The sequence below is a fragment of the Durio zibethinus genome, chromosome 7 (genome assembly GCF_047325235.1).
Source record: "Durio zibethinus cultivar Kanyao isolate XHJ-2024 chromosome 7, ASM4732523v1, whole genome shotgun sequence".
In the NCBI taxonomy this organism is placed as follows: domain Eukaryota; kingdom Viridiplantae; phylum Streptophyta; class Magnoliopsida; order Malvales; family Malvaceae; genus Durio; species Durio zibethinus.
In genome coordinates this window covers 12,295,569-12,367,657 of record NC_143168.1, presented here as the reverse complement: position 1 = coordinate 12,367,657, position 72,089 = coordinate 12,295,569, and the positions used below count along the sequence as shown (strand labels likewise).

At 28.8% G+C, this 72,089-nt stretch overlaps 5 protein-coding genes and 1 long non-coding RNA gene across 11 annotated transcripts; 4 read left to right on the top strand and 2 right to left on the bottom strand.

Annotated features, from left to right (window-relative positions):
• The first annotated feature begins 14,957 nt into the window (after positions 1-14,957).
• On the top strand, positions 14,958-17,824 carry LOC111276744 (exocyst complex component SEC15A). The gene is made up of 2 exons (XM_022862518.2): positions 14,958-15,130; positions 15,291-17,824. Exon 2 carries the CDS (start codon positions 15,317-15,319, stop codon positions 17,684-17,686), a length of 2,370 nt encoding a protein of 789 aa, XP_022718253.2. The 5' UTR covers positions 14,958-15,130; positions 15,291-15,316; the 3' UTR covers positions 17,687-17,824.
• A 4,687-nt stretch (positions 17,825-22,511) lies between these two features.
• LOC111276741 (tRNA nucleotidyltransferase cca2-like) lies at positions 22,512-31,041 on the top strand. Of its 5 annotated transcripts, none has more exons than XR_016343459.1 (16): positions 22,544-22,924; positions 24,166-24,296; positions 24,486-24,618; positions 24,948-25,000; positions 25,188-25,237; positions 25,343-25,441; positions 26,252-26,361; positions 26,505-26,632; positions 27,422-27,488; positions 27,627-27,710; positions 28,168-28,230; positions 28,358-28,502; positions 29,052-29,219; positions 29,840-29,888; positions 30,362-30,459; positions 30,536-30,575. XR_016343459.1 is itself a non-coding variant. In XM_089763491.1 (15 exons), exons 1-15 carry the CDS (start codon positions 22,583-22,585, stop codon positions 30,638-30,640), a joined length of 1,761 nt encoding a protein of 586 aa, XP_089619617.1. In that variant the 5' UTR covers positions 22,512-22,582; the 3' UTR covers positions 30,641-31,041. The 5 variants fall into 5 exon arrangements, 3 of the variants coding, with proteins under 3 accessions (XP_089619617.1, XP_089619616.1, XP_089619618.1); XR_016343460.1 differs by having other exon boundaries at positions 29,840-29,986; positions 30,536-30,551; XM_089763491.1 differs by lacking the exon at positions 29,840-29,888 and having other exon boundaries at positions 22,512-22,924; positions 24,486-24,603; positions 30,536-31,041.
• A 2,245-nt stretch (positions 31,042-33,286) lies between these two features.
• FUT13 (fucosyltransferase 13) lies at positions 33,287-38,528 on the top strand. The gene is made up of 3 exons (XM_022862513.2): positions 33,287-33,850; positions 37,370-37,543; positions 37,659-38,528. The coding sequence occupies exons 1-3, from the start codon at positions 33,374-33,376 to the stop codon at positions 38,223-38,225; spliced, it is 1,218 nt and encodes a 405-aa protein (XP_022718248.2). The 5' UTR covers positions 33,287-33,373; the 3' UTR covers positions 38,226-38,528.
• On the bottom strand, positions 38,522-39,384 carry LOC111276739 (uncharacterized). The gene is made up of 3 exons (XM_089763489.1): positions 39,247-39,384; positions 38,882-38,989; positions 38,522-38,754 (listed from the first exon to the last, which is right to left on the bottom strand). The coding sequence occupies exons 1-3, from the start codon at positions 39,382-39,384 to the stop codon at positions 38,617-38,619; spliced, it is 384 nt and encodes a 127-aa protein (XP_089619615.1). The 3' UTR covers positions 38,522-38,616.
• Positions 39,385-40,001: 617 nt separating this feature from the next.
• Positions 40,002-43,238, top strand: LOC111276740 (uncharacterized). Of its 2 annotated transcripts, none has more exons than XR_016343457.1 (3): positions 40,002-40,707; positions 41,005-41,297; positions 42,663-43,238. It is a non-coding gene; the product is annotated as an uncharacterized LOC111276740 (long non-coding RNA). The 2 variants fall into 2 exon arrangements; XR_016343458.1 differs by lacking the exon at positions 40,002-40,707 and adding an exon at positions 40,744-40,845.
• Positions 43,239-43,911: 673 nt separating this feature from the next.
• LOC111276737 (receptor homology region, transmembrane domain- and RING domain-containing protein 2-like) lies at positions 43,912-50,409 on the bottom strand. The gene is made up of 4 exons (XM_022862512.2): positions 49,951-50,409; positions 49,436-49,666; positions 47,691-48,095; positions 43,912-44,827 (listed from the first exon to the last, which is right to left on the bottom strand). Exons 1-4 carry the CDS (start codon positions 50,081-50,083, stop codon positions 44,256-44,258), a joined length of 1,341 nt encoding a protein of 446 aa, XP_022718247.2. The 5' UTR covers positions 50,084-50,409; the 3' UTR covers positions 43,912-44,255.
• Positions 50,410-72,089: the final 21,680 nt, after the last annotated feature.

Genomic DNA, 72,089 nt, shown 5'->3' with positions numbered 1-72,089 from the left:
ATTTCAATTTGAAATTTATAAGTCTAGGCATGAAAATTTTAAGATTTACTTACTATTAGGTAGTTAAGTCGTAGTCCAAAGGTATTTATACATGGATTATTGTTTTTATACAAGGATTATTGAAAATTTTAAATTTAACAAATGTGAAATTAACAGTATGTTTATGTATTTAAGCTGTATTTAAAATTATCAAAAATACCATTTGTTTTCCTATAAATAACGAATTTTGAATTATTGCAAATTAAAAATAATGGAAGAGAAAAGGAAAGCAATAAAATTTTTAAATCTCCTTTTCTTTATTATTCAAAATTTTAAATATGATTTAAAAGATTATCATGTATTCTTTTCTATTATATAAATTTTGTGATTTTTTAAGATATACTATAATGAGATTTGTGGCAATTTTTTAACCATTACTCTACCGGTGATGTATTAGACAATTTATATTATATATATATATATATATATATATATATATTAGATTGGACTTTGAATTTATTATCTTAATTTGCACTTTTGGTCCATCCACCCAAATGTTATTGAATTTATATTTACAATATTTTTAAATTTAAAATCGATTTAAAGACAATTAATTATAACAATGTTAAAATTTTGCTTTCAACAGGATGACATAGTATTTTGGTGAGGACCCGAAGATGTAATACTTTGTTTTGCTATACCAACTCCTATTCGTTTGAAAGATAAGGAGTTAGATTTTTTTTAAATAAGATTTTAATTTTGAATTTTGTGAATTGAAAAAATAGATTTGAAAGAATTTATCTTTTTTATAAAATTTGATCCGATTCGATTCTAAATTAATCAAGATTCAAAATGATTATTGGATATCAGATATCCCAAATAAAAAAAAAAAACCTTTGTTTTGCTACATGATTCAATAGCATTTCCCTAAGATTTTGTTACATGATATCATAGCATTTCACCTGTAATTTTTTTTATTGTAATTTTGTAATTATTTAATCATCATAAAAAATTTATGTAAGAATTCATTATTTATAAATATAAGGTTTTATAGAAAATTTTAATAGACCCTACGTGATTAATAATTGGTTAATTATAATATAATAATTGTAAGTAATATATATTAGTAAAATAATGTATTTTATCTGAATTAAATAATAATAGATTTTTTTTAAAATTAAAAAAATAGTTTCTGCATTTTTTATTAAAAATAAAGTTTTTTTTTGTATTAATGTGTGCTGCATTATAAAAAAAATTTAGATTGACATGTCACATTATTTAAAAAAAGCCACACAATTTAAATGAATTGCAAAATTCTAACATTTATCAATTATTTTTAAATTGAATTTTGATAAAAATATAAAATTTTTATTTATTAAAATTGAAATAAAAGGACTACATAGAAATAATAAATTGACCAAATTCAAACTTCAAACATGTATATTAAGTAATAACCGCTATCCAGTGGGAGGGGGGGGGGGGGGGGTTGTTACTTGTTGGATTATTAAAACGCGTTTTATTGGAAGAGAAAAAAGGTTGTTTGACTTGGGTTTGCGGGTGCAAGGCAGATGTGATAACGTAAAATATGATAATATGATAAAAAAATATTAAATAATATAATTTAAAATTTTAATATAAATTATATATAAATTTAATAAAAAAAAGTTAATATTTAATATTAATAAATTTATAATATATAATTATAATATAAATATATCATTTATTAATATTTTATATGATAGGATTGTATGAATTAAAAAAAAATTAACATTAATCCCATGAACCAGCTTCAACTAAATTGTGTTAGGTTTAAATGGCAGATCAGATTTGGTTTGATTGGTTCAAATGCCCAACTTGGTTTTGCTGTCAGTTTATACTAACACGCCTGCTAGGCTTTAGGTACAACTACAACTCACGGTCTTAAAATGATTTTCTCTTCAATTTCCAATCCGTTCAAAAAAAAAAAAAAAAAACCTCTAATAAAGTTTTATTTCATTGATATTTTGTTAATTTTTTATTTATTTAATTTTTGTATAAAATTTCTTGTAAAAGAAGAAAAAATTAATACCATAATTGATTTAAATTTGAAAAATAATTAGCATCAATTATAATCTCAAAATTTTATAAAAGTATTAATGTAAAGAATCTTTTGAACCAAAAAAATAGATATATTTGTTTATTATATTCTAAAATATCATTTATTCTTGTAAATTGTTTTAAATTTAATATTTATAAAATATTAATATTATAATCAATTAAATAAATTATATTTAGTTTGATCTTAAAGTAGTTAAATTCTAATCAAAATTGTATATTAATATTAATGAGAGTTTCAAACAAAATTATATAATAATAGCTTTAACTATTTAATTTCTACTAAAATAACGTTAAGGGAGTTTTAATTGGTTGACAAATGTTATCAACCAATTAAAAAACTTAAAAAATTTTTTAACAATGAGATCGTAATTCAAAAATTAAAAAAATTATAAGTATTAAAATTTAAAATTTTAATCTGCAAATGAATTAAATTATAAATTTTAAAAACCTACAGTAATAAAAGTAATAGAAATAGCAGGATTGTGATTAAATTGAAATTGAGGTAGAGTTTTGGCGATTGCAAAGTTGGAACTGAATTTATGCAATAGAGAATCATAAACAAAGACGAAAGAAGAATTTAAAATAATATGATATCAGGTTTTGCTGATAGATTTTGCATGCATGTGATAATCTCTGGCTTTTCCATGTCTTGTGCTTTACTTAAACAATCGTAAAAGAATATACCCATATATTTAGCTTATAAATCAAGGGAAAGGGATTGAACGGAAATTTTTTACTATAATATTAATTTTTGAAAACCTAAAGAATACATTTGAATATTTAACTCAATAATTAAAGGCATTTATTCAATTAATTAGATTAATTTTAAATAAAAAATTGAATTAATTGAAATATATTAATTTTAAAAATTAATCGAATATATAAATTCGGTTGATTTGATTAATTTTTTTAGTTAATCAAATAATAAATATATTTAAGTTAAATTATATTATAAATTCTTAATTTTTCATATTTAAAATAAATTAAATAAAATAATCTAACAAAATATTTAAATATCAAAATATTAAGTTAAAAACTCTAACAATATCTATAATAGAATGATTTATTTCATGTATTTTTAGATTTATATTTGAATTTTATTATATTTCGATTAAAATTTTAATTAATTAAATTTCAAATATGATTAACTGAAAACCAAAATTTTTTAAAAATATTTTTCAATAATTAATCAAAATTAATTTGATAGTTGATCGATTAATTAAATTAAATCAATTTAATCAATTAAATTGATTAAACCGAATTTGAAAGTGCATGTTTCTAAAAGAGTTAGGCTTTAAATTCTAATAAAATAACAAAATGATTATTGATTTTTTTTGCCTAAAAAAATTATTGAAACTGCCTATACTTTTTTACATTAAAATAAGTGTTTGAGTTTTAATTTGCACTAAAATAGTTTTTTAATTTTTAATTTAAATAAAAATAAATTTTTAATTTTTAATTTATACTTAAATAAATATTTAACATAAATTAATTTTGCTTTTGAAATAATTATTTATTTGAATATAATTCAAAGAATAAGGATTTATAGAATCAACAAGAGATCCCCCCACCAAAAACATGCCAAGACATTGAAAATTTTGAGTAAAAAATTAATAGAAAAAGACAGGAATAGTTAAAATTAAATGTAGTGGATTTAATGCAAGAAACACAAGCTGTGGAAGGAAACTCAAACTCCAAGGTTGTAAATTAGCTGGCTCGTTCTCGGCATTAACTGGTTCCATTTCTTAATTGGTTGTTGCTGGCTGTATCCTAGTCAGCCCACCCCATTTTTTTCTCCAAAATTTTGGTAAATTGTTAGCATCAATTCAGCAAATAATTTGACTTTATATATTTAGATACATAAAAAATAAAACAATTGGTGATTTCTTTGCGTGGGATATACCGTAAGGTTTAGTGATAATTTATATAAGCCGCATATTTATTTATTTATTTTTATGAGTAATCTAACAATATGAACTGTCTAACATTTTTTAAATTATTTATTAGATTTTAATTTCTTGGGTCTATTATTTTGATTTGAAAAAAAGATTTTCTTTTTTTTTTAGTTTAAAGATAAAACACACCATGAATTCAAAATCAATTAGTTTAAGTTAACACAATCTCATATAAATCACATACAAGCACTTACCCAATGCACTAACCATTTGCGAGGGCAAAGAGAACGCATATTTTTATTTTTTTGATTTAAAAATAAGATACGTAATCAATTTAAAGCCAATCAATATGAGTTAATGCAGAATTTCATATAAATCATATGCACATATCCAAATTTTTCGATGTGGGAAGCTAAAAAATTATGCATTAATTAATTTAATCAAATGCCTGAGTGCGGGGTATTGTTAATATAATAAAAAGGGTCTATATAATTATTGTATAATTTGTGTTTTTTTTTTGTCATTTTAAAGAGGGCTTATGTAGGAAATTAGTTATACTATTTCATCAAAATTTTAAAACTAATTGCATTAATTCTTAAAACCAACATGGCAAAGTGCGCACATCATGCATTAGTATTATTTATAAAAAAAAAACCAATAAGAAGAATAAAAGATTAAACACATGCATCGTGATGTAATTAAATTAATTAATCACATGTTACCAAACCTTAAGAAATAAACATCATCTAATATACATGTTGCCCATAACATAAGATATTTTATATTGGCATCCCTAAAAGTCTAAGCCAGGCAACAATACTTGTGGAATATTAAGTCATTTTCAGTATTGTTGACCAGAAATTGTTGGAGGAATTATTGCCCAATTGGATATGATTTTGACCCAAAGTTGTTGCTTTGTCTCTAAATTTCTCCAATGTTAAATTTTTAAAATAAATAAAGGTGGGGCATAAATTTTAAGACCAAAATGCACATATGTTTTCAATTTATTTGGTCCGGTTCGGATAGAGACAAATAAAAAAACATTTTTTAAGGAGTTCAAGTTTTTTTTTTTTTTATTTTATTAAAATAAATTTACATTTATTGATAAAAAAAATTATTATAATAATCAAATAGTATCTACAAGGATTAGTTCAGATAAGAAGAGCTCTCTTTCCTTATAAATCAAGATTTAAGGAAATCCGAATGCCTTCGGCGTGATGAATCATGCGTTGAAAAAACCTTAGACCCAAATAAAGACGAGAATTTCACTTATAATTTTTATTTTAATTATATAATTATTCAATAATAATAATAAATTATACAAAAATTCATTACTTAAAAACACAAACTCTACATTATTTTTTTATTGAATCTATATGAATTTATATAATGATTATATGTGATATGCTTTCTATAAAACATGAAAAAATTTAATCTTGTATTATATATAAAAAACCAATTTTGTTAATTAAAAATTCAAATCAATATATAATTGGATGAGATTTAAATTTTTTGAATGAAAATATATTTATTTTAATTCATTCAAGATAAATAAGGATTACAAATCAGATTTGGTAGAGCTTTCCACCAAAATCTATGGCTTCCAACCTGACAATTTACCTTAGCTATTTATCATGAGCCAACATATTATTAGCTCTCCCCAAATGTGATTAATCTCGTTCTTGAACATCAAATATGTTGATGGTGTTTTTGAGTATTTATCTGAAAGAAAGTTGAGTAAAAGGAATTTGAACTTATAATAAAAAAACACGAGAGGTACTATAATTGATTTTTTGAGATGTATTATGACTTTCAAGTTAATAAAGTGTTTGAAAAGTTTGTGAGGAAGAAGATAAATGGTGAGTATGAAAGAAGCTTCAAGAATAACGATACCTAGATCGTACATATCTAGACTTCATTTTTTTTATATATGAGATGAAAAGTTGTGACATGATTAAATAGTTAACAGTTTATGATAAATTTATGTGAAATTCAAGAAAAAATAATGTGAATAATAAATTATATTTAATAAATTTAAATAAATATGAATTACATTTAATAATGTCAAATAAATTAAAAATCAAGTATATAATTTTGAAGTGACAACTTGATAAAATATCGATGAAAATATTAGGTGAGTTTCTCATTGACAAGGTGAGTCCATTCTACAACGAGAAATCTAGATATTAACATTCATTGATGGTGATGTGATAATTGGATGTATATTGACTAATTGACAAAAAAAATTAATTTTATTAACTGAATAAATAAATATAACAAAATATAAAATTGAAGAGTTTTACTAGTTTACATATCGTTATCGTGGATCACTTTCAGATGTCTCCTCCACCGAATCAAATCATAATTTTGTAACTTTATTTGATTCAAATAAACCAAAAAAAAAAAAGGAAAGTCAAAATTTGTTAATTCCATTCCATTAAAATATGCATGGGTTTGAGTGTTGGGTAGAATGTGTAAACATAGGAAATTCCCTCCCATACGACATTGAACAAGGATTAAAGTAATTTGAGCCGTTGAGTCACGAATTGTTATTGGACATGAAATCAAATGTTTTTTTTTATGCAAAAGAGGGTTAGTGCCCTTGCAAGAGGGAAAATGGGATGACGGAGTCGAACTCATACCTACATAACTTTCAATCCATCTCTTAATCATTAATTTAAAACAAAAATCGACATGAAATTAATTGAAATGATAGAAATAAGCCCAAATTGATTTTCTTTATTAATTCATTGTTACTCGAGTTAGACGTGGAAAAGTAAGCCATAAGGTTTAAACCACAAACCAATCTTAGTTGTGAACAACTCTAAATTTAAATTTGATGCGAAACTTTTATATTATTTTTTTAGTAATTCTGTTCGTTTCTTTCATTTCAAGTAAAGCCTTTTCATCTTTGCAAATTTTGTCAGATACAATTCATGAATCACGCGAAAACAAAACGACTTTAATGTGGGGACTGAGTTCTGTTTTTGTTGGGTTTATTTGCGGCAACAAGTTGTTTTAGGCTTTTATTTGTGGCTATAAGGGATCTTGACTTTTGTTCCGTTTTTTTTTATTAGATTAATTTAAATAAATTTATTTATGATGGGCCTAATATATTTTAAAAAATTATTTTTTATAATTTTTTAATAAATTCGAATTTAAGCAATTAAAAAAAAACTTATCATTTGAGCTAATGATTTTTATTTTATATTTTTAAGTAAGTTATTTATTTTATCGATTTGATTAAATTGAAATCAAATTACTCAAAATTAAATTAATCAAATTATTTTATTTTATTTTTATTAATTAAACTGATTTTTTTTAATTTTAAAAATTATCATACTGAAATTAATTCAATCGATATAGTTAATTTTTTAAGTTAATTGAATAATACAATAAATCAAATTAAATTAAAATTTTAATTTTTAATTCTTTATATGTGAAATAAATTAAATAAAATCATCCAACAAAAATTCAAAAACTAAAGTATAAAATTAAAAACTCTAATAACTTGAAATGAAATGAATAATTTTATGTATTTTTAATTTATATGTAAGTTTTATTATATTTTAATTAAAATTTTGATTAATTCAATTAATTTAGCTTTTAAACCGAAAACAAAATTTCTTTTAAATTACTGACCAAAATTAATCGTTGGATTAAAATCAAATTATAAATACTTTTTTCTTTTTAAGTGCTTAAAATTAATAAAGTATGCCACAACCAAAAGCAAGATCCCGAAAGGAAAATGTGAAAAATTATAACTAGCAATCTTTAAAAATAAAAAATCTGATTAAAAATTAAAGGATAAAAAATGGGTCATGCCTCTTTCTATCCTTTGTACAAGACAAAATCTGATTTCAATGTTTTTCAACAAACACAGACCGAAGAAAGAGCCAAGGGGGATATAAGGCAAAACCATTTTCGTGGGAAGGTGCATAAATGAAGGGAATCACTTTGTATCATATCCTTCGCACAAACATTTCATGAGTCAATTACTAATAAAAAATAACATTTGATTTCGTTATCAGTGACGCAATTAGCAAAATATAAACAAATTCTGGCTGAGTATCTCGGAGATTATATTAGTTGTTTTTTTTTTTTTATAATAAGATTTTAATTGTTTATAATTTTCAATTATTAGTAAAATTGAAACTAAATCTTGGTTGTGAAGCACTAGAGATTTTGTAACTACTTTCATTTCACCCGATGTCATTATATCATATTTCATCAATAAAAAAAAAAGAAAAAAAAGAGGAAATCGAGAAGAGTTGTTAGTATTTCGATATTTATTATAAATTTAGAGTTCATTTTTATATATTAAGATCAAGCTTCACCTTTTATGTATTTTAGAGCTTAATCACGGTATTATTAAAAGTTCTTAATGTTGTACCACTTGGGTTAACTTAAATAATAAAAATAAGATGTAATTAAGTACTTATTTTTTGGTTTTGAAAATATTAAGTACTCAATTGTTTTATATAGATGTTTCATTTTTTATAAATAGTTAAAAAGAAAAAAAAATTATAAGATTAATGTAATTAAATAACAAAACTTTTCTTAAATAGGGATGATTCAATTCGTTAAGTAGCTTATCATTACATAAAAATATTTCCGACACTTATTTATTGAAAATATTCGTTTTAAAAAATGAATTATCAAACACTTTAAAAACATTAAGCCATTGAAAAATACCTTGACCTTGGATGCAAAACTCACCCTTTTAAAATCATGATATTTCTATTAATTAATAAATATATCTAACATTATAATCCACAAATATAATCAATGTTTCCAACTCTCGTTTAGGTAAAGATTAATATATTATATTTTATTTTATTAGGTAAATGAAAAATTGATTTGGCCATTTAAATTATATATAGTAAACTCATAATACTTTAGTGGGAAAAGATTACGTTATTTATTATATGTGTCCCACAATATCTCTATTGAGATTTTTTATTTAATTTTTAATATACCTTTAAAATTTTTTATCATATTATTTATTCAATTAAAAAGAACATTACACATACATACTCTTTCAAATATGTAAATTTTAAATATTAATTTTAATAATATATCAATTGAAAAATATTTAAATGTAGCAATATGATGCTTTTATAAGGGAATTGAGCAAGTCTGGTCTTCTAAATTTTAAATGTCAACAAATGAAGTGGAGTTCTTATCCATATCTTAATGGAAGTCTTCATTACAAGGGAAAAATGTCCAAAGACTTAAAAAAAAAGTTGAATTGAAATTAAAACCTCAAAAGTGACTTTTTTTTTTTCTTTGGGATCTATGTGAGAAATTATTTCTTTTTATATTTTTAGTGGATAGGAAAAAATTTGAATTGTTTTCTTTTCTTTTTCATTTTTTACGAGTTTCAATGCGAATTTAACTGTTAGTTTATCACTTTTGATAAAAATAGGTTAAAACAAAACATATGTTTTAAGGATGAGAAAATCTTTTCCTCACTTTGGAAATATATATAAATATTGAATTGTATAACTTGTATTTGAATTACAAATTTAAAAGTAAATTTCATCATTAATTATTGAATTTTGACTAAAATTATAGTTAGATCATTAAATTTTAATTTGTAAAGTCACTTAATTTTATTAACTGTATCGAATTTAGTTATTACAACACATTTTATCCGAAGAATTAACAGAAGAAAAATATAGTTACCACGTAAACTGCCTTATCGACTACCGAATCATTATTTTTTTTTGGCGAATACTAGATTTGTCCATGATTTTCCGAGTCCAAGTTTGAACTCGGCTAATCTAAGACATTAATAAATTAATAAAATTTATTTTTATTTAATTTTAATACTAAAATATATTAAAAATGATCTAATCTGACTTAACTCCATCCAATCCATAAATATCTCGAATGAATACCACATTAATATTTTTGAGACACAAAAAAAAAAAAAAAAAAGGAAAACTACATAGCAAAAATAAGAGAAAAATGTATCTCTTTATCTTGTTCTAGCCAATTATCCAATATGCTCCAATCAAAACTAACTACACCCAAAAGCCCTACTCAACTCTTTATAAAAATTTATTTAAAAAATCAACCAAAAATGAATTAAATATATCCACTAATGTGACGCTGAGATGTCATTTATGTGGTTACTTACCTAGAAGCCACATTATTTTTCTATTGACTTCCGGATGATATTTGTTAAGATAACTATATTTAATATACTTTCCAAAATTTAATGGTTTTATTAATATAAATTAAAGTTTGAAAATCCAAATAAGATTTTGATTAAAATTTAATGGTCAATGGTGAAATTTACACGAAATTACAATACATTGAAATGGAGGGAGTACAATATAATAAAATTTAATATTGACCGTGTCACATTGGTAAATTTAATCTTGATGCCAAAGGAAATAAAAACCTTTTTCTTTTGTGCAAATTGGACATAATGATTTGATTGTTTTGGATAAAAAATACTTTAAATTAATTTTAACACTTAGTTTCACATATTTTTTTTTAAATTACATTTGAATCCCAATGAAATATCGTAAATATATATTTTATTATTAATTTTAATTATATTATTATAATATTTAATTTTATTACTGTAATAATTAATCATATAATTATAATTATTTTTAATATCATCCCTTCGTTAGTACGCACGAACCTACTTTTAGGAAAAGCAAAGAAACTAGTTAGGTGAATAACGTGCAGTAACAAACACCAAAAGGTGATAAATAATGCTTGGATATATCAATTGGTCCCACCTTGATCGTACCTTTATTGGCCACGCATTTACTTGCATTGTATATATATTTACGAGGAAAAGTGTATTTGAATTGTATTTATTTTTTTATTAAATATATATAAAAAATAAAAATATTTTATTATAATTTTGTCAATAAAAAAATATAAAATATTTTTTATTTTTATCAAATTTATTTATAATTTTTATTAAAATTTTAAATCTCAATACTTTTATATATTTTTTTATATTTCGAAAACAAATCATCCCACATATCTCAGTTTGCAATATAGAAACCATAAAGCAAGGGGTTGACAATATTTTTGGACAAAAAGGCCGTAGTTTGAAAAAAAAAATTATAAATTATAAATTTTAGAATTTAAAATTTAAATTTATAAAATATTATATTTTAAAAATAATTATATAAATTATTTGAATTTAAAAGATCCGCATCTTTGAATTTGAGTTTTCAACTTTAGACTATGAAACAAATTTGTTTATGTTTGGGGGTTAATGTTCCCCATAAATGCCGCATAAATAGCCCACACAGGAAGACCACTTTGGTCGGCAATAGAACTTTTGGGATCGTGTTATCTTTCAAAGTTTGAAGGCTCGTTCAATATTTAAAAATTTTTGGATAAAAATATTAAATTTGTTAAACGATTTTGAATAAAAATATGAAGTGGAGTTCTTATCCATATCTTAATGCAAAGTCTTCGTGACTTTAAAAAAAAAAAAAGTTGAATCGAAATCATGAGTACCTTTTTTTTCTTTGAAATCTATTTTTTCTTTTATATTTTTAGTGGATTGAAAAAAAAATTGAATTGTTTTATTTTCTTTTTCATTTTGTTATGAGTTTCAATGGGAATTTAACTACTATGTCAAAATAGGTTAAAACAATACTAGTACCACAATTGGAAATATATATAAATATTGTATTGCATAATTTGTTTTGGAATTACAAAATTATGAGTAAATTTCACCGTTGGTTATTGAATTTTGACAAAATTTATTTAGATCATTAGATTTTAATATGTATAAATAAAGTCACTTAGCTTTATTAACTATATCATATTTAGTTATCATAATATATTTCATCTAAAGAATTAATAAAAATAAATATATGATTATCATGTAAACTACCTTATCAACTATCACATCATTATTATTTTTTTGGCGAATGCTAGATTTTTCCACGATTTTTCAAGTCCAAATTTGAGCTTGATTAGTCTGAGATATTATTAAATTAATAAAAATTATTTTTATTTAATTTTAATCTTAATTTATATTAGAAAAGATATAGTCTAACTTGACTCCATCCAATTCATAGATATGTTTAATGAATACTACATTAGCATTTTTGAGACACATAGCAAAAATAAGAGAAAAATCAAAGCAAAAATAAGAGAAAAATATAGCTTTTTGTCTTGTTTTAACCTATTACCCACTATACTTCAATCAAAACTAACCACACCGAAAAACCGCACTCAACTCCATCTAAAACTTTAAGTTTCTTTATAAAAAAATTTATTATAAAAATAATCGAAAATAAACTAGATATGTTAGCTGTTGTGATGCTGAGACGTCATTTATGTGGTATCTTACCTAGAAGCCACGTTATTTTTCTATTGACTTTTGGATGATATTTGTTAAATATACTTAATAAAATTTAATGATTTTATTAATACAAATTAAAGTTTGAAAATCCAAATGAGATTTTAGTTAAAATTTAATGGTCAATGGTGAAATTTAGATAAAATTACATAAAATTCAATATTGACCTCGTCACATTTGATAAATTTAATCCTAGTGCCAAAGGAAATAAAATGCTTTTCTTTTTGTGCAAATAAAAAGCTTCGTATCATCATCATGAAACGGTGTGAGACATGATGATTTGATTGGAAACCTTCGATAAGAAAGACTTTAAATTAATTTTAACAGCCGAATTTCACGTATTTTTATCTCTGTATTTAGATCCCAATGCAACATTTTAAATATATATTTTGTTATTAATTTTAATATTATCATTATAATATTAGTTTTATTATCACAATTATTTTTAATATCATGAAAATCAATTTTCTCATCCATATAAATGGACCAACCTTTAAAAAAAGCAAAGAAGCTAGTTTGGTGAGGAATGTGCATTAGCAAACATCAAAAGGTGCTAAATAATACATGGATATATCAATTGGTCCCAACTTGATTGTACCTTTATTGGCCAAAAATTATCTTGCATTGTATATGTATTTATAAGTAAAAGTGTATTTGAATTGTATTTGTTTTTTATTAAATATATATAAAATAAAAAAATATTTTATTATAATTTATATCAATATAAAAATACAAAAAAAAAATAAAAATATATATATATATATATATATTTGATTTTGATCAAATCTATAAAAAAATTTTATTAAAATTTTAAATCTTATTACTTTTATATCCTTTTTATAATCTTGTAGAAAACAAATCATTCCATATATCTCACACTTTGCAAGGCGTTGGATTTTTTTTTTTTTTTGACAAAAAAAGTCGTAATTTGAAAATAATTATAAATATTAAAATTTAAAATTTAAAATTATAAAATATCATATTTTAAAGATAATTGCATAAATTAAATTATGAATTTGAGTTTTCAACCATGAAAGACATTCTGTTTTGGGGAGTTGGTGTTCCCCTTAAATGGTGCATAAATAGTCCATAAAGGAAGCCCATTTGGGTTGGCAATAGAACTTATCAGATCATGTTACCTTTTAAAACCCAAAGGCTTGTTTGATATTTAAGAAGATTTGGATAAAAATCTGAACTTTATTTAACATTCAAGACATGACTACGATCCAACAACTATATAATCGTTGAGGACAAAAATAATGCATAAAATGGGCAATGAGATATAACCCATAACGTAAACATACAAAATTCAGCCCAATTAATGAGAGAATTGGGTTAATAATCAATTAGTTAGTGATTCGCTAATGAGATAAATTTTTTTTTAAATTTTTATAAAATAATTTCAAAACTTTAATTTTAATTTAATGAAAAAAAAGTTTAAAAAGTACGTAATTTATCACTTGAAAATGATAGTTTTGAAAAAAAATTGTCATCTAAAAAACAAATCATCACATAATTTATGATAAATCATAGAGATTTTGATAGGAAGTAGTTGAATGTCCATTAACGTTGTCTATCAACAATAATTTATTTTTTATGTTTAAAATTTAAATCTTAATTATTAAAAATTAATAATTCAGCACTTTATCAATTAGCAATACTCAATTTTTCATTAGGTTCATTAATTTTCAAAAATTCGAACCAAATTTATCCTTCAAAATTTGAAAAAGTGAGTAAAAAAATCTCTTTAAGTTCGTGCTTATCTCAAAAATAGATGTATAAGTCGTAACTTCTATTATTTACAGAATAGAAGTTTCTCAATGAAATTAAAATTTTTAGACTACAAAATTTAATATCTATAACAAAACTATTTAGAATAACAATCTAAAAAAAATCAATTAAAGATGTTCTAACAATAAATTTTTTAATAATATTCATGCTTATATACATCATACATAGGTTATAAATAGAAATGCATTATAAATATATTATACTCCCCATGTTTTATAAATTATTTTAGTTTGGCTTGATCAAATTTTTAAATTTTGATTTTTTTAATTTTAAATAAAAGTAATAATAGTTCGAATGAATTAAATTTAATTTAATTTTTTTAAATAATATATGATATTAATAAATTTTAAAATTTAATTTAAATTTAAATTGATATTTTATATGATTAGATTCAATACAAATCGAATAAATTCGATTAGTTTGGTTTAATAGATTTTAAATTTTTAAAAATTTTTATATATTATTTTAATATAAAATTTTAATATATTTTAATAATTTTAAATATAAAATAACTATTTTTATTTTATAAAAAAATTTAAAATATATATAAAAATTAATTAAAATATATAATTTAATTCGATGTCATTTTTTATTTTTTATTCAAAATTTAATACAAATCTAATATATATATATTTAATATTTAAATTTAATATAAACCAAATAAAAAAAATTCACACCAAATAAAACATTATGATTTGAAATAAAATTTTAATTTTTTAGATATTTTCTTCTCCGCTCATTCTAAAAACTTTGAATAAAGAGCTTTTTTTAAGTATATTTTTATAAAATTTTAATTTAATAAAACATTTAAAATATAAATCATCAAAGCTACTAAGGAATACACAAACAGGCAGAAGAGACAACGATGATGATAATTTGATTTCCATTTTCCATTTTCTTTCCCTTGACCTGACGAAAATCACAAGAAAAGAGAAAACCCACGTTTCCATTTCAACTCACAAGCGATCTAAACTCACCCAAATCAGATCCGACACTCACCAGCCTTCCTTTTAAGGTACGATTAACACTTCCTTTTTATGGTATTTAGTTTCTTCATTTACAGGTGTTTTTGAATAATGTTTGCTGATTTTGCTTATGTTTCCTTAAAACTTGTCTTAAACTTTGTGATTAATTTTGGGTTCCTTTATTGTATACGTTTTGGAATTATTTTGCAGTGTTTGTTTGATTTGTTTATTGAACAATGGACTCGAAACCCAAGAGGAGAACCGTTATAGAGAATGGGGATACAGGGGAAGATTTGGTGCTTGCAACGTTGATCGGGAATGGGGATGATTTGGGTCCTCTTGTTCGACACGCCTTCGAAATGGGTCGGCCTGAGCCGCTTGTTCAGCAGCTGAAGCATGTTGTGAAGAAGAAAGAAGTGGAAATTGAGGAGCTCTGCAAGACTCACTATGAAGAATTCATCCTTGCTGTTGATGAACTTCGGGGCGTCTTGGTTGATGCTGAAGAGCTTAAGAGTGATCTCGCCAGTGATAATTTTAGGCTGCAGGAGGTTGGGAGCGCTCTTTTGGTGAAGCTTGAAGAGCTTCTTGAATCTTATTCTATTAAGAAAAATGTGACTGAAGCTATTAAGATGTCCAAGATTTGTATCGAAGTCTTGGAGCTTTGTGTTAAATGTAACAATCACCTTTCAGAAGGCCAGTTTTACCCTGCATTGAAAACCTTGGATTTGATTGAGACAAACTACTTGAAGAACATCCCTGTAAATAAAATCAAAATAGTGATAGCAAAGAATATTCCTATAATAAAAGCACATATCGAAAAGAAAGTGACTACGCACTTCAATGAGTGGCTAGTTCACATTAGGAGTTCTGCCAAGGATATTGGACAGACAGCAATAGGACATTCTGCATCAGCACGCCAAAGGGATGAAGAAATGCTGGAACGGCAGAGAAAAGCTGAGGAACAGAACATTTGTGGCTTAGGAGAGTTGGTATATTCGTTAGATGTCGAAGAAGTTGATGAGGATTCTGTTTTGAAGTTTGATCTTACACCTCTTTATCGGTCATATTACATACATGCCTGCCTTGGAATCCAAGAGCAATTTCGTGAATATTACTACAAAAATCGGTTATTACAGCTCAATTCAGACTTGCAAATCTCTTCCTCACAACCATTTGTTGAATCATATCAAACTTACCTGGCTCAAATTGCGGGCTACTTTATTGTGGAAGATAGGGTCCTAAGGACTTCTGGAGGCCTGTTGTCTGCCGATCAAGTTGAGACGATGTGGGACACAACTGTCGCTAAAGTGGCATCAATTTTGGAAGAACAATTTTCTCATATGGATTCTGCAACGCACCTTCTATTGGTGAAGGATTATATCAGTCTTCTTGGAGCAACTCTTAGACAGTATGGATATGAAGTGGGTTCCGTTCTTGAGGTCTTGGATAATAGCCGAGACAAATACCACGAGCTTCTTCTTGAAGAGTGCCGTCAGCAAATTGCTAATATTATTTCTAATGATAGCTATGAGCAGATGTTACTGAAGAAGGATTCTGACTATGATAATAATGTTTTGGCATTTCATCTTCAGACTTCAGATATAATGCCAGCTTTTCCATATATTGCACCATTCTCCTCTATGGTGCCTGATTGCTGTCGTGTTGTTCGATCATTCATCAAAGGCTCTGTTGATTACTTGTCTTATGGAGTGAATTCTAATTTTTATGATGTAATGAGAAAGTATTTGGACAAGCTCTTGATTGATGTGCTTAATGAAATTGTGCTTACTAAAGTTCATAGTGCTGGCATTGTTGTATCTCAAGCCATGCAGATTGCTGCAAATATATCATTTCTTGAAAGAGCTTGCGATTTTTTCCTTCGACATGCTGCCCAACTTTGTGGAATTCCAGTTCGATCAGTTGAGAGGCCTCGAGCCAGTTTGACAGCCAAGGCGGTCTTAAAATCTTCAAGTGATGCAGCTTATCTGGCTCTACTGAATTTGGTAAATAGTAAGTTAGAAGAGATCATGGCACTTACAGAAAATATAAACTGGACTTCTGAAGAGATATCCCAAAATAATAACGAGTATATGAATGAGGTGGTATTTTACCTTGACACTCTTTTGTCAACAGCACAGCAAATTCTACCATTGGATGCTTTATACAAGGTTGGGAGTGGGGCTCTTGAGCATATTTCCAATTCTATTATTGCTGCATTTCTCAGTGATAGTGTCAAGAGGTTTAATGCCAACGCAGTCATGGTTATCAACCATGATCTAAAGATGTTGGAGAATTTTGCTGATGAGAGGTTTCACAGCACTGGCCTAAGTGAGAGATATAAGGAAGGTAGTTTTCGAAGTTGCTTGATAGAAGCCCGACAGTTGATAAACCTTTTGTCCAGCAGCCAGCCAGAGAATTTCATGAATCCTGTAATACGGGAGAAAAACTACAATGCTTTGGATTATAAGAAAGTGGCTAGCATCTGTGAAAAATTCAAGGATTCACCAGACGGGATCTTTGGGAGCCTTTCGACCAGAAATGCAAAACCAAATTCACGGAAGAAATCGATGGATGTGCTGAAAAAAAGATTGAAAGACTTCAACTGAGATGGATTCAAACATTTGCTTGCATTAGAAGCGGTTATGTCTATTTTGATCTTCATATTTCCTTTTTTTTTCCTAAATGATATGGTTTGTAGCTCATTTGATGGTAAATTATTATAATAAAGTTTCTTAATTCCTCTCTATCCTATTGCAGTTTTCTTTCTTCTGGTTAACCACTGGTTAACCAAGTGGGGAATAGTTTAGGAAATCACATGATACATTCTCACAGGTTAAGGTTACTTTAAACTTTACTTGGGGTCTATTTATATACTTATGATGTTTGACAATTTGGCAAATAGTACCTGACATTCGTTTTTCTTTGTTTTGTTTTTACTGTAAAAGCTTGCTCTTTTAGTATTATATGAAGAATATGGGTCTATATAATCGATGGTTGAAAATTTTCTACAAGAAACAAGTTTCTGGCCAAAACCTTTCAGCAGTGGTGATAACCCTCAGAATTCTTTGGTATTAAGAACAACTTACTGCAGTGTTTTCCAGGGGTTTTGAACTGTCAACCATTGATTATAGTAACTGTTCTATCCCACTCTTCTTTCCCCTGTTTCATGTTGTTCTCTCTATGGACTATAGCATTATCAGAGTTAGTCTTTAAAGAGCTGGTTTGGAGCTGAATTTGATAGCAATTGTTGAATATAACCGCAAGTGAATGTCAAACAATGAAAAAATTTTCTGTCAAAAGATGCTTTTGTGATTGCAGTGCAATTGATTTTAATCACTATTTTTATGGCAATGCAGAAATAGGCCCAAGTCTTGCGCCAAAAATTACTTCACTATTAGGTGCTCTGACTTGCATTCCTCTGCCCTTGAGATTTTCCATCTCTACCATTTTTTCTCATTCCCACTTTTCCAGTTTTGTTTCTGTTTGGTTGCAGATTTTGCCAGAAAGCTACATATTTTTCCCACCATCTCTTGCATTTTTTGTGTTTGTTTAGCTCTGATTTTGCTCCTTCCATCCCTTTCTAATATTCCCTCTTTATTTCTCTGGTAAACTTTTAATCTCCTTTCCTTTTCCATTTTTTGATACTTTTTAATGCCTCAGTTTTCCATTAGGAGACCTTTGGGTCTGTAATTTTGCAAGTGCTGTTGAATTGAGGATTTTACATGCAAATAGTTCTAATTTTGAGGCTCTGAAAAAAGTAGAAAAAAAAACATTATGTGGTCTGTTTATTTCTCGGATTTTTTCAGGACTTACTTTTATCTTGACCCAATCTTCTGGTGGTAGACTGCTAAAGAGATACATGATTGGGTTGGATGCGAACCTTAGTCCTGGTTGGTACCTTATACTTCTAGACCCTCTTATGGTTTGTTTTTTAAAGTTTGTATCAGCTTTTTCATGGATAGTGTGAACTTTATTACATCAATCAGTAACATTTTTGGAAATATTGATTCAATCCAGTTATTAGAATTATTTATGGGAGGTGCCTGGAATAAGACCCTTCATTTGATGTAACAATATGTGTTCATATTCTGTTACTGGAGGCCATGATACACCATTTTTAATTGTAAATTCCATAATTGGAATCTCCTTGACTTATCTATGCAATTTTTTTGGTACATAGGAGGTCACAGCTTTAGATAGGGGAAGGGGATGCAGGTTTTGGAATTAGAATCCCAAACCTATTGGATGCCACCTCTTAAAGATAGCTGCATGAACCGAGTTAAGCTCTGAGTTCACTTATTTTTGCAATTTGACAACAAAACAAGTTTCAGTTAGAAACTTAAATTAAGTTGATGCCTTCCACATGCATGGCAATTCATGAACTGTAAGTGCAATTTAGTTATGGATGCATGTTAATTCATTAACTGGTGCAACTCAGTTGTAGATGCATGGCAACTCAGGTTAAACATCAAGTGCAACTAAAGTGATTATTACTATGCTTGAACTTGTACAAGTATGAGAATATTTGAGGTTCATTATGTATGATTTATCCAACCCCTCTGCCTCTTTTTCCAAGTTTTTTGTGTTCTCTGTTACACCATTAAAGAAAGTCATAATTGAGATTTGGCCACTGTGGTTTTTAATGCTGTCAAATTAACTGGATGAGTTAAGGATCTTTTGAGAACTGTCTTATTGTTTGAAATACTTCCTTGTTCATTAATTGTTCTGATGGCATTTGAAGTTTTGGTGGTTTCTGCTTTTTGTTGCATGGAGCTAGCAATTCAAAATTCCATGTAAATTAGAAGATTTAGGATCTGGGATTAGCCTGAAGTGTACAGTGGTAAGCATCCAGAAAATTTTTTTTCTTGTTCAACTCTTTGTCCTTGGAATGATACATCCTAAACTGGGAGGTCTGTCACTTTATACGTTTTGTGAGATGTATATAAACTGTCCTTCACTCAATCTCATGAGTCACAGAAAGCTTATATATGCATATGCATAGCCTACTTGCTCTTGTTTTGAGTTTTTCTTGTAGTTCGTCCATTAATGCTACCAACATATGTAACTTGTGCATGTTGCTAAATATTCGAGGCTGCTAATAGAAATGTTTGTAGTGCACTTATCATTGCATGCATGTCGATAGGGCTATTCGGGTTCCCTGCATCCAATCGACTCATACCTTCCAAACCTGTCTCCAGGATCTCATTCAATAGATCTAACCCATTTCTAGGGTAGATAGAGCAGTTCGTTTCCCGCTTCCTTTGCTCCACTGGCACCAAAGATCAAGAATTCAAAATAGAAAGAAAGATTGGTTAGTGGGCTGTTAAGCCCCCTATTACAACAAGGCAGATAGCGGAAAGGTGAGCACCTATAGCTTCATTGTGCATCTTCCCCATGCTACCGGATGAGTGAACTCTACCTACTATGCTGGCTGGGAATGGATTCCCTCTGCCTCCTAGATCTACTGGGCGAGTGGAAGACATTGAGAAAGGCTTCACATCCCTTGCTGGCCTTTGAGGTTTAAACTTGGTTGCGCTCCCCATTAAAAGTTTCCTGGGAAAAAAAGAACACCTTGAGGCGGAGGATTGTACCTGGAAATGGAAACCGCCCGTGTTTATCTCCTATCAAGTGTGCTCCCTTTCACGCTACTCTATCACAGCAACTATAACCGTGTGACTAACAACAAAGAACAGTACCAGCTCGTGCACCAGTGGTTCAAGTGCAGTGCCCAGAAACGGTTCAAAGATCTATGGCGGCAACAATTTCCCAACAGATCTATGGGAAATGCTTGTGCTCATAACTTGGGAGATCAGATATGTTGTCTTGCAGTGAGCCCTTAATGACATCTCTAGACCCAGTTCATTGCTCATTTTCTGCATATTTTTGTAATTATAGATCTCGTATCCTGCAGCTTGTGCTCATAACTTACAGGATCAGATATAGTCTTGCAGTGAGTGAGCCCTTATGTTGCATTTACTGCTTTATCAATACAAGGCTCCGTTTGGCAGAAAATAACTTTTAAAAAATAATTTCTGAAAAAATGTTTACATTTTTTGAATACAAAGAGTTTTTTTTTTTCTGTTAGGATAAGTTAGTAAAAAATTGTTATCCGTTGTTTGGTTTTACGAAGAATCTCTTTTTTTTTTTTCTCAAATAATAGTAATATAATTATTAAAATATTTAAAATTATTTATTATTAAAATATATTAAAATTATTTGTTATTAAAATTATTAATATTAAAAAATAATTATATTTTAATAATAATATTTAATATTAAAATATTATGATAATATAAAAAATAATTAAAATAAAACTATTTATTATTCTTTATATTATTTATTAATATATTAAAATATTATTTATTAATAATATTTATTAATATATTATATTAATATTATATTATTTATTCATATATTATTATAATATTAATTAATTAAATTAATAATATTAATAATATTATTTATTAATATTAATATATTAGTATAATATTTATTTATATATTATAATATTATTTATTAATATATTGTATTAATAGTATATTATTTATTCATATGATATTATTTATTAATATATTATAATATAATATTATTTATTTATAATATAATATTATTTGTAAGTAAAATTATATTCAAAAGTATTAATAAATAATTTTACTCATAAATAGTTTTTTCCAAAAATGTCTTCCTAATTTTAAATCCAAAAAATAATTTTAAAAAATATTTTTTATTGTTCAATAAGTCATTTTTCATTGATCAACTAATTTTTTACCAAATAAATATCTTAAAATACAAAAATTATTTTTTAAAAATTATTTCCACGAAACAAACGGAACCGATGCAATGAAAATATATAATTGCAATACCATATCAATGAATCACAAGGTATACTTCATTAATTGATCAGACAATTATTGTAACGTGATAAAGATAAAAAACACAAAAAATATATAATTTAAAATTTTAATAAAAATTATAAATAAATTTTAAAAAATAAAAAATATATTTTATGTTTAATTTATAGATATAAATTATGATACGATAATTTTTGTATTTGATATAAATTAAACTATATATTATCAATAAATCAATGTATTTTTTAATAAATTTGATAATTACAGTGATATGATAAAAAATACAAAAAATTTATATAGTTTAAAATTTTATAAAAATAAAAAAATAAATTAAAAAATATTTTATATTTAATATATTAACATAACTTATAATATGATAAATTTTATATTATATATATATTAAACACGAAATAATCATATACAAGTACAAAATTGTTGTATCTCCCGTTAACGAGTAAAATTAAACAACCGATTCGATTAATTGAACTCCTACATTGTTACGGTCCGATGAGATAACGATTCGTTCCGGTTTTTTCTCTGAGATAATTGATCCGGTTCATATGCAATTCATTCCTAGAGGTGTATTTTTTTTTTTTTTTTTAAATTTTCGGCCTTTTTAATTAGAGAAAAATAAAAGGCAAAAGAAACGCTATGCGACTCTCTCTGAACAACCCCTTAAAGCTCAAGGCCAAGGCGCCTCTTCTGCTTCACTCCCTCTCTCTACCCACCGCCAACATCACTCCAGCGTTTCGAAACGTGTCAACTTCATCAAAAGCAACAACCCTATCCCTAACTACAAGAACCACAGGCTTTCTTCCCTCGCCGTTTCTTCGCTGCTCCACAGCCATGGCGACCGCCGCGTCTATTCAAGTCAAGGAGCAAATTGAATTGACCCAAACGGAGAAGAAGATTTTCGATAGGCTTTTGAACACACTTCGCCACTTCAATCTCCAAACTCAGCTTCGAGTTGCTGGTGGATGGGTCCGCGATAAGGTGATTTTACTCACATTTGAAAACAATTTATCATTTTAAATTTTAGCTTATTTTTATGCCTTATATTAGTAACATCCAGTGCTCAAAAGGAAATGTAAGAAATGAAAAAGAAAACTAAAAAAGAGAAGTGGGTTTTAATGGAATTTTCTGGCATTAAGAAATTCCGACTAATGAAATACACTTTTTGGTAGGGATATTTACGTAGGGTATGGGGTGGTTAAAGCATTGCCCATCCTGTCTTCAGATTTTTATATTATATTATCTCTGTACTCGTATCTAAATATTATTTCAAATTTATTCTCATATTCATTTTTGCAATTATTTAATGAATACGAATAATCTTCAAAAATAAAAATAAAAAATTATTTTTTTAGTTTTTTATTTTTATTTTATATATTTAGGTAATTTTTTTATAAATATATATTTTAATAAAAATATATTAATTTTAATTAATCTAAAATAATAATTATATTATTTAATAAAAAATTATTTACTAAATATATAAATATATATGTAGGTTTATTATGTAGGTTTATGTATATAAAAATATACCCATTTCCATTCCCACAAATGTAATGCCCATCCTCATTCCCATTCGAGCAGAAAATTGGGTTTTCCATTGAGTATGGATAAGATTGATATCCTTACTTTTTGAAGAAAAGTATAATTGATATAATCTAGTTTATTTGAGTTCTTTTTTTTTTTTTTTTTTTTTTTTTTTATCATAAGTAAGACATTTTTCCTTCAAAACAAGTTGAAGGTTGCTATTTAGCTAATTATTTCGCTACAATCATGATTTATGCTAAGATTGTTAGGGCTGTTATCGCTCATTTGGAAAGTGAGGATATTTCGAATGAATTGCTGTCTATAGGTTAAGAAATAGATGCAATTGCGATAAGTGAGTGAGTAGAGTATTGTCAAACGAGGATAGCTGGCTATAATTTCGCAACGATGAATTAGCTGCATATAATGAACGCCAAGGATTGCCATTTATGATGAGATAGGGAAGGGGTTGAGGTGGAAAGTTGATGAAATATTAATTTTTTTATATAAATATATAGTAATTTTAATTTACCAATTTTTTTTGGTATTGTATTCTTGGCTTTGACTGGATCATTATTGTACCATAACTCGTACGTTGCATCCTCTATCTGTATGACTGCTTCAAAGATGGCTTGTGATGTCTCTATAGATTTTTATTACTGGCATGTAGCTTATGTTGGGTTTAATTTCCTTTGCAGCTTCTTGGGAAAGAATGTTATGACATTGATATTGCACTTGACAATATGTTGGGCAGTGAATTTGTTGACAAGGTTCAGGAATACTTGTTATCAACAGGGGAAGTGGCACAGGGACTTGCTGTCATTCCAAGGTATGCTGGTCATTGTATTGTTTTAACGTTCTTCCTTTTGTTTTTTAACTTCATCTGGATAGCGTTTATCATAGTTTGCAACTTTTATTTGCTTAATAAGCTCTTTGTCTCTGTTGGCTTTTCCGTAATTAATCTTTGGTTTTTGTTGTACCATTTGTGGCCATTATACTGTATAATTTTATTTTGCAGTAATCCTGAGCAGTCCAAGCACTTAGAAACTGCAAGGATGCGCCTTTTTGATTTATGGATTGATTTTGTGAACTTAAGGTGTGAAGACTATAGTGAGAGTAGCCGCATCCCTACGATGGTAAACAAATATTTGGTATCTAATTTCCTAAATAATTTTTGGTTTTGTACATTTTTGTAGCCTGGAGGATATATGATCATGTTTATATTATATATCTTCTATTTCTGCTTTTTGAGGACTTGATGGCCTTAGCTGTTTGGTGTTGAGATTAAATGATTTGTAGTTAGTTTTAGAGAAATATATTTATGGGGGGTTCGTGATTATTTACTTATTCTAGCAAATGAACCTCTTAAAAGATGGTTTCATTTCTTAACAAAATTTTATGCTGTTTCTTTATTGGTTCATTGTATACTTTATATCTTGAGCATTGTGTTACTTAACAGTTCACTCATGTCTTGATGTAGAAATTTGGTACCGCTGAGGAGGATGCATATAGAAGGGATTTAACCATTAATAGGTAGCTTTCTTTGCTGTAAATCACATGTCATAACTAGGAAATGTGCACTTGGTTTATCTTTATCCTTTAGAAAATGAGTAATATAAATAATAATATAACGTGAGCATATTGTCTTTGTCTATATCTTCCTTGATTTTTTCTTTTTTCTAGTAGATAGTATTAATGGGGTTTTCTTTTCTTTTGGCAGCTTGTTCTACAACATTAACACCAACGTAGTTGAAGACTTCACTAAAAGAGGTAAGCAGATTTTGTCTGCTACTTTCTCCTGAATCTACTTATTCCACTTATTTATAGATTGCAGTTATGTTTCATTTTTGTCCCTTTCAATCTAATAAACTGCAGGGATTGAGGATCTAAAATTTGGAAGGATAGTGACTCCATTGGCTCCAAAGGCTACGTTTTTGGATGATCCCCTACGGGTTCTTCGAGCTATTCGTTTTGGTAATTGTTTCCATATTTTCCTTTAGCGTTCTTCAATCCTTTGATAGTTTATTATGGAGGGAATATCATTTTCCATTCTTGTGCTCTTTTTGCCCTTCAATGAAGTTTAATAGCATTACATGAAGGTATGGAAGAATTAGGGATGGTAGGCATGGAGTTATTGGGGAGTATGGTGAGGCCTGTGGAATATAAAATGAGGTTATATTGGACTTTCCAAGTTCTTAGACAGAGAAATTATAGAAAAAAGTGTCATAGTGCTGAATGAGAGCTTTTGATTTATATGTGTATTGATGGTATCTAGTATATGGGGTAGCCTTACCAACAGAAGTAAGACTTTCATAATATGTATCACTAAACTGGGTGGGTAGGCTAATGAAACTGAGACAAATTCATTTACCGCATCAGGAAGCTGAATTTTAGCTGCTTAAACCATCAGGGCAGTTCTCTCTGTTAAATTCCAATAATTTTTTTTGAATGAGTCTTCCGACTCTACAAGATAACATAAGCAAGTCATTGTTGTATATACCACTTTCTTGGGGGTCATAATAGGCTGCAAATTTAAGTGGATTTGTGAATATAGTTGGAATGGCTTCCCTAATCCCTATCTATAAAAAGAATAAAGAAAATAAGAATAAGAAGAATGTTTGCAACAGTGGATTCTCAGTCTTGGAAAGCAGGCTAAACTTTCTATTCTTCTAGTAACTGCCTTGTTGCCAACAAGGCTGCATGGTTACCTATTTCTGTTGGTTGACCTCATAATATGTGAACACAAAAAGACATACATTATTTGACTTTTATTTTGTTGATCAGGTGCAAGGTTTGGTTTCACTCTGGATGAAGAATTAAAGAAAGCTGCTGCATGTGATGATGTCAAAACAGCTCTTGCAGCTAAAATTAGCAGAGAGCGCATTGGAACTGAAGTATGTTACTTTCATTCCTTCATATAGTTATATTCCTGGGGATATTCATGTTAAATTGTTCAAAGGGAGATTCTCTGCTGCTTTCTGTACCTTTTTAAAGCTTACTAATTGTTTGTTTTCCATGTTGCTTGTCTGTTCTACAGATTGATCTCATGATCTCTGGCAATCAACCTGCTAAAGCAATTGACCACATTTGTGATTTGACATTATTTTGGGTTGTCTTCAGTCTCCCTGCGAAAGTAGAGCCTGCTGTATCAGAAGATTGCTATAGGTTTCTGGTTAATTTAATAATGTTATATCCTATTCATTCTAGGCTTATTTTATTTTTATTGAAACACAAGTTTATCTTGACTTCATAAGCTCATGTAAGAGTCAAAGAAAATCATAAATGTCCAGTTAGCTTTTAATAATTAATTGGAGGAGTGCACCAAAATAATGGCAAGTTGCTATTTTGAACAATTTTCTCCTTTGGATCTATGTGGTATGTATGACAATGTTTTCTTGCCTGGTGCATATTGACTCTTATTGTCTGAAAATCTGACATTTGGAATGTTCTATACAACTTCAACAACTGAATTTCAAGAGTCTAAGTGAAGCTGTCAAGTCAGTTTGGGGGAAAGTACAATGTTAATAGAAGACCATCATTATATTAGTGGTTATTTTTCCATTTGGCAAGCTCATTGTTTTACTTGATTCTATTTTATTAAAATTCTTCATTTTCACATACCTGTGTTGGATATATATCAAACACCTCAAATGGACATATTGATTTTTGTTTCTCTAAATATTAGGAAAAATAAACAAAAATTATTGAAAGTACTTGTGACAACGTAGTTTGTGTTCAATGACCGTGCCTTGTCCAGGCAATATAGCTTGATTTTGGTCATTATCTGGTGCTTCATTTATCTGTGATTGGTTAGGGGTGGGGATGGGGTGGAAGCTGGCATTTGTAGGTATTATTTTTAGTGGGCCAGAAGAATTCTGAAGTGTATTGAGCATTCTTTGTCAAATTTTCCATCTGAGTTTCCTGCTCATGTATTGTTCCCTTTACAATTTACAGGCTGTCTGCTTCTTATTTGGATGCTACATGGAACCTTATTCGACTTATTGGATGCTCCAGCTTTGATGTGAGTTATCAGACTCAAAGTATTCTGTTGATTCTCTCAAATTGCTTCTGTTATCCTGATTTGATAGCAGGTTTATTTTTTGATTTGTTCTCGTTTCCTCTATTCTCCTGTTTCTGAATTGTGGCATGTGAATTTTAGGACGAACAGAGAAGGCTGTGTTTGTATTCTGCTTTATTTCTTCCATTGTGTAGTGCCACGTACGGGGATCGAAAGGCTAAAAAGGTACTAATCATGTTCATTCCATAAGCTTCCATGTGTGAAGGCGAATAAAGTGTTAACATTATTTTGTTAATTGATTAGCATGGGCTGGACTCTGATAGGGTGCAATGCAATTTTTTTTTTTTTTTTTAATTTGAAGAAAGCTGTTGGTTGTTTTTATTTTTGTCTACAATGGACACTCCCACTTGGCTGAAAATTTTTTGTTGAACTAATCTGGAGTTTGATGGGTTCAACGTATTCTTCACTTGCTTTGTTTTGTTATTCAAAAACTCGTTTATGATAAATCCAAGAGCCTTTGCCATGCAAATTAGTTGGACTCCTTTTAATCTGTCTAAATTTGTGCGTTGCTAAATTATTAGTTGATTATGCTTGAATTGTTTGTCTTGGCATGCTTGACTTGGTTTCTTGTATAACATAACGTGAAAATATGCTGATTTAAACCTGTGCAACTGGACTGCAGATTCCTGTCATCAACTACATTTTCAGGGATTCTCTTAAGCGAAAAGCTAGTGATGCTGAAACAGTGAGTCTAGATTTCCTCCTGATTTTGTCACATATTCTTTGTTTTTGTTAGGATTGTGCTTTATAAGCTGAATTGGCAGCCTTCATGTAGCATTAATTACAAATATACAATTCTCTTTGCTTTCTAGGTTATAAACGTCCACAAGTCGTTGGAGAAATTCTTATCCTTGATTCCTTCTCTTTTATCAAATGAGGATATCCAACTTTCTGAGATTGACTGGGGTAGAGAAATTATCGATGTTCCTTTTACTTCAAAATTGCGGGTACTGACAGGTATGTAGTTATTACTATTGTAGTTTGTACTTTTAAGATTGTCTATATATGGTTGTTTTTTTCTCCAAAAATAGACTTCTGAATATAATTCATTATGAATTATTTTCCTCAAAACACTGACCTCTCATTAGACAACCATGTGTGAGAATTGATATATCAAGTTTTTATTATATGTAGTATGATAATAAGTTGTGTTTATGAATAATAGTAAAATGTATCAAACCTGAAGAAATATTGGGTCACTGCTATAGAGAATTGAACTTCTTTACAATTGAAACCGACCAAAGCAATCCAGGAGTGTTCCCTGAGAAAGACATACTTTCTAGAATTGGAATCTTGGGGAGTCTAAATGCATAACTATTCACTTTTGGTTCTGGCTATGAGGATATTTATGCTTTTCATAATTAGTTATTTCTACCGAACACTTGACTCAGCTTTACAGGTTTTACTCTATCAGCCTGATTTTCTTTTTGCTTTAAAACACTTAGACAATTAGAGCCTTTTTTTTTTTTGGGTTTTTTTGCTAATTTATTATTCTTACATGTACAGGGTTTCTGCTCAAAGAAATTAAAGATTTTTGGCGAGTTGCTTTGTTGATATCTACATTGCTATATCCCACCAATATTGATTGCACTCAAGATATTATAGACAAGCACTTTCAGCTGGACAAGAGAAAAGACCTGTTTGTATCAGTTGAGAATGCCATTGTTAAATTAGGTATCAACAGTCTCTTTTTCCAATTATTTAAGTTTTTATGTTTAATCCTTTCAAAAGCTCCTGTTCTTGGCCACGTTAATTATATATCCTTAGGTTTTCATTTTTTTCATGCGAAATTCTTATCTTTGACATATAGGCTGTTGTTAGTCTTTCCATTCAGAACATGTTTACTGTGCTTCCCTCCTTGCTTCTCTCTCATGGTTCTCAGCTCCCTGATTATGTTTAGCATGAAACAGTTACAAGACCTAATGGCTGGTAGCTGACTGGTTGAGTATTTTATTACCAAATACTCGTGCACTCTTACCTTAGGCTTTAGTGCTTTAAAACTGCTTCCTTACCTGATAGTTGACGGATCTATTTTGGACCTCTAGTGTACCATCAATCTATTAGACTTAATTTGCAATGCTAAAACAAGGAAAACTACTTCTCAAATAGTAATGGGAAGTTGTTTCTTAGAGTCACTACACAGTCAACGGGGAAAAAAAAAAAAGAAAGAACATGCTAAACCAAGAAAAAATTGAAGTTGTTTATCTGAAACATTAGCTACTCCAATCTTACTCAGTGAATCCGCTTTTATTTCCAGCTAGCAAGAAAAATGATAAATTAAAATTGTTTGGCAGGCTGTTTATGAACACACTCTCAAATGTTTGGAAGAATTAGCTCAAATAGGTAAGACCTCGCGGTAGATAACTTGCCTCGACAGGAATAAAGAGGAGGAGATATCCATTTTCATGGGTTTTCTATTCTTAGTTATCTTGGCTTTCGTTGTAAGTTTTGTACGAGGATAATGCTACTTTTCCTTCACAATTCCACCTATCTCTTCCTTTTAGTTTTTAGGTGTTTTTTCTTCATTATGGTCCACTCTGTATTCTACTCTTCTGTCTCTTTCTACTTGTAATTATTTATACTTGTAATTATTTATAGTTTCTATTAGAACTTTTGTGTCACTTTTACGTGAAGATGTTTTCCATGAAAATAATTTCCATTTAGAAGTTTATTTCAGTTTCTGAACACTCCCTATATCTAATCTCTGATGTGCAAATGATTAATTAATTTTGTTCGAGCTTGATTTGGAGCATGTTGTGTTCCCCCTCCCCCCGGGTGCAAGTCTCGTCTGATGTTAAGTTTTTGTTTGAATGCAGGTCTCGAGAAAGTTTGGGATTTAAAGCCATTGGTTAATGGGAAGGCTATCATGGATGTTTTGCAGCTTAAAGTCGGAGGGCCACTTGTTAGGGAATGGGTAGGGCATTTTCAGCTGCCTTTTTTTTTTTTTCTTTTCCAAAACTTCAAATGCTAATCTGTTGTTTCATTGGCAGCAACAAAAGGTTATCTCGTGGCAGCTGGCACATCCTTCAGGGACTGCAGAGGAATGTCTTGATTGGATGAAGGAAACACATTCAAAGCGTGTAAAGATGGAGTAACTGACTGCTTCCTTCGCCATTTTCTTCAGCCTAAGAGTGGTTGGTATATTATATTTTGGACCTTGATTACCATCCAAGCAAAACTGTCTTAAAGTTTAGGATCACTTCTCGACATTAAAATCATATACCACAAGAAAAGGAAATCTTTTGACAATCCTGAAATTCATTGTTGCAGCAACATGACTTTCTGTCAAGAATTTTGAAATGATATTTGTATCTCTAGCCCGTACATAAATCTTAAGGATAGATGCATAAGCAATTTGTACTGTCAGTTTTTTTTTTTTTGGGTACAAAAGAGATCGGATAAGAAAGAGTTATAGGTGTTAAGATTTGAATATGAAACTTATTGAATGCTATCATCTCTAAAAAATGATTGTATGAGTCATCTGAGTTAAGTTTCAGATTCTCATTGTTCTGTCAATTTTAAGTATAGTTATTTCACTAAGTTCATTATATGTAGGATATCAATGGGTTGGGTCGGGTATAGGACAGATAGACTATTTCTTATTTTTATCTTCAAATTTTTATATCGTATTCATTTCTATACTCATATTCAATGTGTATTTCAAATCTATTTTTTTATTTTTATCTCTATTTTTACAAGTATTTAATGGGTATAGATCATTTTTGTACTTTTAGCTTTTAAAAAAAATAAAAATCAAAATGTAATTTTTAACTTTTTTTTAAAAAAATTATTTTGCATATTTATTTATTTATTTTATAAATATATTAATATATATTTTAAATAGAAATATATTAGTTTAATTAATTTAAAATTATAATTTATATTATTTAATAAAAAATTTATTATATATACATATATGAATATATATATATTTATTTATAGAGTATGGGTATATATATGGTGTGAGTGTTATAGTATTCATTTTCAATTTTGTATTTGATAAAAAATTTAAAATTATATTTATTTTTAGAATGTAATATTTATTCTCATCTTCATTTAAATAAAAAATTAATTTTTAATTAGATATGAATAAAGTTAACATCTTTAATTATATAAAACTAATGAAATTGGCTTGATGAGTGTGGTAGGCATGGGGACGTAGCTCTTCGTGAGTTTGCTGATGCAAGGCAAGAGCCATTTACCGAAGAGTCTCTTGTTTTAATTAACTTTCTATATTCACTGCCTTGGCAGCTGTTCCCTAAGCGACTTGAGCAATTTGTCTTTGTAACCGATTTGGGAGTTTCAATTTTAAGTCTTTTGATTTGAAGTTCAAGTGTTAATTCTTGGGATGAGTTGACACTGTTTCGTACGAAAGATATTGCCATTTTTTGTATTATGAAAATTCGAGTAAGTTGCATGAGAGTGAAAGTTTTATTACTTATTCAACCCCAAATTTATTTTTCGACATTGTAAATAAAAAGAATGTTTTAAAATCATTTTTTGAATAAATTTATCATCAAAATATTGTCGCTAAAATATGTTTTTCTTTAAAATTTTAGTTTTATAAGTAAATTTTTAATTTTTAATAATTTTATACAAATTAATTTATGTGATATGTGAACGTGTTAATGAATTTAAATTATATATTTATACTCGTTTTAATTAATTCAATCCTTTAAATTTTTTGAATAATAAAATTTTATTCTATAAATTATTTATTATATAAAAATTGAAAATTATATTTTTTAAATAAATTTATATAATTTTTTGAAATAATTTTCATCCAGCAAAACTCATTCTATAATTTTGCCACCAATGTCATATTTGCTATTTTTAAAATATAAATAAAAATATTTCATGTATATTTATATTATGTATGATATAATTATATTATTAAAAAATATTAATTAATTCAATCAAATAAATTATTAATTTTAAAAGTAAAAAATTTATCAAATTAATCAATTAAATTATTTTATTTAATTCATTATTATTAAAACTAAAACGAATCAAATTGAGTTAACTGAATTCAATTAGTTTTTATCATTCAAATCGATTGAAATCTATTTTATTATTATAAGTATATATAAAAGTAAAGACTACGTATTGATTTAGAATCCATGTAGCCGTAGGAGTATTAAATGAAAGCAAAAACTTATACTTGTGGATTGTGATGCCACTGCAATCCAAAATGTTTACATTTTTACATGCCCCCAAACATAAGAAAGCCAAGTCAAAGTACTCTATAAAGACAATTTTATTTGTCCAAATAACAAAATCAACTTCCCATGTTGGAAAGTTTGAAAAGTTTGGGTGTGTGCGTGAGAATAATTTATATAAAATTTTATGATAATTTAAATTAATTAATTTCGAATTTATGATATATTTTATTATTTAAAAAATAATTTTAGTATTTTTGCGAGCTTTTAACAATGGATTCATCAAAATTAATATCTCGCAAAGGATAAACTTTTCATGTCGAGAAATTTGAGTGCATAAATATAATTTACATGGGATTATATCTCAAATCAATCAATTTTAAGTTAACGACGAATTGAAAAAAAACAAAAGAAAATTAAGTCAAAATAATAGGGCAAAGAAAATTTCAAACAAGTGCAATCGGCCAAACGGCTGGCAATAACCAATGAAAACCGTACCTCTGGCACCTAACTACATCGTAGTTGCGTAATGTTTTGAGGATGTTTCATGTGTTTAACTAGCAAACCAATTCTTCTTATTTTGTCTCTCTTTTTCAAAGGAGAGAAAACAAAGAGAGAGAGAGAGAGAGAGAGAGAGAGAGAGAGACCACAAAGACTAGCCAACTGACAATGCAATTGAAGCCTCTCAACACCTTCACCGTCACGCTCATGTTGTTCTTCACTTTCTTGATCCTAATCTTTTCAGGTTTCCTTGAATTCCCATCTGTATCAACCTCAATCCAACCCTTTTCCAACCCAACCGAGACACTCAATTCCAAGCCTGATCCTTTTACTGATTTGCTCTTGGCTTTCAAGAAATGGGATTCTCAAATGGGTTGTGCCCGGTTCAAGGAGAAACATAACGATTTGATCCGTTTGCTTTCTAACAGGTCTGGGTCTTTGCAGGAAGCTGTTGGTGTTTCTGGGTGCAATGAGTTGAAAATGGAGCATGTTAGTGTTTTGGTAAAAGGGTGGACTTGGATTCCTGATAATTTGGATAATTTGTATTCTTGTCGATGTGGGATGAGTTGCTTATGGACTAAATCTTCTGTTCTTGCTGATAAGTCTGATGCCTTGTTGTTTGAGACCACTACCCCTCCATTTCAGGTAGTTTTTCTCTTTGCTTTACTTTTTTTCTTTTTCTTTGCTGCAATTATGGAATATAGAAGATTTTTATTTGTTTGCTTAATTAAAATTGAAATCATACTTGTGATCTACTTGTCTTGTGGAGTTTAAAACTCTGATAATGTTTTTTTTTTGGAATGGAGTCATAGATTTGAATTGATATCGTAAGGAGATCAATAGAGAGAAGTGAAGTGGGTAATGTGTCAGTCATCACAATGTGAGTGAAGTGAAGTTTTTGAGTAATTTAGCTGCAGCCTGCGATGAACAAGGATGTTTGGTTTGGGAATATGAGGAATTTGATTTTGTTGGTAAGAGCAAGTTGACTAAACCAATTTGGTTAGTAGATTGTAATGATTTAGAATCTAGGGTTCCCTACTTCAGTTTAACGATTTCTTAACATGAGCAACAGATAGGTATACATGAACATAGTTCTAAATTGCAGACATGGTTGTGGTGTTGCAATTGCGGGTGTCACAGATGATACATAGCATGTTGCAGTTGTCATGGGTGTGACTTTTTATTTTTTCAAAAATCACATGCATATATATTATAATATATTGTATATATGATGTCAGTGCCTATGTTAATGGGGTTCTTACTATATTCATCACAGCCAAAATAATATATAAAAATAAATTAATCTAAGATCCATGTATGAAATACAAGTCCGATTAAAACAAACTTGATCCAAAAAACAATTACTAGGCATGAATAAAAATGTAAAAGTCCAACTTTCTTGTCCTTGTCCACCTTTTAGTAGATGCCATGGCTTACAAATTCCTTGGGAAGATTCAAATTTCCAACATCTCTCTTTGAGATTCTTTGTAAATTTCCTTTGAAGCATTAGAATTTGTTAGATCAGACAAAGAACCAAAACCTTAAAACTTTCCATGAAAAAAAATTGAAAAAATTTTGCTTGGAGATGGAGTCTACTTTAGGAAGAGGAAATGATGAACCGCTGTCCTTTGGAGCCTGATATGGGATTATCAGAATGGAAATAAGTGCAAATAGAAGACTGAAGAAACAAAATGAAAAAGAACTAGATTCATTCTTCTCCCTGCAACAAGGTATATTTCAAACAAAAACATCAATTATTTTTTGTTCATCTTTCAAAAGCTATTGAAAGTCTGTAGAAAGCTGTTTAACTTGAATTGCTGTCAATGTATTGTTCAAAACTTTTGTTTTATTGATTTTTTTAAATGCTTTCAGTTGCGACATTATGTCGCTTTTGGTTGCTGTCGCGGCCGATTTGTAGCAGGCATCAGCTGATACGGTTCTGATGCAGTATCTCATTTGTCTAATGGCCAAAATGTGGTGTGTAACAGCCAAAATGCGGTTCAGCACCTTGAGAATCCGTTACAAAGTATGTTCATGACAACCGCTATACTTAGGTTGTTATAATTTAGCTTATTACTCTCAGCTATAAGTGATGTTATTCACTTCTGTTCCATTATAATCTAAAAATTTTCAAATAATTCTTTATATACTTTTCACTTAGTGGAGGCATAACATAGTATTAAAATGTGGCTGTTATGCAACGTAATGACCTCTTTGTAACGAATTTTCAAGGTGCCGCACCACATTTTGGAATTTCCATGACAAATTTTCACCAATGTAATGACTGTGCAATGTAATGATGCATTACGCAACGTCTGCAACACCCACAACCACGACTGTGATTTAGAACTATGTGAGGCATAATGCATAGAGTTGCAGAATTGGCTTGTAGGAAATTGATGTTTTGTTACTTAAAAAGCTTCTTTTAGTTGTTGGGATGTAGGGTTGGAAGGTTATGTTGAATGCAAGTCAGGTTTGGATGTTAAGGTTTTTCCAAATATAGCTAGGGTGAATAAAGGTGCATGCACTACTTGGAAAAAGGTAGAAGAAATGTTACATTTGGTTGTTGTGGATGGTGTTATATTGAAGCTACTTTCGCAATATATTCTAAAAGAGTAGAAGATGGGCATTTTTTTTCCCTGCCTGAGGTGTAGGTTGCTGAAGAGGTGGATTTTGTGCCTTTCTACATGTTGGAGATCCTTTAAAAATGTGAATTAATAGTGGAAAAAAATGGCCAAAGTAGTTTTTTCTCAGTACATAGGGTCTGCTCATGGTTCATTAATTTATGCAGTAATAGGTTCTTGATAGAAATTCTCCCTCTTCCATAATATAGGAGACCCTTCATCAACTTTGGCCATTGAATTATGCTTTGCTAAGAGGCCACTTAGAGTTAGGCATTATATGAACGTGCATGCCAAAGAGAGGCAAGAGACGAAAATATTTCCAATATACATCCTCTGTCTTTTATTGGTAAACCCGATTGCCTCTACCATCATAGTCATGGAAACTCCTCCCAAAAACCTCACTATTGATGGTAATCAAGCAAGGTTCTCTGGTACGTTTCATGCATAATCTTCTAGCATTGAGAATTATGTTCTCTGGGATCCATTTTAGGGGATCCTCTAAATCAGAATCTTGATTATATAACTTAATATTTGTGATGCATTAACTTTGTAGTGATGTGGTTTGTTCCTTCAAGGAGCAGATTGGTCCTTGATACATTTGTAACCAGAAGGCATTTTGTCTTGGAGAAGATATTGACATAATTTGGCTTGTAAGCCCCAGAACCACAGTAGTTTATTTCCTCATTTTGATACAAAAATCATTAGTCTCTTGAAAATCTTGTCCAAAGAATCTTCTTGGAATCTTGTTAAAAAATTTTGTTAGAAGTATTCCTTTTGAGGAAGGGGAAGAAATCTAAAAATGTAAAAATGTGTAATACATCACATTTATGAAAGTCGTGCCTTTTAAAACTAGTTCTGCCTTACTGAAGGCAGAACTAGTGTATCATGTAAGTCATTACCGTCTTGAATATTGCAACAAGTCCATAGGTCCTCTATGAAAAGGACCTTAGTATATAAAGAGATGCAAGAGAGACAAAAGAAATCTCTCTTTTTGGTTTTTCGTCCGGCCAAGCATCAGTAAACTCCTTTTGACTAATTTTTTATCTCCTATAATTAAGTCCTTGCTTTTGCCTTATTCTTTGACATTATCCGTGCTCTTTCTTATAAAAAATATTAGCCACCAGAACTTGGAGATATTCATCTTGACTTGTTACAACGTTCAACCGGGATAGAAACTCCATTGCTTATCTGCATGTAGTTCTCATGTTATTATAGGCATTTTATGACAAATTTAGCTATTACACACTTGTGCTAAGTGTGAGCAAAGCTATTAACTCAAGCATCAGTTGGATAAACTTGAATCAGTAGATTGTCAGTGGTGTCCAATGAGAAGGTTAGCAGTCTCGCTGCAGTTTTCCAAGGGATGTTATCCCGATCTTTCTTCATGCATATTCACATTGCATCATTCAGAATACCAGTAAAATAGCTAGGTATGGATGTTTTGGCTTCCTGTTGCTTATTTAGATCATCCATACATCCAATCTTTGACTATTATTTTCTGGGATCAATTGAAATGGTCTTTTCTTTTCTTCTTGGTTAGAGGCACAGTGGAGATCCACTTCGTGTGTACATGGACCTTGAGGCTGGCAGGAGGCGTTCAGGTTGGGAGGATATATTCATCAGTTACCATGCAAAAGATGATGTTCAGTCAACTTATGCTGGTGCTCTCTTTCATAATGGTCGAAATTACCACATATCTTCATATAAGAAAAATGTGAGTAGTGGGCTTATATTTCTTTGTTCATGTGTTGTTCCCCAATTATCTCCTTTCATAAATCCATGGTTGTAATCACATTTGGGTTCTTTTTCTTCTTTGAATCTATTTCAAGGATACACTTGTTTATTGGTCTTCATCACGTTGCCTTCCTCAAAGAAACCAGCGTGCAAAGAGTCTCCTCAGGTTCCTGCCTCACCACTCATTTGGCAAATGCCTGAACAATGTTGGTGGTTCAGACATGGCCCTTTCCTTCTACCCTGAGTGTACCAATGATGACAATACCCCAAAGTGGTGGGACCATTTACATTGTGCCATGTCTCATTACAAATTTGTCCTTGCAATTGAAAATACCGTTACAGAGAGCTATGTGACTGAGAAGCTATTTTATGCTCTGGACTCTGGTGCGATTCCTATCTATTTTGGTGCTCCCAATGTCCTGGACTTTGTCCCTCCACATTCAATTATAGATGGAACTAAATTTAGCTCCATGGAGGAATTGGCTTCCTATGTGAAAGCCCTTGCTAATGACCCTGTCGCATATGCTGAGTACCATGCCTGGAGAAGATGTGGTGTATTAGGTAACTATGCAAAGGCCCGTGCAGCAAGCCTCGACACATTGCCATGTCGATTGTGTGAGGCAGTTAGTAAAAGAGGTGGAAGAAATGCAAGAACAGAATGAACTATTTATTGGTTTATAGTTCAATTAACTTTCCTGGTATTGGTAACTATAGTGAGTCATCAATTTTGTGTTTGATCTAAATAGAATTTGATGGAAAATGACCAATGGATTTGGTGGTAGGTGTAAAGTGGCTAGATTAACATGAACGAGGAATGAGGGACAAAGAAAGGGAATATTATCATATCATACTTGTTTTACCTTTTCTTGTGTTTAATCATTTACTTCTATTTCTTTGTATAATTTTTATACTATGTTTTGCATTGATGTTTACATGGTGGAGATCATGGCCAATTCACTTCTAAATCTTCTGCTGCAAATGAAAATGATGATGGAAAGAGTTTTTTTTTTTAATTTTATTTGAAGATTAAAAGTTCAGTATTCTACAAGTAGATCATATAATTGCTTGGCGACTTGACTGTTTCTTGATGCTTTTGTTAACTTCATCATCATCATCTTCCTTGTGGAACTTCCATACAGATGCCATTATTCCACTGCATGTTGAAGGTTTAGGCTTCACAGCCTTTTGGACCTGTCTCATCATTAGCTTAACTAATTCAAACCAAAGTTGCATTTAATCTTTTCAATAAGAAACTATTAGAACTGTTGAAGATGCTAACACCATGAAAAGTGATGAGACATAACCTTTCAGCTCTTACCTTTTGATTAGGTTTGTTCTTCTGGATCTTCACACTCTTCAGTTCTTCTGGTCTGTTTTGAAGGTATTCCTTCAACACATCATCCTTCATGGCATCTATTGTATCAGTCTACCATTTTTCAAACCAAAAGGAAAACAAAAACACCATTTTTTTCAGTCATCCAGTATTCAAAGCAAATGATAAGCAATTCTTCAATACACATGATCCACAGTTGCATGATCTATTAGCAGATAATCAACAGCTGCGTGATCTATTAGTAATGTACTAGATTTTTAATTTCAGTGATTAGGATTCAAATCTTGATAATTTAAAATAAAAAAAATTATACATTTAAGAAAAAAAAAAAGCTAGAAAACAAATAATACCCATTTCTTGAGATCATCTATATCTTTTAACAGAGCTTGTTCTTCCTTGTCTACCATTTTTATCTTCTCTTGCAATGACACAGCATTTGGCTTTGATGCTATCTTCTTGCTCTTCTTTCCTACTCTCCCACTTGACATATTTCCTTATAATTATGTAACTGAATCTACCCTATAATAATTGAGGAAATTGATTAAGCTTTGGGAATTAATGCAAAAAGGAAAAAAAAATAGTATATGACAAGATTAGAATTTGAGGTCAATATAACGGTTTTATCAGATGCTGCTCGTAACTTGTAGTTGTGGCCTAACGTTTCAGAATGAAATTAGTGAAACCCCAATTCCTGGAAACTGTTACATCAAGGCAAGCACATGTATAACATGTGAACCAACCGAAAATCTAGATTTACCCATGTATGACATTAAGGCAATAAGTGGATCTTATTTCTTAATGATATAAATCAGAATGATCACAAAAGATTGGTGAAAATGAAAATTTTAAATAAAATACAATGATACGATGTTAAAAGAAAACAAAAAAATATGAAAATGATATGGTAAACTGATAAAAATCGTACGAGTTTGATAAAAAAAAATGTGCTTCATTTTTTATGTCGATATAAATTGTAACATAATAATTTTCGTATTTTATATACATTTGACATAAAATAGACCTGATTAGGGCGTAACATTCCTTTGTATAATGTCACATTGTAAAGAAAAAGAAAACATCCTATTGATTATAACGATGAAGAGGAATCTTATAGTGATTTACAGAGATTATGACCTTTAGGATAAGCAAATTGAAGGAAAGAGATGAGAAGGTAGTATTAGAATGCTATGATGAGTTTTGCTTCATATCTGACAACACCTCAAATTAGTTGGGAACTATTGGAGTATGACCCTCCAAATATAAGGAAAAACTTAAGAAAATTGAAAGCACCTGTGTCAGGAACATACTGATATCCCAAAATTGACACATGATGACATGATTGGAACAACATTAAAATGGAAAATCAACTAGTCTAGAATTCAGTTTAACATGGTTATGTTCAATTGAGAAGAGTACAGGAACAAGTTTTTGAACAGAATCAAGTTAATATGGAGTCTCAATCATTTAGTTAAGATTTAGTTATTACTCAATTATTTAAATTGTAATGATCCTTTGTGGATATGTAAATGCCAGATATGGAAAAAGTTGTTGCTTTTGGAGCTGTGCTTTTTATTTATAGCTTGCATGCCAAGTTGGATCTCTCGTCTTTTTATTACTAGAAGATAATATGATGTTTGTTGGGCTGTAGTATATTCCTGTGTTCATGTATCTATTGTTTGGGTTCATTTTTATTTTCATTATCCATCCAGTATTGTAATTCAACATGCTATATAAGAAAGAATATGCTAGCATATATGGTAAATCATTATATCAACCTCAAATTTAAGTTGGATTTCCACTACCCTTCAGGAGTAAGACTCTTGTTTCACCTGCTTTGCTCTTTGATGGTTTAATAATAAGTTGAGCTTTGATTAATCCATCCTTTGACCAGGAACATTGGTTATCTATGTAAATAGGACTATAGGAACTTTTCGTTCATAACTTTAATGGTCAGCTTTCTATGTCTTGAAATGCATTGCCTACTGTCCTGTATATAACTTATTTCTGCTTAAATGTCTTCGATACTCTTTAATTTTGCTTATCATCTGTCATTTTTTTATGGCTGCAAAAAGAAAAAACAATCTTACCCTTCAGCTTCAATCATGCAGATGAATTTTTGGGGGATTTTATAAAACAGAATTTGCTCCCTCTGGTGGTGCCCTTGAACCATGAGACATTGAAGCAATTGATAGATAAGGAGAGGAAAATTGTCCTGACAATCACAGGTGATTTGAATGAAGAACAATCACAGAACTTGATCAAGTTATTGAAGGCTGCTGCATCTGCAAATCGTGACTTGGTATTTGGTTATGTTGGGGTTAAGCAATGGGAAGACTTTGCTAATAAATTTGGGGCCAATGAGAAGACAAAGTTGCCAAAAATGATTGTCTGGAATGGAGATGTGAGTATTACCACACTGCCCTTGTAGCACCTTTCTTCTTTCAATGTTTCTAGTGCTCTATCGTCAAGATTAGTCACTGTTCACCTGCTCTGTTGATCTTGTACAGTGTTGTTTCTTATAATTCACAACATATCATAATTATTTCTAATTGAAATGGAGCTTGTTTCTATATTTGCTGAGAAGCAATTTTAGAGCGTCAGTGACTGAGGTGAAGTAGAGCGTAGAAAGATCACAAGGAAGGATTAAGAGGAGAGAAGGATCATAAACATAAGTTGGAAGGGAGGAAAATAAAATAAAAGGAGCCATCATCCCTTGAGTAATGATCATATGATGGTGTCACACAAGATGACAAGAAGAGACTGAGGTAAAAGTAATGGGTTATGTGCACGAGTGTTTTGGGTAGGAATGCAAGTGAACTGGTGCACAGTGAATGAGATTAGTTTTGGTTTTATTCAACTTTATTTATTGAGCCAAACAAATGATTTCAAATATAATTTTGCAAACCGAGTTTAGTATATTAGTTCAACTCAACCATGGGTGAAGCTCAATACATTCTTGAATAGGCTTGTTCATAACATGTTTAGCTGCTAGATCTTTACTTGTTTAATCCTTCAAAGAAAGATTGTTCAGCCTCATTAAGAACTCATTTAACGAGATTATAGTATACATGACAATATTAGATATTCTCTTTTAGGCTTTCATTTCCCTTTCTTTTCAACCTAGGTGCTCCAATCCCCCACTTTTAGGGAGCTCATTTCCCTTTCTTTTTCTGATGGAGAAAAGAAGAAATGATGCAAGTCAATAAATATCTTATCAAATACATTTTTAATTCTTTAACTGTTATTAAACCCTTTTTTTAGCTTTTACTCAGTATTGAAAAGAACTCTTGTTTTTATCTCTTCATAAATAAAGATTAGTATGTATGTATGTATGTATACATGTATTTATCTATCTATCTACTTTCTTAAATGTCTTCATCCAAATTGCAAACTCTGAAATTATAGAGCTTGCTATTGGTGATTCTGCTTCCAAATTTTAATAATTGTTTCTTGAGTTTTCCTTGAATTCATTATCCCTATATCTTTTGAACCAATAAAATTGTTTCTAAAAGCTAGTAAGTGCTGGAGTTGGGTTTCTTCTATGATGATTGATCGTCTTCATCTAGAAAATGTATGATTGTTGTTCGTGGTGGCTTCTTCCTTGACGTTTCAACATGTATATTTCTTACATTTGAGGTTATCAAGATTTGAATCCTGATCATTAGAACTAAGAGTGATATTCTATAATAGTTGATCATATTCATCTAGAAAAGGCTATAAAACTAAATCACGTTCACTGACCTACTACATTTTGTTGATATGCAAGGTTAATGGTATTGAAAGCCTTGATAACGAGGATCAGGGGCCTCAAATCTCACTGTTCCTGAAGGATATAGAAAAGGAAGAACAGAAAGGAAAACTGTTAACGGGGCATCATTTATGGGCTTTATCAATTCACTAATTGGCATTAGAACTGTCTACATAATTGTCTTTATCGTTGCAATGATGATCCTTATACAAAGTATTGGTAAAGACCACGAACCTCTCCGGGTTGGCAGTCGAGATGAGGCTGATCATGCTAAGAGCTCTGAGGCTGAAAGCAGTCATATGGAGCTAAGAAAGAAGATTAAACTTAGGCATCTTCCTGGTTGAGATATAGCAACAGAAAAAGATACGTATGAAATAGAGTTGTTGTGCAGGGATCAAACCTGTTAACAATGCTATGCTGAAACCGATGATCCCTGCTTTCTCGACATGTATTTTGCTGTGTTCAATGCAGGCAGTCTTGTTTCAAGAACTTGAGTGTTAAGGAGTAATGGTATGTATTTATCAACAGTCCTTGTTCTTTCCTCTGAACACTGTTATTGCACATTCATGGGTTTATTATTTTCTTTATTTTCCATAGCTTTGCAATTTTTCTTCAATAATGTACTATTTTTTTGATGAATCAAGTGATGTACAATAATTGTTTCATTTCAATCTAGTTCTGTTACAGGAAGTGTATGGTGTGTCTTTTCTTGTTTTTCTATTTAGCCGTAAAGAGTTTGTGAGCTTGGATCAGTATATTTCTTCTTTGAGTTAGTCCAAACGGACTTCTTTATATCGAAGTTAATGAATTCATGAAAAATTATCTTCCCACAATCTCCCAACGAATACGAACACAGACAAAAAAAAAAAAAAAAAAAACCCACACTCTTTACCATTTGACTCAACCATACATTAATCTAGGAGCAAAAGCAGAGAACTCTCAACTTCTAAGTAGTAGAATGCTATTGAGAACTGGGTGCCTTCAAAACTTTTTTACCTTTATATCCCACAGTTTTTTTTTTCTTGGAATTTTTACAGGCAGCATTCATTGACATTAAAATGAGATGCTCTTGCAAGTTTACAATAGATTTCTCTCCTTTCTTCCCCAACAAAGCAAGGTATGTAAAACGATTTTAACACATTTTTCCTCTTCAAAGCATCAACAATTATTAGTGTGGAAAATTAAGGTTACTTGTACATTTGGAAAAAGAAAATCCAAATTGGAAACAACACACTGCTAATATCAACATGATTAGGCATCTACAGAATTCAGTTGTTAAGGGTTAACTATATTCACAGACGGCTAAAACAATGTTAACAATTCTCTACTCACATTAATACACATTCTCTGAGTATAAACTTTCAAAACCTCATTAATATAAACCACAATATCATTTTGGGAATCAAGACAAATGACACAAATCTCATGCAACAAGGTACAAATCCAGCAACAACATGTTACATTCTCGACATTGGAAAAGAACGCAAGCAATCACATCAAGAGGAACCCGATAATGGTATAATGACCTATGATTAGTACCAAAGATCGGAAAGATTTAATGTATGTAGCTCACTCCATTATATGAAATTCAGCTTGTTATTATTCATCTAATTAACATTCTGGAAGAGAATGAGCAGATGCAAAAGGCGAAAAACTAGTAGCTGACTCACTGTAATGCAGTGGATGCAGGTGGTGACCAGAAGAACTCACTAAATTTGGTGACGCGTTGCTTGGGCTTGGTAAACAGGGGGACATGTATCTTGCATTAAGAGGTGATATAGATGGGTAATTAAATGAGGCCGGTGAAACCAAATGAGAAGCATGAGATCTTTGAGAGTATGTGTTCCTAAGATCTACTGAGCTTCGGCTATAGCTCATGGAAGGAGATTGATGGTAGGACCCAAGTGATTGCGGAATATATGGACTACTGACAAGAGAATGAGTATGAGAAACTGATGGAGACCATGATGCTTCAGGGGCGATTTGTATGGCTGATGATGATGCTAATGAGGATCTAACAGATGACAACACAGAGGAAGACATGGAGCTTGGGGTGGATGAAAGCAATGGTGTACTTTCTGACGCAGGTGGATCACTTGGGCTAGTTCTTGCATCTCGTTTGCAAACAGGGCAAAAAGTTCTCCATGTCGTAAGCCAAGAATCAACACAGAAAGCATGAAACTCTGAAAAAAAAATGCCAATAAATATTCAGATATACACATAAAATATAAACTTCAATAAATAAAAATAAAGTAAACAAACCAAGTAAGAAGTTGAAGAAGCTTTCTAGATGTCACTATTAAGAAGGCAAGAATGATAGCAAGGGTATACATTCCCAACTCATGGTGCTCCAAATAAAACTAAAAAATAATAAATAAATAACCGATGTAAAATTGATATATTTCTTTTAATTTTTCCTCAAGCTACATTTGTTCGAGGGAGGGGATGATAAGGACACAATTCATACATATTTCATATGACTGCTTCTTAGAAGCAGTATTTCATATTCTTGAAAATCACAACATAAAATATAACAAAAAAATAATTCATGCAGGACAGAGAAGGGTTGGTTTTAAACCTAAACAGAGTGGGAAATTTAATAATAAAAAGAAACAAGATAAGGTCTAGGCTTGACAACGAGATATCCTTACAAGTCACAACCTGGCATCTGGTGGATTTTCACCTTGAGCTAGGGTTACTAAAATGCAATCCTAATAAAAGTATAACAGCTGCTAAAATTTTTCCTAAATGTGATATAATTAATTGGAAGCAGTTGAGACTTCCAGATAACCTAAACCAACAAGGATATTTTCCAACTGGAGTCAACTTTTAAAAAAAAATTCCTATGCTCTAAATAAAATCCCAAAATAATAAGCCTCTTGGACTACACACTTTGCAATTTCCAGAAAATCTGAAAATTACCAGAAGAATCTTGACTCATAAATTTATAGAAATAATCAGATTAAATAAAATTTACTACTTCCTAGCACAAGCATGCATGAAATTAAAACTTATCATAACTAAGCCAGCTGGCTAAGATTCTATATTAGTTTTGACATCAGGTAAAGATCAAGACCCCTATTTCTTTGGCATTAATATTGCTTATTGTTCTTTCCCCCATCCATAACCACATCCAAATTGTAAGGTCTTCCTTACAATTCAAACAACTTTTTCTTAAAGATAATTAGAATAAAAGAAAGAAAGGTATGTAGGAATTAGGATTAGTCCAACATTAAGAACAGACCACAACTCTAGATTTCTTTGGCATTTGATCTTCTATCGTGTTCTTTCAAACATTACAAAACACCTTATAATTTGAAAGTCTTTTTTACAATTCAAACAAAATATCTTAAGGGTAATGGCTACACTCAAAGAAGTCATACACATGTATTTGTTTTTACCAAAATGATAAACAAACCCAAAACTCAGACCAACAGAAATCATGGAGCCTAATATCACTACCTTGAACATGACACTACTTAGTCACCGAGAAGGAAGCAACAATTGGACAAATAGGGAAAATATTAGCAAATATTTACTACAAACAAAAAGCTCATGTAGCAGAACTAAGAGTGGATAGAAAAATGAAAAGATAGAAAATTGAAGGGAGAGAAAAGTGAAAAAAAAATGGAAAATATATGTTTTCTTTTATATTAAGGTTAGTAGGAAAAATGGAAATGTGGAAGGAAAAGTAATTTTCTTTTCATCCATTACTTGGTATGGTTAAAAAATGAGAAGAAAGAATACAATAATTATATTATTTTACCATTATACTTTACTTAAGTTACGATAACAAGATAAAATCTAAAAAATTATAGATGATCTTGTAAATAAGCACACTTGACTCAAATCTTTCTCATTTTCTCTTCTCCTATCTTTCCGATTTGGAATGGTCTGTTTCTTGTGAATGACGGTGAAAAATGAACATCTTTCCTATTTTTTTCTTCTCACTTTTCTCTCTTGCCAAGCACACCCAATATTCATTTTCTTTCAGATTTTCCACCCCCTATCCATCCTTCCACTTTTCTACTCTATCAAGCACACCCTAAGAGCTTGATTGACCAAGCAATGCAACACTATTTACTTAAAAATCTTTTTGAAGGCAAAGATCTTAGAGATACATTAGTAATTACGTAACATAACAAGAAAATTTTTTTGTATAATAATAGTAATACAAACGTTCTCCTCCAGTCTTGAGTCATCAAAGAGTATATCTGTGTCTTTAAATGAATGGAATAAACAATTATCTCAGGACAGCAAACAAGTGATATAAGAATATATGGAGGTGAGCACATGTAAGTCTGCATGCATTCTGTAATCAATTGTAATTTGGATTTCTTTAAGAGATATAAGATTTAGGACGTGCAAATATCACATGATAATCAAATTTCAACATTTGGGACAACTATATATATGAATCCATTTTCCCACTCAACTCTAACTTATGTCTTTTGAGAATTTTAGAATAAGAATGCAAAGGACCTGCTAATGACATTTGCTTTAATCATTCAAGAAATATTCTTTTTATAATAACAAAGAGCAATTCCTGAGAAGAGAAGTTAGATAAACCCCTCAAGCGTATGGCTACAAAAGCTATTGTGAATTCACAGCTGTGCATACAAGTCTACAACAATATTTTCTGGTCTATGCGAAACTCAGAAACAATGTCCATTTACTCCCTAGCTTCCCATATTTGAGTTTTGATTTTAAAATGGAATACTAATCAGAATTATTATCTCAAGTGCACTGTGTATTATTATTGAACTCATTGAGAAGAAATTATTAGTATCTGAATGCTTCTAAATCAAATGGAACAAATAGTTTTCATCTCCTCTTAAAGCTAAATTTGTGCTAGTGCAAACAGCAAACAGCCATTGGGAAACGATAGAAATATGATAGCCACCAACAAAAAATGTCTCATGAGATTGATGGCCTAATCTCTATGCAAAATACATACAAAAGGACACATGGCCACCAAATTAAAATAAATATAATTAACACAAAAAATAGCAAGCAATGTCATCCTCAGTGTTGTAAGAAGCTTACTGTGACAACATGGAAGAATCCTGAGTTTCTCTCCCACGGTATAATCTTCAAGACATATTGCACACGTTCTTGATGTACAATTATCTTCTAAGACCACAGTGAATATCAAGCTAGGCATTGCTTTTACCAAACGCCTGCTCATTCCATGGAATTCACGAACTCGAGAAGAATGAGGGCGTTCTCGTCTAATGCGATGCCTACGTACAAAGAAACAAGTTGCCAGCACTGCTGACATGGCAAGTAGAGAAATAAAGGAGATGGCCATGATCGACCATGCTGAGTTTTCAAAACTAGGGATTAGCCATAACTCCATATCAGTAGACCCAGCATACTTTTTGAGTATTTCACCAGAGGCTTTGGAAACAAAGGCAGCATGTATCTTTATGCCAGCTGAATTCCCAGCCACTATAAAAAAAAGGGTAAAATTAGAGGCATCATATAGAAAAGTATATTTTTGTTCAAGAACAACAACAATGACAGAAACAAATAAACATCTGCCACTCAAGGAAATATTAAAAATAAAAATAATAAAGGAATTTGCAACAGAACAAAAATATGTCTAAATGAATAAGGGCAGAATATTTATAAATGTAGATGAATTAAATTAAATGATGGTAAAGATTTGGTCCTAATTCTCACTCCTCTTGAAAGCATTCAGAGTCCAGCATAAATACACCACTGTCCCATATAACACATCTTTAATTTCATCACCCACTGTCATTTGCAATCTACCCTAGCAAAAAAGTTATCTTCCAGATAGTAAATCCAACATCCAAAAAGTATTTACTTGTTGGAGATGATTCGGCAATTAAAGGTGTGATTGATTAAGGTATTTACAGTTTGATAGGTGTAACATGTTTCTAACTAAGAACTATATCTAAAGAACTGAAGATATAAGCATGACGAGTTATCATAATAAACTGTTTAAGTGGTATAATATGCATACTGCTTTGAAGAATCACATAATATACAATTAATTTTACAAGTATGTGGCAAATGCAGGAGGACTAAAATGGAAAAAAATTTGCAATTTTTGTCTGCCAAGATCGATGGATTCAAAATTGTTCACAAAATTATATGCATCAGAAACAGAACCAAGTACAGAATTTTATCTAGGAGACCAGATAAATTAGAGTAAGATGAAAAGTTTTCTATCTATAGGAAAACAATATTTACTAGTGGGAGTTAAATAGGGACTCTAGATCATGCAAAGCACATTTCTCCAACTTCTTCCTTATCAAACTTTGCCGAACAACTACATCAGCCCAATCCCTACTAAAGATGAAAAGCATATTCTACAAAATTAAATTTGTGGTCCATGAGGTTACTCATGTTTTCAGAAAACATAAATATGGTTTAATGACTAGCAAATCACACCAACCTACCATTCAACAAATACATCATATGTGAGAATGCTTATGGTCAAAATGTCTGAAAGGGTTAAACAAAAGATGAGTAATTAAACTGATGCAATCAAGATTTAGGGACAAATAAGGTCAAAAGGAAATTCAAAGAGGACAACAGGTTTTTTAGGATTTACAATATTATTTATATTAGCAAATCCTGTTAAAGATCTCCTAGAATTTATTGACACAAAAAGGGTCTATTTTATCATTTACATAGTGTTCCAATAATGATTATTGGCAGCAAATTGCTCTTGCAAACCAAGTTTACCAAAATGTACATAAATATGCAATTGCAATCATTCAATATAAGTGATGTTTTTCAAAGAAACAGGGCATTACTTGCAACCAAGACACCATCATCATCATCGTTATAGACGATGGCGGCTTTGAATCCTGCCTTTTGCACTCTCCTTACTTTCTCCTCGAAACTGCACCCTCCTCTAATAACCAACGCAAAAGGGGAAGTAACATTCGAAACTTTTTCAGCTTTATTACTCAAATCCGAACACGCATCAAGAGGCTTTGCCAAATATAATACCCCACATTCCCCTGACCCTTTAATTGCTGGAGCTGAAAATTACCAACAAAACAAAATCGTAAAACAAACATTCACTTATATTTTCAACACCAATAGACTTCAATTTCTCATTTCATGTACAGTTTATACAAACAAAAGATAAAATAACATATTCAATCAAATTAAATAAGTTCAGCTCAAATAAGAAAACACATATTCAACTTTGAGCTCTTAGAATACCTAAAGATCCAAATTTTCCTGAATTTTCCCACACTTACTCAAGAACTAAACAGAACAAATCGAAAATAAATTTAAAAAAGAAAAAAAAAAAGCTTACCAAAATTAGCTTCAATAGCATCAAAAGAGAGGGTAACGTTGCTTCCAATCAACACAACACCGGCTGACGTCATCCAACAAACACTCAATAAACAGAGAACCCATAATAATAATAATACCACAGCACGATTCATCTTAATCCAAAAATTACCAAAAATAAATTCGACCTCAAATAAAATACCCTAATTCTCTGTCTAAAGGAAGGGATTTGATTTTGTTGGGGGTTCAGAAGGGAATGGATACATCAGCTTCCATTAGCACAAGAGAAATAGGGAGAGAAACCAAAATAAAGAGAGAATATATGAATCTGGGGATTCTGCTTTCAAAATTGATGCTTTTTAAATCTGATGATAGTAATTTCTTATTTCATCAGATTGTTTTAAAGATCCTGTGCAATTAGTTCGAATACAATATCGAAACGGAGAAAGCTTTTTGTTTTGTTTTAGTTTTTCTTGTGTTCAAAACATCCAATTAAATATTAGAAAATTAATAATAATGATTTTTTCAGCAGTACTTACTTTTTACAGGGATACTATTTTTTTGATCCCTTAACTATTTTATTTATTTTCTAATGTAATATCTAAATAAAAAATATTTGTAATCAAGTACTTAAACTATTTTTACGAATATTAATTTGTCTCAACCTTTAATATTATTAAAATAATATTAATATGATATTTAAATATTGATATAAATAACACATGATTATAACGTGATCTAAATTAAAAATATCAATTTTATTCATTATTCAATGAAAAATTTAATTTTTTACTTGAATAAAGTTAGAGATAAATATTATATTGTGAGTATGGAGATGAGAATACGTATGATTTTAAATTTTTATTGGTTACAGGATTAGAGATAGGTAATATTGCACTCATACCGTACATAAGATGTAACTGATATATTAGTACAATAAATTATTTGGATTTGATTCGAATAAAATTTAAATTCGATTCGATTATTATTTAGTTGAACTCAAGCTTAAGTAAATTGACTTATTAATCAAATCGAGTTCGAGATATTTTATTAATTAAAATATATTAAAATATAAAAATATAATTTAATAGAGTTTTTATATTTTAATATATTTTAATTAATAAAATATCTTGAACTCAAATATAAATAATCAAAAATTTATTAAATATAAAAATTGAATTTATTTTTACATGTTAATTGAGTTTAATTAAACGAGTTTAAGTAGTTTGATTTTTATCTTGGGTCGAACTTGAACTAAAAAAATAAAATTTGATCAAGTTAGAGTCAAAATTTGAGTTTCAAATTTCGAATTAAGCTCAAACTTAAGCTTAATACTGTATCGATTCGAATTCAATTGATTACATAAATTATTATTTTAGATTAATTAAAATTAATATATTTTTATTGAAAACTATTAATATATATTTCTAAAAAATTACTTAAATATACAAGATAAAAATTTAAAAAATTTTAGTTTTTAATTTTTTAAAACTATAAATATAAAGATTACTCATACTTATTTTTACGTGAGGATGTGAATATGAATAATTTTAAAATACTCAAAGGATATGAATATAAAAATGAGTATAATATAAAAATTTATCGATGGAGATAAGAAGTGTTTTACTTTACTCTACCCTAACCATTGACGTCCCTATTCTAGATATGATTTTTATGCATTATTTAAAAAAAATAAATATAATTTTTAAGAAAAAAGTTGTTATTTATTAAAAATAACGTGATAATCACATCATTATTATTGATAATTATATATCATTCACGTCAATATTTAAATATTATTTAAATATTATTTTAATAATGATAAGAGATTAGGATAATTTAATATATAAAATTAAAATTTGAGTATTTGATTACTAATTTTTTAAATTTAGATGCCACATTAGAAAAATTATGATAGTTTAGGTGTCAAATTAGGTATTATCCCTTCTTTATATAGTTTTGTTGATAAAGCCGTTTAGGTCAAGCAATTTTGTCTTTTAATGGACAATGATAGCTTTTCTATAATCTTTGACGGCCGAAGAAGAAACTAGATTAATCTAAAACTTAATTAATTAATTCCTAAAAAAATAATTAATTAATTAAAACTTTTTTGAGACTGATAACATGTTATTAACTTTATTATGGACAAACATATCAAAAGCAAAAACAAAGGTATTATGGCAAGTAGCCCACTTGGGAAGTCGGGATTAGAGCTGTAGATGTGTCAGGTTGGCCAGGTCAAAGTTCGGTCAGCTTTTTAAGATAATGTTTGAGGTGTGGTCCGAAATCCGGAGTGTTGGATTCAATAGGTCCAAAATTTTTTAAAATATTAAATTTTAATATTTTTATTATAAAATTAAATTTAAAATATTTTTACTAACTTAATATGTCAAATCAAGTGAAATCTAATCAAAAATTCTTGTCGGCTCTCGAAATTATTTACTTGGAATTATTTCATTATTATTATTATAAAGATGAATGTTATGAACAATTTATAAATAATAAAAAAATATTTAATATAATATTTAAATATTTAAAATTTTTAATATGACATTCGAGTTATAAAAATTTTAATTATTGTGATATTTATGATAATATAATTATTTTTAAATAATAATTTATGATAAATAAATAGCTATATAAATATTATATTAATCTTTTAATATTAATCCTCATTATAATAGAGTATTAAAAATATTTATTAAGATTATATTTTAGAAATTTTATGTAATGGTAAATAATTAATTCTCTTCAAAAAAACTTAATCTTTTTGTCTAATAACAATTTGAACTTGCAAGCCTCACCATTATTCACAAATTATTTTGATTTGCAAATTAAATTAAATGCTTTCTTGTATTCACAAAACAAATTCCTTGGATATGAACAATGGAAAGTCTTTTCCAATGCAAAATAGTTTCTTTTGAAACACAATAATTTTTTAGGTGATATTTAAAACATAATAATTAAAAGTGAAGAATTGTTTGAGGAATATATAATAGGTTTAATATTATAAATAATTTTTAAATTATAATGAAATGTTTAATGTGATATTTAAATTTTAAAAAATTTTAATGTGCTATTTAAATTATAAATTTATTAACTAATATAATATTCACCCTAATATCATTTAGTTCAAAATAATAATACGTGATTGATAAATAAATTTTAAAATATTAGTTAAAAGATTTATAATTTTAGTATCACATTAAAAATTTTTAAAATTCAAATATCATATTAAATATTTTATCATAGTTCAAGAAATATTTGTGAGATTATTCTTATATAATATCATTAAGTTCGAGCTTTTACAACGAAATGTGTGACTTTTTTTTATTAGAATGAACTAAATTAATTGAGATTTTAAGTTGAAATGACGTATTAATTAAAGGAATTAATAATTTTTAATTATGAATTAATTAATTAATATGATATTTATTTTTAATATTATTAATTTTAAATAGTGATATATAATTGACAAACAACCTTCAAATACCACATTAATTAAAAAATTTATTGTGCAAATACTATATTAAAAATTTTTAAAATTCAAATATCATATTAACATTTTTTTTATAATTAAAGAGCAATTTGTGACATTATCTTTATATAATATCATCAAGTAGGGTAAGATAAAGTTAGAGCTTTTACAATGAAATTCATGATTTTTTAAAATTAAAATCAATTAAATTAATTAAGATTTTAAGTTAAAATAATATATTAATTGAAGGAATTAAGCATGTCATCTATACATCAATCTATACATACATTACAATTAAGTTTTTGACAACTTGCTACTGTATTAATTTTTTTTTCTTTGGATGTAGAAAGAAGGGAGAAAAATAGTTGGTTGGAGCAGAGGAGAGTAAAATAAATAAAAATAGTTTTTGAAAAAATTTTATACGTGGAGTATTATATTAAAATTGCCATCAAGTGAAAAATAACTTTTAATTAAAGAATAGTTTACAATTGAACTATTCGTTTACTCGTCACATGTGATATTATTATTATTATTATTATCCTTGAATTTGATAGAAAATATATTTATCCTTTTAGTTTGAAAGACACCCCCTTATCCTTTGAGGGTTTGATAATTTATAATTTATAAATAATAATTGATGAGCACAATAAATAAATAAATAAATATGTAATTTTAACTCCTTTTAATTTACAATGTATAAGATTAAAATATAAAAAATTAATAAATAAAAAAATAAATATTATGAATGGCTTATAAATTATAGTAAAATATTTAATATAATATTTAAAATTTAAAAATTTTTAATATAATATTTAAATTATAAATTTATTAATTAATATGATATTTATTTTTATTACATTTAATTTTAAATAATGATATATAATAAATAAATAATTTTTTAAATATCATATTAATTTAGATATTTTTAAAATTTATATATTATGTTAAATATTTGATTATAATTTAAAATTATTTATAACATTAACCTTAAATAAATTAATAAATAAAAATTATATTTTAGAGTGGGCAAAATATAATTTTTATTTAATATTAACATATAATCCGACTATTGTCCGTCATTGGAGGAATATGAAATATCTGTGATAGTCCGTAAGATGGATAAGGCACATGATTTAGATCGTTGCCGATTTGGAAACCACCAGCTGTTTTACTTGTCAATTCATCACTATCTTCCAAAATGCCATAATTTTGTCCATTCCGATGGTAGGTTGATTTTTTTTAGGTAAATTACATAAAATCATTTTATTATTTAAGAGGGATTGAAAGTGTTTTATAAAATTTAAAAGTTAATATTTAATTATTTTATGATTTATTTTATTAATTTTTTTTAAATTGTGATTTTTTAAAAACTTTTTTCTTTCTTTTTCAACAATTTACTTTTTTTTTTTTAAATCCAAAAAAGTTATAAATTAAAAAAAAAAATTCTCAGCTATTCCATCATTGGTCCCAATCAACATTTCACTGTACTTTATAAAATTTTCCACTTTGCATAATGGTTATAATCCAAAGCTAAGTGCTAATTATCATTTTGAAAACAACACTAACAGGATAACAATAGTAATTCAATCAATTAATTCCCGTAAATCATAAAAAAAATTTACAATTAGAATAGATGAATTATTTCATAAAAATAATTGGAGATTCAATCCTTAAAAATTTAGATAACCAAAATCATACCAAAATTCTTATTTAATTTATCTAAAAAAATCTAATACAATCCCAAGTTGAACAAAAACTAACATCCCAATTATACAAAAAAATTACTTTCATCTAAATTCTAACTTAAAAATTAATTCATGATCTAATACAAAATCTATCCAAAAACAAAAAAGAAAGTCAGAATCCGCATTTAAAAATTCAAATAAAAATCTTATTATTCAATAAAAATATTAAATTAAATAAAAAAATAAAACACCTAAATCAAATTTAACTTAAAAAACAAAAATTACATCAAATTGCAAGTCAAATCATACTAAAAATCTGATCTTCGTTTGTTTTGAACAAAAAAAAAATCATTTCAATTCATATTATTCTTTTTCACTATCATTAAGTCGATCAAGATATCATAAGTCAATCAAGAAAAAGACATCGGAGCACATAGAGAACACTAGATTAAAGGCATGAGGAAACATTTGGATAGTTACGGTTGGGCTCGCCTTTGGCAGAATGGCAATCGGCTGAGTGAACCGATTCTGCCAATAGGGCAAAACCATGACACTACTAAGTAAGAAAGATGAGATACCTGCGTAGCCATTTTCAAACCCTTATATTTATCCAACTAAAGAACATATTATGCTTATAAATTTTCTTCGAACTTACAATATTTAAATGTTAATTTTAATAATATGTTAATTAATTTAAAAATTAGTCTGATTAAAAGATTATTTTTAAATATATGTTCACAATACCTCAAACTTAATTGACTTAATTGATATGAAATTTATTATACATTAGGTTTTTTTATCTGTGTTTAGCATGATTAATTTTTTTAAACAATAAAGTTTAAAAAAAATAAAATAACTATCATATTAAAAAATTATTATTAAAAACAAATGAAATAGTGAAAATCTGTAGAAAAAACAAAAATGAAAAATTAATAAAATTTATTTATATTTTTTATTTTTTTAAAATTTATTTTTAAATCCTTAATTCATAAAATATGTATAAATTGAAATTCATATAATAATGATTTGTCACTTTTCGTCTTTCTACTATTAATTACATTTAAGTAACTAGCAGAATATGAGAACTTTTTAACGTAAGGATAATTTATATTTCTTTTTTTTTTCAAATATTTATTTTTAAATCATTAAATAAAGAAATATGAAAACAAAAAATGAAGAGAGATCCACTTAGATATGTGTAAAACTAAATTTGAACCGTTTCATATCTTTTTATACAATTTATATTTGTTAATCCAACCATTGAATTTTGTGTTCTATTTAAGTAAATCATGCATTGCCAAATTTTGAGTAAATTTAAAATATTTGTTAATCTATTTGTGTGATAATAATAAAATTTTAATCATTAATGTATATTCAAAACAATATTACTTGCATTCGAAATGATAGGAATATTGAATTGACTTGAAATTTTACATGAATGATAGTTACAAGTAGATTGTTAAATCTAATGGTCGATTTGTAAAAGTATTTATCATGTATGAAGTTATTAAAGAGTGTAAAACAAATTAATTTTACAATTTTATAATTTGATCCCTTTATTAAAATTAATATAATATTTTATGACTTTTTGTATCTCTATCATTTTTCTTAAATTCAATTGTTAGTAAAATGTGAAAAGTTTTTAAAAATAAATTGATTATGAAAAGATTAAAATTAATATGATAATATTTATAGATTTTCTTTATCCTATCATTTTAATTTGTTTTGTTGGTAGAAAATATTGAAAGTTAATTTATATAATTTTCTCTTTTTTTATTTTAAAATCATTAATTATTAAAACATGAAAACATAAAAGAATAATATTCTAACATTTTATAATTTACTTTTTATTTTAAATAACTAATGAATTAAGGTCATGTTTGATGTATAAGATAATTGATAAGATAGGATGATTATCATTTTTTTTTCTTAGCATAGGATAATTCAATCTTCCTAAAATGAAAAAGATTATTTTTAATCTATAAGATTAAACTTTTATGTTCTATTATATCCTTACAAATTATATCAATAATTTAAATTGTATAAATTTTAAGAAAAGATAATTTTGATCAATAAATAAATTATTATTTCTTAATCTTCGTACAGATCAAATACAAAATATGATGATATTATTTAATTTAATCTTATTCACAATATCATTTGATTCTATCATATCACAATCTTATATACCAAACACACTCTAACAACTTAATATGTAACATTTATGCATCATTAATTAACATATTTATTATTTGGAATCTAATTATATATATAGATAAATATGCTAACCCTTCATATTCTAATTTTTATATTAATTTATTCAAAAAACAATTAATACTTACAAACATTGAAATTAATATATTGAATTTTCATATTATTATTTTTATTTAAACTCATATTTTAAGAAAAGGATAAAATATTTAATATTTGAATTTTGTGTGTGTAAACTAACATTACATAAAAATAAATGAAGAATAAATTGTTTTTAATATTGTAGACACCTCATTTTGTCTGAGGTTTAATTTTATTGTTAAAAAAATGAAAAAGTAACTATCAGGAAAGTTTGGGGTGGTTGAGTTTGTTCGTGACTGTTTCTTTTGGGATTATAAAGTTTGGGTTAAAATCAAAGTTTAAAGTTGGAACTAAAGGGAAATTGAAACTTTTTTTGGTATAATGTTCTCGTAATTTGAAACTTTATAAATACGAACCCAAATTCAACAAAAAGAGATGCTAAAAAATCACAATAAATTAGTAAAGATTATACACAACCTTTTAGAAAATCTGGTTGATCTAGTGTTATTGGGGAATTTTAGAAGATAGAAAGGATTTGGAAGGTTTTTTTTTAGAAAATTTTGGAAAACCCATATTTCGGTTTTGAGTTTTCATTCAGTTCTTGAATTTCTCGATGACTTTCAAACCCAAATTCTGGTTTGGTTTTCCAAAATACGGCGAAGAGATTCAACTGGTGTTTTTATCGGTTAAAGAGAGAAAGCAAAGAAAAGTCTGAAAAGAAAGAGATAGGGAAAAGAAATCTAAGAAAAAAAGAAATTTTGGGCCTTTTATAGTTCATCCATACGACGCCCATTTGCATTAAAAAGATTTAAGATCTGCGTGTTAACTTGAGAAGGATCCATGCGTTGACTCGATTTGTAGCGCACCTGACCTGATTCCTTTAGATACTTTTGAGTCGAGCTGAACTGAATTTTGAGTCACTTCCTAGCTGTTTAAGTCGCGTCTATGTGCCTTAAGCCACATTCTTTAAGCCGCCAAGCTGAGCCATTTTCTTGGTATTTTTATTTATTTATTTCTTTTTTCCTAGTTATTTATTTATTTCATTTATGTTTAGTTATTTATTTATCTATTTATTTGTTTTCCATTTATGTTTCTGTTTATTATTTGTTTGTCATTTATTTGTAAATATTATTTTAAAAAAAGAGAAAAAATATATTTTTAAATAAAATAAAAAGAACCTTACCAATATATTTGAGAGCTCAAATTTTCTTAAAATAATTGTTTTAATAAAACAACAAGCCTTACCAACATATTATAAGGTAATTTGATTTTTTTAAAAATAAGATATTACCAACATATTGAAGAACCTTATTAATTTTTTATAAAAAATAAATTTCAAAAGGAAAAATAATTTTCAACAAAGCCTTACCAACATATTAGAAGGTAATTTGATTTTTAAGATGAAATTTTACCAACATATTGGAAAGCCTAATGATTTTTAAATAAAAATTAATTTTTAGAAAAGAAATAATTTTCATAAAATCCTACCAACATATTAGAAGGTAATTTCTAGCAGAAAATTTTACCAATACATTGGAGGACGTTCATGAAAATAAAGAGTTTTTTTTTTTAAAGTTAGATTTTGAATCTCCGATGATGAAATTATTAAGAACATTGTAAATAGCAATCTTTATGTAAATTCCTAGGTGAGAAATTCTTTCTAAATTTTACCAACATATTGAAAAATTTAGAAAAGATTTTCAGTATCAAGATTTTCATAAAAATTTCAATTATCATAAATAAAAGTTTTTTTACAAAAATTAAATAAATCTGATGATGGAGCCTCTTCAAAGCGTGATAAATAATCTCTTTGAATACTCTTAAGGTAAGGGGATATTTTTAAATTATTACCAACATATTAGAGTAATTTAGGAATAATTTTTGATATTAAATGACTTAGTAAGTTTTTTAGGTTTTTGGATAACACGAAATCAAGCTGGTATCATCTTATGGATGTGTGATGTAGAAGTGCTATTACCTTCTTCACAAATAACTATACTTAGAAACTTAATTTTAGTTTCGTAGACATGAATTTATTAGGAGGCTAATTGCACATAAATAAAAAAGATTGGTGACGAGTCCTTTTATTAAGTCTAGCTATAGATTTACATATCTATACATTATGACAGTTTGATGACTCCACTAGGGACACTAAGAGTCATGCTAGTAAACTCGTGTTATCCAAAACCTAAGTTAAAATTAAGATTTTTTTTCTTTGAATGTTTTATCTGTTTATAATTATACTTTATTTTATCATTCACTTACATCTACATAATATGAGCTCTAAACTCGAGCTTCGCTCTTTAGGAGAGAGTTAAATACCTATATTTTCATAAAATTTCATGTCTCTACCCGGGTTAGTGAAATATTTTCACTCAAATTGAATCTTTTTTATTTGTAACCTATAATGAGTGAGGATTAAAGTGCCTTACGAGTCTGTAATAGACAATGATGTGAGAAACAATTTGAAAACCTTTAGATTTAGCTTAAATCACATATAGTCAACCTTATGAAGCTTAACCTATAAGTAGAGCCATCTTTCCCTTTACCTTTTAAAATTAAACCAGAGTTTAGGAATCATGATATTTTATTTACTTTCTATGTGCTACCTAATTTGTTTCTTTGTTTCCATGATATTGAAACTAACCAATTTCTTTGCTTTTTTTTTTTTTTACATTGCATATTCATAAAACATGCATAAATATTGTATATGAAAACTACCTTAAAGTTATTTCAACAAAAACTTTTGTGGAGTCCACAGATTATTTGGTTTATGCCTTATCCATCTTTGCTAAATGTGAGTCAACCAATGATTTGAAGGTTGAGTAAAAAAAGATCCAATGAAAGGAGGGAGATTGCTTACCATTAGACTATATCTTTACTTTATCAAAAGAAGTTCATCTACTCCTCAAGCAAAATAACCTAGAAAAGTTATCTAAGATATGAAAGAGTATGGGTCAGTCTAGACAGTCAACTTTTTGTGAGAAGTATGGTTATATTACACATCTTCTTTCAGTAGTAATGGAAAATTCCCTCATTAGAGTAGTTATGCAATTATAGGATTCTTCATATAGGTGTTTGATCTTCAATGAGGTAGACATGACATCAACTATAGAATACTTCACATTGATGGGTTTGCATCTTTAATAACTAGATAAGATATATGTTAGAAGGCAAACACTAATATTTCATAAGAAATTAATCGATCTTATAGGGGTTAAAAAAGAAGATGTGAATATACAAGTTTAAAAAAGAAGTAATCATATCTGTTTGCCTTGGGAGTTTTTTTATCACTTCATCATAAAACATTCCAATGATAACTAAGGGTTGGATATATTTGCTTTGGTGGTATATGGCATAATGATTTTTCCCAAGATCCTAGGTCATATTAAGATAGAAGTGATTGACTTCTTCTGGTACATAAAAAAAAGGTTACAACTCTTTACTTGTATTCTTAGTAGAAATAATTAGATCCTTGAATTATTGTCATCAGAAAGGAAAATGACATTTTGTCGAGTGTGTACCATTGTTATATTTATAGATCAAGAGTCATTTTGAGTGTAAAAAGAATGCATTCTTAAAGCTTTATTTTCGTAATCGAGCCCTAATTAAGGAGTTCTGTGAGAGTGAATGACTAAAGCCTAAATCCAAGGAGGGATAGATGGTTCTATTATAAGATCTTACTTGTACTTAGGTAAAATGGATGGTTTCATGGATGAGTAATGAATCAATGTTGTATTAGTACGGAGATGAGACTGAAGTCTCACTTTTAGTTTTATAAAGAGCAACAAGTATGCACCGTTCATAGTATGAAGATAGTTCAAAGCTAAGCAGTTCATACTTATGACACACAAACTCACTAAATTAGATTTTTTATATAGTGAGCCCAAGATACTGCAATGATGGATAAGGTGATTAAGGCTTAGAAGAATCTTAAAAGGGTGAGTCTTAGGTTTTTCATTAATAGGGTCACTCCAGGATATATGAGATGGAGGGCAAAAATGGGCAAATAAATTGTCTTTATTTTTAGTGGTTCTTATCAGTTAGTAGAACTGCATATAAAAAAGGTACCTTTAGAGTTGAAACTTACAAGAAAAGAGTTTGAATCTAAGATAGACAAATTGAACTAAAAAATCTAAAGGCTCTAAGCAAAAAAAAAAAAAGAGAAAATGAAAGAAAAAAATGAAGCAAGAGGCCAAGATGGAAAATATCATAAAGGAACAAGACACATCTATTAGTGATTTGTCAAAGATGTACCAAAAATACAAGAAGATGACTATTAAGATAGAAATACAAAGGGTTGGGTCTAAATGATGGTTAGAGAATGTGATACCACCCTTAATGAGTTGATGGAATCACATTGAGAACACAAAAGATTACACATCCAAGCAGAGGCTAAAGAAATAAACATAATCAATTTGGGTTGTGAAAATGAAAGATTGAAGATGAAATATTCTTAGATGGAAGATGAATGCATAAAAGCTTAAAAAGAGAATGAAGCACTCAGAGAATATATTAAGGTTTTGAAACAGAGATTAAATGAGTAAAAGAATCACATTGCCACACTTATAAGGGAGCATAGATAGTTATCATATCAAGTTTGGTATAGCAAAAAAGAAAACTTGGGATGACAAAAGTACAAAGAGCATCTTGTGACCCATATAAATAAGGCAATGATCAAGGTAAGGGACATCGTTAAAGCGACTGAAACTCTTAAGCAAGTAGTCACCCCAAAAAGAAAGCATGGACAACATTTGTTAAACTTCATTGAGGAGGCCAAAGACCAATACAAACAAGTCAAATGTCTTTTTAAATTAAAAATAATAGATTTTATGTAAACAGACTTTGTAGAATAAATGAAAGCTTATTTTTGTTGAAAATTCTTTAAAAGGAAAATATCATCTTTCATGCTTTACATTCATAATTAAATTTTTATTTTTCACACTAAGTCATAAACAAGTCCTCTAATTAATAATTGTGGTACTTAAGGTTCAAAGATAGCTCCACCATCTAAAAACTTCACTCAGCACTAGTGCAACACTAGAGCCCAAGCTAAACAGATGGAATAAGAAAACTTTAATTATTTTGACAAGATTGAAAAAGCCCAAGAAAAGCTTAGAGGGAGTTGGATAAAATCTTGGAAGCCATGAATAAGCTGAATAAAGAAAAAAAGGTAAAAGAAGTTCTAAGTTAGCCACATCATCCTATACAGGATATAATTGATTCTTTGTACCCTCTAAAATTTAGCCTTTATTAAGGCCAACCTTTTTAAGGGGCATAAGCAAATTTCCCTTGAGCTTATCTATACATTAACCTAAGAATACAATCTACTGCAACCCAAGGTCATTTTTAAAGTTATGTTAATCCAGTCTTTGGGAAGAAGGCTTCAGAACTAATTCAGGTTCTTGATCTGGATGATCTAAAAAAAAGTTAAAGTTAAAAGTGGTTAAGTCATTGAAGGACTCGAAAGTTGATTAAAAAATGAACAGGTTCAAGGAAAGGTTATGAGCAGTGGAAGGAATTATTTTTTATAGTTTAATGTATGTTGTTGGGTTCTGTTTAGTCTCAGATATTGTTATTCTTTCAAAATTTAAAGTTTTGAAGCTCAAAAAGTATAATGGTACGAAGTGTTTAATAACTCATATTATCATGTACTGTTAAAAAATAACTGTCTATACTAGTGATGAAAAGCTCTTGATGAATGCATTATAAGGTAGCCTTACTAGCTCTACTGTTAGATGGTATGTCTAGCTTGATCAATCTTATATTCACTCATAGTAAGAGTTAGCCTGTAACATTATCAATCAATATCGACACATAATAGATCTAACTCCTAATCTTCTTTTCTTACAGAATATAAAAAAAAAAAGAGATTGAGTCATTTAAGGAGTATAGCTAAGGTGGGGGGATATGGTTGCTCAAGTTCAGTTATTTTTGACTAAAAAAAAGACTACAGTACTTTTTGTAAGTACTTTAAAATCTCTCTATTATGAAAAGGTGATAGGTAATACAATAAAAAATTTTATTAATATAGTAATCTCAAGCAAAATCATTGAGAATGCCATAAAAAATGATAAGTTGAAAGAAAAAAAAATCGTTTACTAAAAAAGCACATAAGAAGAAAAAAACTGAAGCTCAGGCTATAAGCTTTGAAATATAGTAGTTCAGAAACTACCAACCCTATCCATCACTAGTCTACCCCACCCACTATCTTACTATAAATAACACCACATCTTACCTCTACCAGCTAACTCTACAACCATTCTACCCACTCACACATCAATCAACTTTTAAGCTATAAACTTATATGTATGGTTATAATCCCCAATATTTTGTAAGGCCTCTAATTCATCCTACTAACCCATTAAGTGGTTCGTGAGAGCCATGAAATATTTGGGAAAAAGCTTTCTTTTAACCCTATCTTCATGAGCTATATAGAGTTGCATTGAGAGCTCTACAATAACTAACTAATCGCTTCTGTTCATCTGAAATCACTCAAGCTTCCTTAACCTAAGTGGTACAATTCTATAGTTAATTATGATTACCACTATAAGAATATTGGTTGTTTTACTGAAAATTGCATTGGCCTGAAGCATAAGGTGTGCAATGTCTAATTATAGATAAGATGATCAATTTTCATACAACTGAGGTAACAGTACCTAATGTCAATGGTAATCCATTACCCAATCATAATGTCAATACTTTGAGTGAGGATCGAGAGTGTTGAGTAAAAACAAAAGTGAAAAAAGTTAAAACTCTTCTCAGTTAACTATTTGATACCTTGTATGAAGCTAACATGATATAACTGATGGATTTACGTACTTATCATGGACGATGTGTTCCAAATAAGAGATGCAAATACCATAGTGAGGTTTCTAGTCACTCCATTGAAACTTATAAACAATTTCATCAAGAGGTACAGAAGCTTATGAATTTTTATCAGATTGAGCTCTACGAAGAAGGGTAGACTTCAAGAAATGTCAAAGTGTTTATGATCGATAAACCATCAAAGTGCATTCCTAAAACAATAATGATCTACTATAAGGAAAGACCAAAGTCGATCATAAACAAACTCCTTCCTAAGTCGATAACTTTTAAGGTTTTTATCTCGTTTTCATATAAAGATGACAAAGTTATGCCATGAAAATGTAGCTGTGATGTGATAGTCTAAGGGTAAAATAGACTGTGCCTAAAACTGATGTTGCTAACATAATTGGTATGGATGGCATAATCAGAAGTGGAAAATGTTATATTCCAAAGATGCTGAAAAAAGTAGGAAAAAAGTAAATATTAAGAAAGACCTGAATGTGCTTGAAGTAGTGCTCGAAAAAAAAATGCCAAAAACCAGTGATTGAAAAAGAAGCTTATGAGTTTTTAACGCTGATAAAGCATAATGAGTATTCTATGGTTGAATAACTAAACGAGATGCCAACTCGGATTTCGTTATTGTCACTATTGTTAAATTTTGAATTTCACCAAAATACCTTGCTGAAGGTATTAAACCAAGCATATGTGGCTCACAATATGTCAATAGAATATGTGAATCATTTAGTTGGGAATTTGGTGGTGCCATACTATATAATTTTTAGTGATGATGAGATTCTTCTAGAAAGAAAGGGAATCACTAAAGCTCTTTATATCATTATCAAGTGTAAGAGTCATATCGTAGCTAAGATCCTCATCAACAGTGGCTCTATTATTAATGTCATGCCTATGTCAATTTTGGCAAGGCTACCAATTAAGTTGTCACATATAAAGAGTAGCCATATGGTTGTACATGTTTTTTATAGGATCAGGTGCAATATCTTAAGAGATATTGAGATGCCCTTATAAGTTAGGTCATGTACCTTTAATATTAAATTTCAAGTGATGGATATCTCCCAATCTTATAGTTGTTTGTTGGAAAGATCATGGATTCATATGACAATTGTTGTCCCATCTACCCTACACCAAAAAGTTAAATTCAACATGAAGAGACAACTAATCATTGTGTTTGAAGAAGAATATATGTTGGTAACGCAGCCTATAAATGCCTTATATATAGAGGTTGCTGAAGAGGCATTAGAATGCTTCTATTGATCCTTTAAGCTTATCAATTCTATTACTGAAGAACCTATGACAAACCAACCTTGTTTCATAAACATAGTGGTGAATTAGATCACCAATAAAAGTTAGTATCCTAGAGTAGGGTTGTATAAAAATTTGCAAAGAATAAAAGAGCTTTCGATGATTGTTGACAATAGTGAGAGGCTAGGTTTGGGCTATGAAATAGAAGGCTAGGAGATGAAGAAGAGACGAATGAATAAAAAGAAAAGTAATGAGGCAAAACTTAGAGGTTATGAATCAAAAGCTATGCCGATGGTCATTCTACACCTCTATGATACCTTCAAGCTTAGAAGGTTTATAAATCTGAAGTCAGGTGAAGATTTTGAAGAGGAGCCAAAATTAAGCATAGAGGAGGCATTTACTGCATTAGCCATCTATGCAATTGAAATGAAAATAGGCATGGACATGAAGTATCGGTCCATTTTTATTCGTCAAGTTATTAGCTAAATAATTAGAGCACCACTGAAATGCCTACTATCTTTAAAACTTTTTCAATGTAATTGTGCATCTCAATTACTTATGCTTAAAAACATTAGAATGATTTTTTTATGTATGGGTTATTTATTTATTATTATTTCAATAGAAGAGTAAGAATGATGCATTTTCATTCATTTATTTTATTGTTTTCATTTTTCATTTTCATCTAACTAACACATCTTGCCAATATTCCTAATTTCATTCAATTTTAGGTTCTTAAATGAACATGAGGATAATTATGATAATGATCAAACGTTTAATTTTAAAAATTCAATTAACGCTAATGAACTTGATAACAAAGATGATTTTGAGGAATATGCACTGCTTTCGGACCTAATGAGATGAATTGAGCAAGAAAATAAACTAATTGAGCCTTATCAGGTTTGGTGTACTTAAGAGATGAGGAGAATAAGATAGAGGTTCAAATTGGCACATCACTTTCATTGGTAGATAGGCAAAGGTTAAAAAATCTACTTTGAGAATTCATAGATGTATTTGCTTAGTCTTATCAGGATATATCCAAGCTTAGTACTGAAATAGTGAAACATAAATTACCTTTGAAGCCAGAATGTAAATCGATCCAATAAAAGTTGAGGTGAATGAAGCCCGAGATACTGTTAAAGATTAAGAAAGAAGTGAAAAAGTAATTTAATCTAGGTTTTTTATAAGTGGCCAAGTATCTAGAATAGGTAGCCAATATAGTACCTGTCCTTAAGAAAGATGGAAAGCTACGAATATGTATGGATTATCATGACTTGAATAGGGTCAGCTTGAAGGATAATTTTCCATTATCTCATGTTGACACACTGGTAGACAATACGATCAAACATTTTATGTTTTTCTTCATGGATGGATTTTTAGGTATAATCAGATAAAGATGGCTAATGAAGACATGAAAGAGATAATTTTTGTGATCATATGGGGTATTTTTTGCTACAAAATTATGCCATTTGATTTAAAGAATGCTAGGATAACTTATCAAAAAGCTAAGGTAACACTTTTTCATGACATAATGCACAAAAAAATTAAGATATACATAGACGACATGACTGTAAAATCTCACCAAAGAGAAGATCTTGTCACTAACCTTAAAAAGTTATTTACGAAGTTGAAAAAATTCCAACTTAAGCTGAATCGAGCCAAATGGACATTTAAGGGTAAGTCAGAGAAGTTGTTAGACGTCGTGGTCAATGGAAAAAAGATTGAAGTCGACCAAACAAGATATGAACTATTCAAAATTTAAACAAGATATGAACTATTCAAAATTTATCACTCTAAGCACATAAAAAAAAAGTTTGAAGATTTTTAGGTAGATGGAACTATATTTCTTAATTTGTTTCTTAATTTACCTACAAGTGTGATCCCATTTTTAAGCTTTTTGACAAGAATAACCCTGGTGAATAGAATGAGAAATGTTAAGAGATTTTTGATATAGTTAAGCAGTACTTATCAAATCTTTTCATGTTGGTATCATCTGTTCCAAGAAGACCTTTAATCTTATACTTAATAGTATGTGAAAAATTAATAGGATGTGTGCTAGGGCAGTAAAATGAATCTAGCAAAAAAAAGAAAGTTATCTACTATTTGAGTAAAAAGTTCATAGACTATGAGTTTAAGTCTTCCTCTTTAGAGAATATGTGTTGTGCATTAGCTTAGATAGCCAAAAGACTTGGATAGTATATGCTCTACTATACCACCTGGCTTATAGCAAAATTGGATCCAATCAAGTATATTTTCGAAAAACCTTCATTATTTGAAATGATTACAAAATGGCAAGTAATGCTTTTGAAATATGACATCTTATATGTGAACCAAAAGGTAATCAAAAGAAGTACTATAGTCGAGTTTCTTGTAGATCATACTACTAAAGATTATAAGTTGATGAGGTTGGACTTCTTAAATGAAGATTTAATAGTTGTTTCCCAACTTAAGGAGAAAGGGCATGGTAAAAAGTCTTGGAGAATGTATTTTGATAGAATTGTCAATGCCATAGGGCACAGAATTGGGATAATTTTGATCTCTTATAAGGAACGTTATTATCTTATAATGGCAAGGTTGAATTTCAATTGCACTAATAATATCACTAAATATGAAGCTTGTGTTTTACCTTTACAATCTGATATAGATAGAAAGATTAGAGTATTAAAAGTGTTTGAAGACTCAGTTCTAGTCATATATCAGTTAAAAGAAGAATGGGAAATGAGATATTCAAAACTCATCCTATATTATAACTATATTTTAGAGCTGATCAAGTAGTTTGAAGATGTTTCATTTGAACATTTACATTGTGAAGAGAATCTAATTATTGATGCCTTGGCTACTTTAGTAGTAACGATTCAAATTAATGATAACACCAATATTTAACCCAACAAACTAGATGTTAAGGATGTGTCAACTCATTGTTTTAATTTAAAAGAAGAAAAAAATAAAAAGCTATGGTATTATGATATCCTATAGTACATTAAAAATTAACAATATCTAGACCAAGCAACTAAGAATGATAAAAGAGTTATCAAGCGCTAGCTATAGGTTTCTTCTTGCATGGTGATGTCCTGTATAAAAGGAGCTGTGATCAAGTATTATTGAGATATGTAAATGTGGTTGAGGCAAAAAAGATTATTGAAAAAGTGCATGATGGAATTTGTGTGGCACATACAAATAGACATATGATGGCAAAAAAAATCATGAGAGCTGGATACTATTGGTTGACAATGGGCAGTAACTACATTGACTATGGTCGAAAATGACATAAGTGCTAAATTTATGCTGATAAAAATCATGTTTTATCAACTGTTTTATATGTGTTAGCACCACCCTGGCCATTCTTTATATGGGGCATGGATGTCATTGGTTCTATTACCTCGAAGGCCTTAAATAGGCATAGGTTTATTTTTTTGATGATAGATTATTTCACAAAATAGGTGAAAGCAGTTTTATTAGAAAGTGTGACATGATCTATGATATGTAAGTTCGTAAACAAATAGATTATTTATAGATATAGACTTTAAAAAAAATCATTTAAAATAATGACAAAAATCTAAATACTAAAGTGATGAAGGAAATATGTGCCTAGTTCAAGATTAAATATCATAATTCGATACCATACCACCCAAAAATGAATAGGATAGTTGAAGCAACAAACAAAAATATAAAAAAAATTCTTGAGAAGATGATTAAGACCTATAAAGACTGGCATTAAAAGTTACCATTTATCCTGTATACTTATCAAACATTAGTATGTACATCTACTGAGGCAATCCTATTTTCTTAGTTTATGGGATGGAAGTTGTATTGCCAGTGAAAGTGAAAATCCCATCTTTGAGAGTCTTAAGGAAAGTTGGATTGAAAAAAGTTGAATGGATTTGAGAGCGTTATGAGTAATTAAATTTTATTGAAGAAAAGAGATTGATAGCATTGTATCATGGTCAGCTCTATCAAAGAAGGATGATAAGGGCTTATAATGAAAAGGTTTGACCTTATTGTTTTCGAAAAGAAGATTTCATTTTGAAAAGAATTCTCCCAAGCCAACATGTAATAAAAAAAAGTGGACTCTGAATTGAGAAAGACCATATGTGGTGAAAAGAACCTTTTTTGGTAAAGCATTAATATTAGTGGAGATGGATAGAGATGATTTGCTTATAAATTTTGATACTGTGAAGAAATACTACACTTAAAAAAAAAGAGAAAAATGAATGAATGAAAAAAAAAGATTTAAATAAAAAACTCAAAAAGACAGTTTAAGTAAAAGGGGATTCATCTAAATTGAAAACCTAAAAAAGCAATTTAGATGAGGAGGATACAACATAGAATTTGTGAACTTATTAATATTAAGGCTATCATGTTCCAATAAGCTCTGAATTGTTAGGTGCATCAGGTGGTTAAGTTTTTGAAAAAGACTTCAAGATGTGTTATCATGATGATCTAATTGTTTATTTTGGGTGTCGTTACCCTAATAACCTTTCTTTGTAACTTTTTTTTTCTATATTGTTCAATGGCTAAAATTGTTCTATCATTCTTTTTAAATATGAGATATTTCATTTTGTTCCTTGTATCTCTCTTTTAATGATTATGTCCCATTTATTCCCAATCTTTCTTTTGACTTTTCCCTTAAATACCTAGCAATAGCAGAAATGTGTGATTGCACTTCTTAAAATTAAAATAATGATTAATAAATGAATAATAGCATGAAAGATTTCTATATTACCTTGGAAATGTTGAGAGTGATAAAAGTAAATATGAATTGTTCAAGGCCCAGTAAGGACACTACATTTAGAAATAGAAAACAAAGATTTATTTAAAAGGAGAATATGGGTGCTAGCATTAAATGAAAGAGATGATTGAGAATTGAATCAATGTAGTCTTGGTGCTCGAAACTTGAAGAGTTCAAGATTCAAAGGAAAGAAGCTTGAGAACTTGTGTAGCACAATGAAAAAGATATTAATTAACATTTACAAAGCATGTATTGCATTTAAGGATGTCTAGTGCCTGAATTTAGGAAACAAACATATAGATATTGCAAAACCCCACATAGAGAAAATAAATATAAAGACTTTTTAGTAAAAGAATTTCAAATTCTCATTTAAGAATAAACCTTCGAGGTAAGATTCTAATTCTTGAAACAAGGATATTTCTAGAAAATCAATCATGGACAAGAAAGATTTTTCAAGATTTTAAAGTTATGGAGCTTTTGTACAAATGAGCATTTTTCAATATTAGAAATAATTTGTAAGACCTCTGGGCATAATCTGTTAGTTTCTTTAGATGCGATCTATAAGACCTTCGGGTATGATCATTCGAACTTTTGGGTGTTTATTTATTTTTAAAGTCATGTGCCTTTGTTATAGAGGAGCCTTTATTTTTAAAGTCATGTGCCTCTGTTATGAGGAGTCTTTATTTTTAAAGTTATGTGCCTTTGCTATAGAGGAGCCTTTATTTTTAAAGTTTTGTGCCTTTATTTTTAAAATTGTGTATCTCTATCATGGATGAGCCTTTATGTTTAAAGTTGTGTGCTTTTATTTATGAGGAGCCTTTATTGTTAAAGTCGTGTGCCTTTATTATGAAAGAGCTTTTATGTTTAAAGTTGTGTGCCTTTATTTATGAAGAGCTTTTATGTTAAAAGTTGTTGAGCCTCTGTTTAGAGGAACTTTTATATTATTCAAAAAGTTTGAGTATCCATTTAAAAGAGTTTTCAAAAAAAATATTGAGTCTCTTATTCAGGAATATGTGGGCTGTTTATATCTTTGTACAATTATTATTTCACAAAAAATACGCGAAGAAAGGTAACTATAGACATCTTATTTTGTCTGAGGTTTAATTTTATTGTTAAAAAAAAAAAGAAAAAAGGAAAAATCAGGAAAGTTTAAGGTGGTTGAGTTTGTCTGGGATTATTTTTTTTTTTTTTTGGATTATAAAGTTTGGGTTAAAATAAAGTTTAAAGCTGGAACTAAAAGGAAATTGAAACTCTTTTTGGTATAAGGTTCTTATAATTTAAAACCCTATAAATACAAACCTAGATTCAATAAAAAGGATGCAAAAAAATCACAACGAATTAGTAGATATTATACACACTAGAAAAAAACAAAGAGAAAGTATAAGAAAAATTTTAAGATAAGTTTCTGGCAAAAAAATATTAGGGTTTTTTTGGAGTTAGAGAGGTTTGATATGGTGTTTTTGGGGTATTTTAGAAGACATAAAGGATTTGGAAGGTTTTTATCTAGAAATTTATGAAAAACCTAGATTCTGGTTGAGTTTTTGGCAATTATTGAATTTTTTGATGACTTTTTTGGCCCAAACCCGGATTTTAAAATAGGACAAAGAGCAAATTTCCTTTTTAGGTTTTCAATTTGAGTTTTTCTTTTTTCATATCTTTCTTATTTCTCACTTTTTTTCTTTTTCATTTTTTTTCTCATTTTTTATTATTCTTTTTTTTTCACTTCTTATTCTCTTCATTCATTATTAACATCCCTATCTATTTTCAAACCAATCCAAAAATACTAGAACAAATTATGGTCTTAATGTCCTATCATAAACATGCCTTACTTTAATATCTAATCTTCAATTCAAGCATTCATATTTGATTAAAATAGATTTTTAAGGGATGTAACATAGGCTAAGGTAAAGGGT

Bases quoted from the DNA above. Each gene is read 5' to 3' on its own strand.
- LOC111276739 (XM_089763489.1), bottom strand. From the start codon at position 39,384: ATGTCAAGTGGGAGAGTAGGAAAGAAGAGCAAGAAGATAGCATCAAAG. The intron at 38,990-39,246 runs GTATTATTTGTT...GAAAAATGGTAG, and splicing joins TAGATGATCTCAAGAAATGG to ACTGATACAATAGATGCCAT. The intron at 38,755-38,881 runs GTAAGAGCTGAA...ATGATGAGACAG, and splicing joins AGAACAAACCTAATCAAAAG to GTCCAAAAGGCTGTGAAGCC.
- FUT13 (XM_022862513.2), top strand. From the start codon at position 33,374: ATGCAATTGAAGCCTCTCAACACCTTCACCGTCACGCTCATGTTGTTC. The intron at 33,851-37,369 runs GTAGTTTTTCTC...CTTCTTGGTTAG, and splicing joins CCACTACCCCTCCATTTCAG to AGGCACAGTGGAGATCCACT. The intron at 37,544-37,658 runs GTGAGTAGTGGG...ATCTATTTCAAG, and splicing joins TATCTTCATATAAGAAAAAT to GATACACTTGTTTATTGGTC.
- LOC111276737 (XM_022862512.2), bottom strand. From the start codon at position 50,083: ATGAATCGTGCTGTGGTATTATTATTATTATGGGTTCTCTGTTTATTG. The intron at 49,667-49,950 runs GTAAGCTTTTTT...GGTAATTTTCAG, and splicing joins TGCTATTGAAGCTAATTTTG to CTCCAGCAATTAAAGGGTCA. The intron at 44,828-47,690 runs GTAAGCTTCTTA...TTTTTTTTTCAG, and splicing joins GATTCTTCCATGTTGTCACA to AGTTTCATGCTTTCTGTGTT.
- LOC111276741 (XM_089763490.1), top strand. From the start codon at position 22,583: ATGCGACTCTCTCTGAACAACCCCTTAAAGCTCAAGGCCAAGGCGCCT. The intron at 26,362-26,504 runs GTATGTTACTTT...TCTGTTCTACAG, and splicing joins GAGAGCGCATTGGAACTGAA to ATTGATCTCATGATCTCTGG. The intron at 27,711-28,167 runs GTACTAATCATG...ACTGGACTGCAG, and splicing joins GGGATCGAAAGGCTAAAAAG to ATTCCTGTCATCAACTACAT.
- LOC111276744 (XM_022862518.2), top strand. From the start codon at position 15,317: ATGGACTCGAAACCCAAGAGGAGAACCGTTATAGAGAATGGGGATACA.